Source organism: Ruditapes philippinarum, unplaced genomic scaffold (genome assembly GCF_026571515.1).
Source record: "Ruditapes philippinarum isolate M1 unplaced genomic scaffold, ASM2657151v2 ctg5687_1_1_1_1, whole genome shotgun sequence".
NCBI lineage: Eukaryota > Metazoa > Mollusca > Bivalvia > Venerida > Veneridae > Ruditapes > Ruditapes philippinarum.
The window spans coordinates 21,754-93,842 of NW_026861578.1; the positions used below are offsets into that span (position 1 = coordinate 21,754).

Consider the following 72,089-nt stretch of genomic DNA (forward strand, 5'->3'; position numbering starts at 1 on the left):
TGATATTTTTATTTTTTGTTTAGCGTAAAAATATAGGATAAAATTGCAAAAACTGGTTTGGTAATAAGTATTCGATGGCTCTTAAAACAGTGTATTTGTACCAACTTAAACATGATAAGTCCTGTTGAATGGCAAACGGTTTATTTTCTCTCAAACGGAACGTTTAACCTATATTATGCACTTTTAATCTGACGTATTTGCTGTTTATACATTTCTATTTTTCGTCAAATTTGTCAAAATGGAAATTTTAAAGATTGTCCAACACGGCATGATCAAAACTCTATCTGATTGACCCTTATTTTTAAGCGGTAGCGGTAAATGTAAGATACGGTTTATGCCTTCTATAGCAATGGCTTAGTCAGAATATACATACCACTGTACAGAGAATCACATATCTAGAATTAAAGAAGCTACGTCGAAAACTCCAACGAAATATCTCAAAAAAACCTTTGATTTTTAGATCACTAAATAAGGTTTTTGATCAACCTACTCATATAAATTGTTTGATGAAGGCATGTCGTTTTGATTCGTTCAATGTTATACTCTTATTTACTTTTGTTCATACATAGGCTGATTAATAGGAACAAAATCAAGCCAATAAATCAGCCGAGGTAGAAATCCTTAAATTATTATATGTTATTTTAAAGGTTACAATATGGAATATATTGATTATATATATAGTTTAATGTGTTTAATTTTAATCAAATTGTTAAGTTAAACAGTCTTTATTAAACACAGGCTTCATGTTAACCAATTCTTTTAAATTTGGTGCCAAGAAAAAATAACCTTTCATTAAGACAGATAGTGAAGTTATAATATTAGATCTTAATGATCTTATTTTTTGGGTGTTTTACGTCACATCGACAAAGTATAGGTCATATCGCGACGTTCCAGACCTCAGGTGCCCTTCCATGCATTATTTCAGGCACGAACGGGCACCTGAGTAGAACCACCGACGTTCTGTAAGCTAACGTGATAGCTTCCTCACATGAAAGAATCCAAAGTCCCTCTCGGGATTCGAACCCACAGCGGTGAGGGGCAATTGGTTTGAAGGCAACGACCTTAACCACTCGGCCACGGACGCCCCTTAATGATCTTATTCAGATAAAATCTATAAAACATATTCGCAAAAACAAGCTTGGAATCTTTTCATTATAGTAATGCCACGGATTGTATCTAATACTAGTAATACTTATAGAGACAGCGGGTTTATTTTACAAACAAATCCAGAAACTTGAGGAAAATAAATCGTCGGAGTCTATTCACAAACTAAATTTAAAATACAAAGCTAAATGCGAAAGTAAAATTTTAAGATATTAATCACGTTGTGGCGGCCGGACTTTTTATGTTAACACTTAAGTTTAATAAAAAAATATTGAAATCGACAAGTTTGCCATTTTAAATGAGCGATTTATTTATAGAGTGAGTATTGTAGGAGGTTATGTCTTAAATCACTAAAATGAATTAAATCTGTATTTTTCTAAATACACAATGAAGGCAAGTTCGCCTTTATGACTTCTACAATTTCGTCAATCATTTCAGGATTAACCACATTATATTATAAAAAGGTTAGTACATCACATCCAACAACACGAAGTCAAGAATGTATTCTAAGTATGCAAAATTATAGCATTGGTGGGCGATATCTTTACCTTAAAAAATCGAGGGAACTTGCAGAGGAAGCAATGAACTATGATCAATAGTGGACTTTTCACATGTCATGGCCAAATTTTGAATAGGCAAATGCATCCTGACTACATTTCTATAATTATCATCACCAAAGCTCATGATGATATATGTTGCATGTATTTCTGAGGACAATGAATATCGAATGTGTTAATCAATATTAGAATAAGGTGTTCCGTGCGGAGGTCAGGTCGATGCGGAGGACAAATAAATTCCGACATATCAAAAATTTTGTGAGGTCCAAATTATCCTGACCCAACTTTTCCAAATTTCAAATATTAAGATATGGTTGTTTCCGTCGGAGGTCCAAGCGTTTCGAATGCGAGGAAAATAAATTTCCTGACTAAATATCAAAAAATGAGGTCAAATTATAATGCCTGGACAATATTGCAATGAACTATCAAAGGTCAAAGTCAAACTTGGATGACAAATGAATCCCGACAACATTTATATAAATTGTTTAGTTCAAGGTCAATCTTGCAGGACAATTTAATCCGAACAATATTTCAATCAATTATTTAATGTCAAGGTCAAATTTGAAGGTCGGTCAAATACATCCTAACGATATTTCAATGAATTATTTGAGGTGAAAGTCAAACTTGGAGGATGAATTATTCATTATTGCTCACAAAATTTCAATGAAGGGTTTAAGTAGTTAAACTTTGAAAGGTGGGAGTATGTAAATATAAAGTAAGGCCAATAAATTTTGATGATTTTTATATTATAATATTTCAATAAAAAGTCTGTGTTTGACGTAGGTCTGCTTTTTTTACCATGTGCGACATTTGTGTTCTATAAACTGAACTTGTAGGTAGCTACTACGTACGTAAGATTTAATATCAAAATGTCATCTTCTAAATATCTTAATTATCTATACATGTACTTATCTATTATAACGTAAAACCAAAGATTAAACAAACACTTTTGGATTATGGTAATGTTGCGGTAAATCCTTCTCACATAGTCATACTGTTACGCACGACACGGTAACGATTCAGGACTATTTTACTTTGCTAACTTATACACTGATAAAGCAAAATCCAATTTGTAGAAAAGAATGATACTAGTTATATAGGGTAATAGATAAAATTAAAATTGACATGATGACAATTTGGTTTGTATTGAGATTTTGACATAATTATATCGATTAGTTTAATACAGAAAAAGCTTTATGATTTAAATTTGACAACATTTGACAATTCAGAGAATATTTCGTTGAGAGCAATTAATGTATGCGCAATTATCTCAAATGAATTGATTGTAGTAATAATGTTTGACATTATGCTGGTCATATTTTTACTAAGAAGTTATTCAATGTTTGAAACTATGACTGTATGTGTATCACTTAACACGACGGTAAACATGTTATTATCAAACTTGTAGGTTCAGGACACAAAGTGTATTATGCAAGCATGGGTTCCGACGACGCCAATAAGCAAAATGCTAAAAATGAAATTGCTCGTTCATATACAAAGGAAATGTATATAAAACAAAGAGATTATTTTTTAACTAACATTTATTATCGCTCCAAGATTTGAGTTTTTCAATATACTTGCACAATCTTGAAATTTTCCTTCGCAGTGTTTAATCCTTAAGTCCGTGGAATTTCTTAATGACTATTGTCAGGTTTTGTTTTTTGAAACTCTATCAATTATTCGATTAGAGAGACGCAAGCAGATATAATAAATATAGGAGATTTAGAAGTCAGCAACGTCTTTTGTGAGGGCTTTCTTTTTATTATTTCATTGTGAAAGTGAAGTTTCCATATCATCCATAATATCTTTATACATTAAAACCTGCTTCCACTGCTCCGATTGCCACCTAGTGTGGTTAATGGGACGTTTTAATTTCTTTAATGCAATGAAATATGTTAGCATAAATGAAATAAGATTCATCGCACGAGACAGATAAAATGAATTTCAAAAAGAAATGCCGTCATTTCATAATGTCTTTTTGAAAATTCTTGAAATGTTACTCAATAAATGAGATCAGTATTGCAAATTGTTATCAAGTTGTGTATTTCATCCGATTATAGTCGTATTTTTAGTTAAATATTTATATAAAAAATACATTTGAGCGTCAAAAGATAAAAACAACATAGTTATTCTGAAATAGAGCACCACAATCTAGAACGAACGCACAAATGGTAGAATTTAATACGTTTCAGGCTTGCTTTGATAAAGCCTGTTCTATCGCCCATGCCCTCAAACACCGATGTTTACAGAATTTAACATCTAAACATAAAAATGGTAATATAGAAACTTTGTTCATAAGGCGGTTACGAATTGTCATTTGTCTTTCCAAAGGTTAGTAGGTTCGAAGACATTTTTAATATATATTTTAATGAGATTCTGACTGACAAAGAAGCTGTGATTTTCCATATTTTATAACACCTTTATCAAGTTTATCAAATGGTATCAATGATATTTCTTCCAGCGAATATTTCAATCGCGAAGGTTCAATGACAGTGTTATGAACGTACTTTCAGTGTATGAGACACGGAAATAACCATCTACTCGTAGCTATGTAATTTATATGGAATTCTAATGATCGATACTATATAAACCTATTGTTTCTTTCAGTGCCGCTTTCAATCCTATTGTTTCTTTCAGTGTTCTTCAGTTAGGTGTATACATGTGTACCTATTATATCGGTATAAATCTTAATTTATCGTATTGTTTATATCAAATACTGTTTATTACAAATTAGTGATATATTTTAACCAGAAACTTATAGAACCGAAATACAAATAAAGCCTTGTAACACAGCACATTGGGTCCAACCATCGTAAGTGGTGGTAGAGAGCTCCGCACCTATCATGCAGTGCGTTACGATCCTTCTTTTCGATTGAGGTCGGATCCCTCTCTCACACCTCATAGCAGTTTCGTTACACACAAGTACATTATGCATTTTTGCTTGTTGTACATTAGCCAACAAGCGACTCTGTCTATGGCTTGGTGTTTTTTCGTTAATAAAATTCGATTGTGTCAAGTTTAAAAATCTGATTGTCATGCATGTTTAATTTAATACATTTGTATTCCAAAGCCAATTGTAAATACAAAAAATATCAAGTATTTTAATTACCCACGCATACATTGTGCATCTGATATTATAGTAGATATCAATAAGGATTTTAAATGATATTTAAAGTTAGTTTGAAGAACTTTCATCAATAAAGAATTTTGTTATCAATTAATTAGCTCAAAATATTTTTTTCTCACATTGACCATTTATTTAAAAAGAATGTACACTGTTCACTTACTCCATTGTTATTAGCTAATTACATAATTTTCCCGTTTTTTTATTTACATTTTTATAGAAATATGATAGTCTAAGCAGAAACAAAGGTATAAATTCTGGGAAATCTTAATAAGAGATTTCAGTAAAAAAAATGTGCCTGATAATATGTTGCAAGGGCCATTTATTTAGCTTATCTAAATCTGATATTTAAGAAACTTGACTAAATGTTGATGCGGCCTTAAGTAGTAGTCCATATAGGCAGTACTCAAAAATATCATAAACTATTTCAGAAGTCACACATTAAGAGCGGAACATCATAATAATGTTAACTTCTCACTGGGGGATCTAGAGGGATGGTAGGGTTTCGTCCCCCCCCTCCTGAGATTATATATATAACGTTTTAAAGGCCCATTACGCCTTTACTTGTGTTTCTTAAAAGCTTTTTGAATTTTATTTAGTTAACTTCTATATGATCCAAAGATAAGGCTTGACTGAGTTATCGTCGCCCCGTGGCAATTATAATAATTAATGGAATTGTTTCAATCATTAGTTCATGGAGAAAAATAATACTTTTTAGTGAGTATAAGAATGTAAGGCATCAATTTGGGAGGAACTTTTTTGAGATGATGATTCCCTACATTGTAGAATCACTAGGTGAAGGCCTAGTGGTTGTATTGCCATTAAAATTAGTTATTATCATTTCTCTAATTAGCTATTGGTTATTAACTTAAGTTCCTTAACCGCTGGTTGAGCTACTTGCATTGCAATACTCTGAACCTGGATCTTTCATTCTGTTCCTTTTGGGCAATGGGAAAAGTTATAGTGAATAAGTATTTTATATGGATGTCAAATACTTCAATTTTTACATTTTGCTAATTTATGACAAATTATTCCACATTTATTGAAACTTTAATCACTTAAGCATCAAACAAAGTATCGACCGCCATCGTGAACTCCACCTCACATATTACAATGTCGCAGATCGAAAATAAGTCAGTATTCAGTATTTAAGCAGAACTCAGTTGACACCTTCAGAACTCTGGAACCCAAAGTGCGTTGATATGTAGCATATTAACGCACTTTTGGGTCAATTTCTCGATTTTGACCCCAAAGTGCGTTGGACCCCAAAGTGCGGTGATACATAGCTGCCGTGTGTTTTAACCTACCGTGAATCGTTTGTATCAAATATTGTTTATTAACCGTATCTCGCCTAAACATTAACTCCATATTTATAGGGAAATTGAAAAACTTATCAGGTATGTTAAATCGCCTGGATTATAAACAATAACCGTCATTTAAAATTTCAGATTCTCGGATGGTGTATTGAACTTCCTTTTATTTATATGCCCTTATTATCTCGTTTGAAAACTTATATGTTATTCACATCCGAATGAAGAATTCAATTAAATGTTTAAATGATGACATCATGTGAAGCGTAAATTAAAAAGATAGATAATCCATTTAAGACAGAGTGTGTGCTAAAGCGCATGCGCAAAGCCACGAAGAAAGCGTCAAATCGGAAAATTGAAGTCCATGTCACGTGCTTCTAACGTAGAAAAGTAATTTCCCACCGATAAGGAGTATTTTATGAATGAGTTAGATTTAGATTGTGAAATACCAGGTGCGCAATGAAAAAGTTGTATTTAAGCGGAATACAGAACGTTTTAAAGCAGTTGTTACCGTCATGAAGTGCTCTAATAAAGTCAAAAGTTTTAAGATATTTTCAGATATTACAAATAATTTCAAAGTATGTTAAATAACATTATAGTATACACATAAAGACTGTTCAGACTCAATTTATTAGCTTTATAATTCGACGTATATTTAAATTGTTTGAAATATCTTATCAAAACAGATAATTCGATAAAAAAATGCTTGTTTCTGAGATGATAATAATGATATATGTTTTATTATTTACCTTGATAATTTACTGCGAAGGTAGAAGCTTGCGCCGTGACCGCTCTATATGTTCTGGGGTAAGTAAGTTTTAATGTTATTAAATACTTATAATTTCTTATTCCTATTGCGAGAATATGATAATTATTTTCATATATTTAATTTTGCAGGTGAAAAGAACTTTTTTATTGCTATTTTGTTATAATGATGTTTTTTTTTTGTTTTACTGTGGAATTCATTTTGCAAAAAAGTAGATAAACCTGTTAAGCGCATTGAGCTACTACGTGTTTTTATGATATAGTTTGGTTGCTAAACCATGGTATTCAATCATATTTACAGGCACATTATGCTTCAGAAACGAAGAAATGTTTCCTTCTTTAGAAAAGGCAAACAAGAGTTTTATAATGTTTTAATAATCGGATTAGAGCGCGTTATCATCTTAAGCAAAAGATATTCCTTGCAAATAAGTTACTTTTTAGAAACAATAACAAGACACTAAATATAAAAAGCTTTGAGAACTAAACATAAAAGCATTTTGGGACATTATGAGTCTTTAAGTAAACTTTTCTCAGCTAAACAAAGTAAATAAGTATTAGCCAATTTAAGTTTTTGTCTTGACAAAACAGGCTTTCTTTATCGGAAACGACACAAACAAATTATGTTTTAGTGGATATTCAAATGAAATAAAAAAAATCGAATCAAATTTGCAAAAAATTATAAAACAACAACAACAACAATAATAATAACAACAATAATAAAATAATAACAACAAAAATCTAATAACTGGTGAAAACTACTCAATCCAAAAAAAGTTTCAGAAAGTAAATAAACTACTCAATCCAAAACAAGTTTCAGAAAGTAAATATATTTAACAAATTTAAATCTTAAATGTGTCAAAAGATAGAGAAATTTTTGATGTTCAAAAAAAGATGAATTTGTTATATATGAGTGCCTTAAGATATAAGTCATTTTTAGTTACATTTGCTAAGAAGGGAAATTGAAAAAAAAATCAAATTTTACTTTTTTTTACATTTTTGCACCATTTAAATAATAAAAGATTGTAACGATAACTGTAATGTTTTTTTTTTTTTTTTTTTTTTTTTTTTTTTTTTTTGAGAAAAAAATGTTTTCAACGGTATTCTTATGAACATATGAAACGGTTTCTTAATTGGATTTTTATGTCATGCACATTGTTCAAATTTCGTGGTTGTTGTGAGATGATGGTGTGATGTTAGTATGGTATTATTGGAACTACAGTCTTAAAATAAAACAGTGTAATTGATTTTGTTTAAATCCTTAAATAGCTGCGAATATGTTGCCACATTTGATTACTAACAGGATTTATCTCATACTATGTTGGGCAGTTTACTTATACTTGCTTAAATGAAATAGTAAAATTTAATGCTTAATACTGTATAAGATTATAATTTTTCATCAACTAAATCAGTCTGAATTTGTTTGTCTACAGCTAACTGTAGTATTACCGCTATAAAAAAACCGATAAATTCATGCTAGTTTGTCAATTCATCATTTAACATTTTATTATTCTATATCAAACGTTTGAAGGTCAAAACTTTAACATTCATTAAAAAGAGCCCAAATTTATCATAGCATAGTTCATTTATTACCTAAAGTGATTTGCCGCGTAAATTTATCTAGACGGAAATGATTAGAATAGTGCACGCCAAAATCTTAGCACATATATTTGATTGTACTTTATTCAATGAATGCAACTAAAGTGGTTAAAATTTGATTTATTCTATCGTTTGAAAATATGTCGTTTAAATTAATTAATAATATTTAAAGAGGATGTTTTTTCAACGAACAAATATTTCAAACCAATAAAGGTAAAATTATTAATGGTGTCACACTGTGTTATCTCTATGAATTTATCATATAAATTACAATAGCTTACATTTTGTTTGAGTTTTTTGTAGCTTAAGCAAAACCACATGCATTATTATATTAATTTTGGTTTAGTTTAAGATACAGATACTTTCATACTTTTACGAAATCACTTTTAAAAACTAGTCTTACTATTAAAATGAAAAAGAGGATGACAGAATAAACTTATTGAGTTTTCAAAACGAATGTTATGTAATTCACAATTTACGAAAGGTCTGAGTAATTAAGAAAAGTATATGTGATTTTTGATATTTGAAAAAAGCAATGTTAATGCTTTGTTCATTTTATATATGAAATATTTATTTTTCTTTCAATTTAAAAACCTGTTCTTGAGCAATGTTCTTTTGACAAAATTGCTTTTTAATGTATTGATAAAATTAAACTTATTTTTCATATGTGTTGCGCAAGCTTATCGCTTCTCGAAACGCTCTTCTAATCTCCGTTCCCTGGAACAAACCTTATACTAAGCCAATTACAACGGCTGCCCACTAATCGCTGTCAATCAATTCTCTTATATTACGTAGTCTATACGCTCGTTAACCATCGCCCAACCGCCACTCCCATTCATAAATTTGTATAAGATTCAAATGCAATTAGTGGCTTTTATTCAAATCGAATTGTATATATTTTAGTCTATGTGGTGAAAAAACAGCTATTATTTTACTTGACATAATTCTTAAAAGTATTGATTTAAATCAGTGCATCAATGTCAAATTGAAAGAAAGGCAAACGACTAATCGTTTTTTTTGGCTTGAAACCCGCCTAGTCTAAATTCCTGTACTCAATGTTATGTATTTAACGAACACAATGTTGGGAAAGCATATTTTTTTTTGAAAATTCAGAAATAACGAAATTTGTTTTGTAATGCGTCTTTGTTTGGTACCCTGCTGGGCTTCTTACTGCTGATGACATGTTGCTTGTTCTCTTCTATTTTTGTTCGGTGTCCTGCTAAGCTCCTTGTCGATCGAGTGTTGCTGGGTTTTTGTTTAGGGTGCATTCATTGAATTTCCCCTTCCTTGTTAATTTTTGTTTTCATACGTTTTTTATGTGAAATGTTTAATTTCATAACTTCATTTACCTTTATTAGTTAACATTTGCACCTAAACACTCTGAAAAATCTTAATTATCGTATTTAAACGTGTTTTACACAATAATACATAATAAACCTATATACTAGTATATGATATGAAAAGAAATAAATTCTATTTATAGTAATGTTTTATATTAACACCTACGAAATACTCGCAAGTAGTTAGTACTGACGACTGGCGGGAGAAAGGGTCTCGTTAAAGCAATTTATAATATACATTTATAGTCACTTGACAGAAACAAACCGCAACAAATCTATTATACAAAAGGTAAAATAATTATATACCTACATTATAATTTAACTATAAAGTCTTTAAAGTCAATAAAATTCTTACCGCTGAATTTCTAAAATGAACTTGCCAACTTTCCATTCTTTTTTTCTTAGGTTGTCTCTTATAACCTTCTGTTTTCATATTAAAATAAAAATATGATGTTAGTCAGCCAACAATATAGAGCATGGTCAAACTGCACTGGTATACGGGCTGGTCTGGCTCTATACTGGTAGCAAAGCCTTTTCACCCACGGCTCCAGCAGGGTAATTGAAAAATTGTCCGATTAACGATCGTTGCATCATTGTTAATAATTGCCTATAGACAAATAAACGCTCGAAATAATACACCTTCTGGCGTAACTATATATTAGACACCACTGGATGGCATTTCAAAACAAGTGGACTCATATGTTTTGACAAAGTAGACAAGACAATAACTTATCAAATTTTATTTTTCATATTATTTTTTAAATGCTACAGGTAGATTTTTTTTTCTGACCGCAAAAGTTGTGAAAAATAAATTAAAATAAGACTTCTTTCAACATTTGATATGAAGGGTGGGTTGAAACTGATTTATTTTTCGACCTTCGTTAAATTAAATGGGTTATAATCATTTCATGATATTAGAGACAGGTCAGGGCAATATGATGACAGTTTCTTTATTAATTACATGTATAAACGTCTGGAAACAATATTATATTTTCTCTTTACTTTGGTTTATTGTTATTGCGCAACTGAGCGCAGGTTTTAGTTTATGATAAACGCATTCCGTGCAATGTAAATCTTAAACAAGCAATTCGTTGAATTTATATCTTCAAATGTTTTCCATTTTTAAGTGGATTTTTGGTCCGTATATGTGTCTAATTAATTAATAGTCATTTATTGACATAAGTGTATAGCAACTTAGGCAAGGAATTGTACTTTGAAGGGTAAATTTGATTTTAAAGGAGAGAATGTCAACAACTCAATTTAAACACTTTTGAGGTTAGTTGATCATAGTGTTTGTAATGTCAGTATGAAGACTTTTTATTGTTATATATACATATCATAATTTAGCAAAATTACTAATTAATTCCAAAGTACAACGAATTTACCTCTATTCGAGGGTCAATAACTGTTTAACTTAATAAAATTCTGTTTGAAACTGGCAATAATATTGCGGCATCTCTCTTTAGATTTAAATGTTAATTTAAAAGCCTTGTCAGCAGTTTGCTAAGAAATAGCGTCTGGAAAACGATTTTTTCTGGTAAACATTACTACAATAACCATTCAAAAGGCCATTAAAACTTGACTTAATGTTTGACTTGGCAATATGCAAATTGATTGCGCAATTTTCGCATCTTTTTATGCATTGGATTGTTCTCACAAATGGCCAATGGAATCTCATTGACCTGGCAGGAAAAATAGCGAGGAAACGAATTTTACTTAATACTTACTGCATAACCAATCAGCTGTGATAAATTCAAGTTGAATGGTCCGACATGGACATGCAAATGATATGCGGTCTTGGTGTTGCAGTTGATATTGAATATTCCTTTAACGTTTTATTGAAATCCAGTCATACGTTGCTGAGAAAAAGTGCGGACACGAAATTCGTACGGACAGATGGAGGTTCTAACGAGACAGTACTTTTTATGGCTACTCTATTGTTTGCTTTATAGTTCTTTGCACATAAAAGAAAATAGTGACATAAAAGCCTTACGAAATGAATGACAGCAAAGATAATGTACAGCTACCTATTGTTCTTTTAACCACGCAAGTATTGAAATGACTAAACATTAAAAAGTCTTACAGACATTGTACCAAAGCGAAGGCGGCAGACGTAGAATTAAGTATTTGTTTTATTTTTGTTGTTTCAGTCTTCGAAGATCGACATACAGACCAGCTATGGTGTCAAAATCGAGCCATTTGATCAAAGCAATGTATATATAGACTCACTCTCAGAACCCTTTGAGGACAGGTGCGTGGAATTTGATCATTTTTAAACTCATTGACCTTTTCTAAAGTAAAGTGCCTTGGAGGTCAATGTCATGGTGACGCACGTCGAATTGCAATGACATTCGCCTTTCCCATCCCTCCAAACGGTTGAATAAATCATTCTTAAAGTAGCTAAAGAGTCTTTTTTTCTTTGCCATTAAAGTATTATATATTTATCAATAGACAAATACAGTAGGCAACAGAATAACGAATAACCAACCAAAGTAGATTGGCAAAAATCTTTAAACTACGTGGTTTGAATTTTGGTCCTGTATTTAAATTGATAATTGTTTTTATTTTAGTACTTTTGTAGTGATATAATCAGTTTGTAACAAAACACGTTACGCAATTAAATTACTGGACGAACTTTTGCTTTCAATGTGCGTTTACATTCTAATCTATAAATTGTCTGTATCATAGGGTTAAAGATATTTAAAGGCTTAATTAAATTAATTACTCCGTTACACAGTGATATTTTGAGGTTCAAAAACGCTGCAAGTTTAAACTACTTTTTTCAACCCATCTATATTTACATTAATTGGGCAATTTGTCCCTAATGCTACATGATACCTTCTGTTTGGCGCGCGACTTACAATCATTTATTTGTTTTCTTTGAATTCCTTATCAGTTACAAATTATTTAGTGATTAACCTGTCCATGCTCTGTCTTGTGCCCTGTCCTGTTTTTGTTTGGGGTCCGCCTGGGCTCTTTGCCACTGGTTCTTGTTGCTGGGTCGTAGGGGGGTTGCGTTCATTTAACGTCGCCTTTCCTTGTTGATCTTGTTTATCATATTTTATCTTTTTCTTGTTTAAACTTACGTTTACAAAGTAAACCGCAATTTATATTTTTTTCAGTATTCAATCCTGATAAAGAGAAGCGATTTTCGGGTCAACGTTCAGAGACAACTCTGACACAAATCTGTGCAATATTTTATTTTATTTCAAACGATTTATCGTTATTAAAACATAATTTCATGAAAGTCTTAAACAATATACATTAAAATTGGCGCTAAAATCATGAACCAATTGCCGAATTTACGCCTATATCAAAATAAAAATGTTTAATTATGCCATTTTTGTTTTGAATGCAATTATTGAAAATTTATGAACGTGTTTGCAAATTGCACCAAGTGAACTTCGGAAAATGTTTTTTAAACGTAAGGTTATACTAGTACATGTTTACGTATATCCCAGCTTTTTAAAGTTATCATCAATATTCAGTGACTATTTACAACCCTATCCCTCCTCAGATGAAGGATAGAATATAGCTTCATTATCAATATTTCAGGCATTCACTGAGGTTTGAATTCAAGACTACTTCCGGTAACGGCACGTTATTTTATGCAGTCAGGCGGAACGACCTTCAAGACATGGTTTCCGGAAGTCTGCACGAAGGTTACCCACAGTTTAAGATCAGATGCATGAGTTCATACGCTGACTTTACAATTCCAGTTCGAGTTGATGACGGAGAATGGCATAGGGTTAGTTGAATAAGACACACGCTCCGACATTTCAAACGCTTTACATTTTGTTTTATTCATAACATATTAATTGGTATTTTATAAGTACTTGCTTTTATGATAAAACCATTATTTGATTTCGTCTTCCTTTATTTAATTATATGGAAGTATCACAATTTTTAAATGAACGAAATTTTGTAATTGTATTTGTTATTGTAATATATTTTTCCTCTTACATTTGTTCACCAAATTACTGTTTTTAACGATTGTACATTTGTAGAAAGTATCATCTCAAGCTGTGATTATTTTTTTAACAATAGGGCACCTGTTCTTTTTTTAATTATAATTAATCTCGGTCTAACAGCTTTGTCACTCAAGTCTAAAATCTATACTTTGAATGTTATAGAGCATGGCCACTATTCATAAATGTTTTGTTTTCTATCTACGCATTTTTCGCAATGTTGTGTAGGTCCAACATTTATTTCCAGGTGCGATTCATCAGACGGCACGGAAAAGGTATATTTCTCGTAGATGAATTAGAGTACTTCGACCAGTATTACGTCAGTTGTGGGGGCTTTACGTCAATCAATTTCGGCAACAGAAACCCGGCGCACTATCAGTCTAAAAGTGTAAAAGAATTACAGGTACGAGACAGTTATGTTTTTTTTGTTGTTGTTTAAGGATTGGAATCCCTGCTAGATATTTCCGTGTACCAATTCTTTTTTGTCATTATTACCAACTACCTTATCGTCTGCTTCAAACACCTTGAATAATCCCTTCAGCAATATATTATAATATCAAATTTAGGCAAAAGGCATGTTCCTAGCATACTTTTCTTCTTTAGTTATACTTGAGACGGTAACAAAAACAAAACGTGGAATGATCTCGTAAAAAAGTCCACATTTTTGGTGTTTACCAAGACCGGTATGGCTGTACGTACTTGAAGTAATAATCTTTCTAAATGATGCAATGTTCTGAATTTTATCACTCGATTAAAATTCTTTGTGCTCTTTTGTGCTGACGGCGGAAAATAAAATGTCAAACTGTAATTTATTTCCGCTGTACTTAATTTTCTTTGTTGTGGTTAATATTGCAATGACCTGAAATAATAAATTCCAAGTAGACACAAAGTAAACAACAACAGAGTTGTATTATTGATTCATCATATACATGTATTTTCATTGAACTACATTACTAAGTCCACAGTTGTTTCTTAATTGATTTTTTGCACAAATCTTAAAACCATCACGCTTTGAACTTTGAAAAATACGAGCTCTATGGGAGAGAGACTTGAAAGGGGAGTCTGCCTGATACAAATGTCATCAAATCATTGTTTCCGATACATCAGGTCGTCTGCACGCGTTAGAGCCATAAAATTCGTCTGATAATTGGAACTATTTTATTCACGCTTATGTAATACACGCAAGCGCCAATACAATTAGAGAAATGAAAAATTCTTTTGTTTTGTTTTTGTTTTTGTACAAAATACCTCGAGCAATATTTTATTTGTTGGCGATTGTCATATGTTGACCAAAACACCTTGCTTGCATAAGGAAAAAGTATTTGGTAACTATAAACTTACACTTTTATGAAATCAATAAATCCATCATTAACATGTTTTTACTGAAATCAATGTGTAGTCTCCTTGTACAAGTTGTTGTTGTTTATTGAATAAGTACAAAAACATAAGCCTAGGCATTGGTTCTACGGCAGTAAAAGAACACAAACAATTGCTTTTTGTAACGGTTTAGCGGTTTGATTGATTGGCACCTTATCTTTGGTGTACATCCGACATGGCGAATTAATCCAAGTAGACCACCTCGTCTTATTTCTAGTTACCTACACAAGAATAAAGTTAATTAATATTTGACTTATAATTTGACACTATCGATCGGTTTCTTTGCCGATAATTGATATCCCCTTTAATTCAATTAATTATAGCATTGATCTAATTAATATTGCTACCCTGGCACTTCACTAACATGACGTCATTATCATTTGGATTGATAACAATTACTTGATCATTTAGAATACAAGACCGTCGACATTAACTTTTCTATGCAGTTTTGGAACAAACTATATTATAATACACATTTACTTAGCAATTATGTCGTTAATTTCTTAGGACATTAAGCACAAGGCGCCAGTTCAAGTATTTCCATATTTTTACTGAAATAAGGAGTAATTTTGTACAATTATTTTTTTTTCGTTCATATCAATTGAAATAATAAGGGTATTTTACATTTAAGCTGTCGCCACCTGCGTTACTTAATATAAAAATACCAGTCGTTAAGTAGTTAAGAAACAGGAAGCATTTAGTGTTAACATGTGAACATTGTGGCTAGCGTATGCAATATGTATGAGTTTACCGCAAATTAAAATAATTTAAGGAAGATTGAAAACAAACCCAACATTATCCAGGAAGATTGTTGTATGGAAATCAAGATGTATTGATACTCGCATAAAGTATACAATGTTTTTTATTCTATTTTTTTCGCCGAAGGCCATCTGAAATCAGTTTGACTTCTTGTAAAATTTACAGGGAAGAACTGATTCATTGGTCATTTTAAATACAAATTTAATTCTGCGAATCTCATTTGCCATTCTAAAATAAAATGTAAAGAATTGTTCTTGCCATTCAAAAATAAAATTTTAAAGACAATTCTGACATGAAATGTAAAGGATTGTTCTTGCCAATATAAATTAATATATAAAGGATAGTTATAATATAAGATATACCACGTTGTTTATTTTGTCAAATAAATATGTATCTAAAACTTAGAAATAACATATACAAGTTAACCAGGTTTACTTCGGTAGAGTATCTTTTTGTAAAGATAGTTCTTGTTTATTCTCTAATTTCGAGTCCGTAATAAGTTAATCAGTGTTGTGTTCTATAACGCCAAAAAGTAGACCGTTTATTAAAAACCTATCTGTGCAGTTAAATATAATTTGCAAATTATCTCAAACTATTTACTCAAACACGGTCCTTAATATCAGTCTGTAATTTTGAATAATATTTTGATCTTACATTACTATTTGATATCGAATGGAACAGAGCGTGGTGTATAAGTAAGTTTTTTTCTAACTAATTAAATATTTAATTTGATAATGATATGTTTATTTAATGGATATATTCATTTGTGAAAAACAAGTTACTTCAATGCTTACTCTTATATGGTTGTTTCATAGCTTCTAAGATAAATATGGACTGAATTATTAAAGATGTCTTTTTGTCTATTCTTACGACAAGTTCAATTTCCTGAAAACCGTTGAATGAAGTGAAAAGTGAAAATTGATTTGTTGCTAGAAACAACATATGCTTCAAAAGTGATTTATATGCCAATCATATCCTTATGCGCATGTCGTTAAGTGTTTCAAACATTTCTTTAAAAAAGATCACTCAATGACTTTTTATGATGATCAAAAGTTCCTTATACATAGAAATAAATCTTATATTGTTGAAGGTATCGAAATAGAATCTGTTTGCAAGTTAGTTTAGATGCGTACTAACGTTAACATTTATGATCAAAGTATTTCTGGTTTAAACATATGTGTATTTTATTGCGTAAATGGTAAATGACCAGCAAATTACAATGGTTCTTTTCATTGCAATAGGTTGCCCTTTGTTTATGAGCTACGGTTAAGAATAAATTACCTCCATCAAATGTGTTAGTAATTTAATTGAAGAAAAAGTTGTTTGCAAAAATGGTATATTTTAAGTACTTTTTTAACGATGAGACTTGAATATAAACGTCTTGATTTTTATTTTGTGGTTTGTTATTACCTTTCGAGGTTTAATTAATGTACTTTCAATTTGTTCTTAAAACAGGACAAGGACGGACAGATGGATGGTTGTATAAGGAGGTTTTACATCAGTACGGGAAAAGACGCCCATCCACACTACACTACTGTGTCCGAGTGCAACTGAAGAGGGAATCTTAGCCGCGCGGTCGTTGTTGCTATTCTGTTCTCCGTTCGGATCTAGGTATAAATTTATACCGAAAGAAACTTTTGACAGTTCCGGCGGTTACCATTAGTTATCCGTCGCCATGGTGTTTTACAGCTGTGAATTTGGTTGTTGAAACATATTCATGTTCGGCATTGCTTACTGGATTCAACAAAATATATATTTGATAAGCAAATCGTTGACTGAGTAAGACTTCGAACAGATGAAGCAAATGTCACAGTACTGTTTCTATAAAAAAAAACACTTTTATCACTCAATGTCATTGTTGTTGCAAATGTGCAGTGAACATTTTATCCGTCCAAATATTGTTTACGTAACATGTATATTTAAACACGGTGAAATATAATTGAAATCAGCCCTAAATAACGCTAAGCAATCTAATTAAAATCCTAAATAACGCTACACATTATCTGAACTTTAGTCAGGTTGAAACACAGTGTCACTTACCATCCGTCAAATAATATGACTCATAATCATGAAATACTTTACATACAAAGTTCTTTTGTATGCTCAGAAAAAAAATTCTTCTGTTCGCGCCATAAACATTCGCAACTGCTTTTTGAGTTTTAAAAAAGTGCATTGTCGGACAGTTTATGAGGGACTTTTATTTATATATCATACATAGTTACAAAGTCAAGTACAACTTAAAAGTGAAACAATTCGGTTTATTATGTGCAATAGGTTATATTTTGTGGTTTTTTTTATTCTTTATTTTCAAACATTGCATCATTTGTAAGCACTCATTACGTCACTAATCATCTATGTTTAATATTGTATTAGTCATGATATTTTAATCATGACTCAAATCATGCGTTGTTTTTGTTAATTTCGCTTAACATAATCATGTGATACCTTACCACAATTTTGTTATTGATTGACTTGTTTAGCAAGAGTTAAAATGAATAAATGCTTTATATGGAATAACATTTTTTATGTGCTTATATAGAGCTGTCATATCATACGATGATATAGCGCGAGTAAATAAAAAATAAAAAAAACACATAAAACACTGTATCCTTAGAGATTAAACTTTGAGCAGGCCATGTTACTATACAATTTATGCATGCTAGGCAGCTAGACAATTTGTTGCAATACATTTAGTGTTTGCAATATGATCGTAAAACGGTTTTTATTGACATATTGTACCCTTGTGATGTGAATCAAACTGAGATTGTTACAATAACTGGTAACATCTAATATACAACTTAGATCAGAGGCACTTGCCTATTGGGGCACAAGCATCGAAACAGCTATGTCAAATGTAATAAAGTAAAGTATATGATTATACACGTGTTATTTTACTCTTTAAATGCTATTGATAAATTGACTTGTATTGCATCGTAGTGTTGATATATTTGTCTTGTCCTTTTGAATCATTGACACCAAAAACTTATTAAATACTGCTTTAGCCGGTACTATGGTGTGTTATGTTGAACCTTACATTATTTCACATGAACCAACCAAATTAAACCAAGTTTGCTATTTTCATTTTTTAGCTTGTGTTTTCATTGCTTCCGATGGCTCGTACCTTATCTTACATTGGCTATGTCACCGGTGTAAAGCCAGATTCGTCTACACATCAGTGCAGTCTGACATGACACTTTAAATTATCAAAAAATGAATTAAAGGGATATCAAGGCAAATTAATGACAAAAATATTTAAATGATCTCATGAACTAAAATCACGCTAAAATGGAATTTATACAATTCCTCCATGGATTTCTGTATTAAACATTATATATTAAAACACGTTTTGTGACTTGGAACAAACCCTGGAAGTAACAATAACATATACTGTGGATATTGTATGATTGAAACAAGTTTAAGTCATTCATTTTATATATTCTTTAACGTTTCCAAAGTTCACTGTGACAACTATTGTGAAATCTTAATGCTCTAACCTGACCCACGTGGGTCAGGTTAGAAAACCATCATTTTATACTTTTAAATGAGAATAGATTTGTTCCCGTGATTGCCTAGTATAATTATTTTGAGGACATTTACAGAATAATTAATGAAAAACTCAAAACTAAGAAATGAAAATTTTGCCTGTGTCTCCTTGTAAAGGCCTATTATGCCTCAGAAATGCTTTCATTTTTATTTTTAAAAAAAATCTTGTTACAGTTTCCTAAAACATCCTCATTTCCTACATACATGAAATTTCTTTTGCATCTTTAACTCTTTTGGCAATTGGTATAATCATAGTGAATTAGTATTTTGTATACGATTTAAAATACAACTTTGTTTACATTTTGCTACCTTTACGATACAAAACTGCATGGTTCAGTGCTGTTTTTACAGTTGAAAAACACCTGACATATTCTTAATCTATTATTTAAACATTATTAAACACATGTTTGATATGATAAAGAATGAAAATATATGGAAATCTTTAAATTAAAAGGAAATCGTGAATCTGACCATATATCGTATGATTATATAAATAAACAAATTAAATTTCAAACACGGTGAAAAAGATATGCATATGGCGCAAGATATTTCGCAACCGCATTTAAAAGCTGAGTGGAGCCACATAGTTTTAACATTTAACCACAAACATGAAACAAATGGCCCAGAATAAAGACAAATGTCACGATGAAACACAGTGGCGTGTCTATAAGAAGTAGTTTGACATTATAAACTGTGCATTTGATGTATTACCGATTAGTAAAATAATAAATTTGCATTGCACCTGTCAACGGACCATTAAAAGTCTTTCATTTTGGTCCTTTTAAGATTTTTTTATCATGATATATATATATTTTGCGACAATTTTCACAAGTTGAACAAAATAAACAATTGCAATAATAGGATCTTAACATGGATCAACTGATAGTTAAGTAAATAAAATGTAAGATGTAGAAAATAAAGCACGCAACAAAGCTTATCAGATCTGCCGTAATTTATGTCGTATATGGTTAAATAGTGCATTATGACATTTGATTATCCAAATATCTCTTTCATACTTTCATAAAGCCTGAAAAGTATTGATAATGTGATAATAATATTAACCGTAACTCGGCAACCCCATCTTATCCGGGACGGTGCAACTACATTACAGTAGAGAGACCAACGTGTTGGTTATTTTCAATATAATTACCATTTGTTAGTGCATCAAGGAAGTTTTATTTCTAAAAAATCTTGTATCACCGGATAAGCCGGGAAATTCCCAAATATTCTTAATTCTGAAGTAACTCTGTTCTAACACTATCGGAGCGTTTCGTATATAAACAAATTAGGATAGAAGAGTGTATTATTTCAAAGCAATCCACTCGATGTCAAAATGATTTTTACGTGATGATGCGCATGTTTCTGTCCTCCCTTCCTGGATCTGGCCAGATATCTGTTACCCTTATAACGTTAACACAGTCATAACAAGGTAACATAATGTTAATTTTTTATTCTCAGCATTTCTTATTTCAAATTTTTGCTTAAATGGTAAACATTGCTATAGTATAAAACTATTCTCACTCACTTTCATTCCCTATCATCGTACAATGCCGAAAATGCCCTTAAAGTCAAGATATTTTACCAATGCAAAATATTTACGTTTTATCATTAAACAGATGAGTCAATACTTTTGCATTACTATATAATTAAGATATATTTATTTTTAAGTAGTTTTTTTAATTATTGAACAGGTAAAATTTATAACATAAGGTTTTTGATAAGGTTGAGTGTACGTGTCAAAAATTATAAGAAAATAATTCATCAGAAAGCAGACTATCATCAAAACCGTATTTATTATATCAACCTGTGTACAAGCACGTTTTAGTAGGCGAGGCTTTTTGTAATTTCTTTTTGTTTTGAGCTTAACATTTTATTCATCAAAACATTTTTGTTTCTCGAATGTTTGTTTTATATTACTCCTTTTAGCATATGGGATTTTTTCACATAAATGTCAAATTTTCTTCATGAAATTTTAAAAATGCTTAGTAGTGAACTGACAACAAAGTCGTTACAGATGAGACTTTTTTGTGATAATGTAACGTTTTTGCTCTTTTCAAACGATTTGACCGCACACTTTTACAAACAATAGTGATAAATATTATATTTTAACTTAAACTAAAAACTCATTTGAAAACAATTGTATGTAATCACAATAACAGTTTTGTATGTTTCTTTCATTTGTTGAAAGCAAATGCTGAAAACTGCTTTTTGATGAAAAGCTTATTTTGGTCGCAGATGTATCACGACTATAGTTTTTCTGCAAAAGTCTTGATTGTAGCATTTTACTTGCGATAAATTTTACCAAAAAGAATAAAATTGTCAAGTGTACTTTAGTCTATGATTTCAGATTAACATATTCAGTTCCTTAAACAGCAGGACAAATATGGTTAATTGCAAAGTATGTCTCAAATCGAAATTGAATCGTTTTTCACTATAAGACTTCTTTTCCGTTCTAAAACCCTTTTCAGTGATTTAGAATGTTTATATTTTGCTGCATCACAAGTTGTAAAATATTACATAAACTGTTTATTTAATGTTCATACTTTTGCAAATGCAAAAATATTTTTCATGGCAAAATGCAATTTACAATGCCCATGGCAAAATACTATTTTCAATACTACACACAAGCATTCCATGCATATGAACAGAAAATTAGTAAAGATAGAAAAACAATATATCACGCTGAATAATTACTAGTAGATATGTTATATTTTTAGCGTAAAAAATATAGAATAAAATTGCAAAAATGTCATGGTAAAAGTATCAAACCGCTCTTAAAATATTAATTTTTATGTAACAGTCATTCAGAAAATTTTGTCCAGTAAATTTGCACTATTCTCGGAACAAAATTAACACGAAACGAATAAGTTGTAGAACAAACAGTAAACAAAATCAAAAATTCTCTTCAAATCAATACAAGTCGTTTCAAAGTCAACATTTTACAATTAAATGTTAAATCTTTACACTTGATGTTAACCTAAATTATGCACTTTTAATCTGAAGTATATTATGCACTTTTAATCTGAAGTATTTGCTGTTTAAACATTTCTATTTTTGTTATCAAGTTTGTCAAAATGTAAATGTTAAATATTTCCCAACACAGCATGATCAAAACAATGTTGCAAACGTGATCTGATTGAGTCTTATTTCAAGGGGTAGCGGTAAATATGCCTTCTATAGCAATGGCTTGGAAAGAATATTCATACCACTGTACAGAGAATCACACATCTAGAAGAAAAGAAGCTACGTCGGAAACTCCAACGAAATATTTAAAATTAACCTTTGACTTTTAGATCACTAAATAAGGTTTCTGATCAACCTATCATTTAAATTGTTTGATTAATACATACCTACTTAATTCGTCCAATGATATAGTCTTATTTATTTTTGTTCAGAAAAAAATAAGACTGATTTAACATAGGCCCAAAATAAAAAAAAAAAATATCCTAGGTAGAAATCAATAAATTATTTTAGGTTATTTAAAAGGTTACATTATGGAATATATTGATGATATATATAGTTTAATGTGATTAATTTGAACCAAATTGTTTAGTTAAACAGTCTTTGTTAAACACAGGCTTCACTTTTACCAATTCTTTTAAATTGATTTCCGACGAATAATTGTCTTTCATTAAAACAGTTAGTGAAGTTATTATATTAGACCTTAATGATCTAAATGATATAAATTCTTTAAAACATATTGCAAAAAACAAGCTTGGAATTTTTTCATTATACTAATGTCACTGATTGCATCTAATAATACTAAAAGAGACAGCAGGTTTATTTTACAAAAAAAAAAAAACACAGAAACTTTAGGAAAATAAATCGTAAGAGTCAAAATTAAATTCAAACTCAATTTAAAATACAAAACTAAATGCGAAAGTAATAAAATGTTAAGATATAAATCAAGTTGTGTTGGCTGGAATTTTTATGTTAACAGTTGAGTTTAACTAAAAAATATTTTAATCGACAAGTAATGAGCAATTTATATATAGAGTGAGTATTATAGGAAATCAAATTTAACTTAAATGAATTAGATCTGGGGTATTTTCTAAATACACATTGTACCAAGTTTGACTATTTGACTTCTAGGTTTTCATCATAAATCATTTCAGAACTAACCACATTATATTATGTAAAGTTTGGTTTTTAGTTCATCACATCCAACAACACGAAGTCAAGATTGTATTCTTAGTATGCAAAATTATAGCATTGGTTGGCCGTAAACAATCGAGGGAATTTGTAGGGGACAAATGAATCATGGCAATATTGACTATCACATGTCATGGCCAAACGTGAAACACAGATGAATCCTGACAACATTTCAATAATTTGTTAAGACCAAGCCCAAATACTGACAACGGTGCAATGTATTCTGAGGACAAACAAATCCTAATAATTCAATCAAATATTTATGAATCTTGAAAAGGGTGACCCCTCGGAGCTCAAGGTCAAATGCAGATGGCAAAAATCCTAACAATATTACAATAAACTACCAAAGATCAAGGCCAACTTGAGGTCAAATGAATCCTGGCAACTTTTTAATTAATTATTAAACCGGAAGACAAATAAATCTTGAAAATATTGCGATGAACTATTTTAGGTCAAAGTCAAAGTTGGAGGACAAATGAATTCTGACAATATTGAAATAGATTATTTACGCCAAGGTCAAACGTGGACGACAAATGAATCCCGACAACATTCAAATAAATGTTTAGGCCAATATCAATCTTGGAGGACAATTCTATCCCGACAATATTTCAATTAACAATTTAATGTCAAGGTCAAACTAAAAGGTAGGACAAATACAACCTGACAATATTTCAATGAATTATTTTAGGTGAAAGTCAAACTTGGAGGATGAATTATTCATTATTGCTCACAAAATTTCAATGAAGGGTTTAAGTAGTTAAACTTTGAAAGGTGGGAGTATGTAAATATAAAGTAAGGCCAATAAATTTTGATGATTTTATATTATAGTATTTCAATTAAAAGTCAGTGTTTGACGTAGGTCTGCTTTTTTTACCATGTGCGACATTTGTGTTCTATAAACTGAAATTGTAGGTAGCTACTACGTACGTAAGATTTAATATCAAAATGTCATCTTCTAAATATCTTAAATATCTATATTTATCTGTTATAACGTTAAATGAAAGATTAAACAAACACTTTTGGTTATGCAAATGTTGCGATAAATTCTACTCACATAGTCATAATGTTACGCAAGACACAATAACGATTCAAGGCTATTTTGTTGTTACACTGATAAATCATAATCCAATTTGTAGATAAAATAATACTAGTTGTATAGGAATAAAGATAAAAATAAAAAATGACATGATGACAATTTTGTTCGTATTGAGATTGAGACATTATTATGTCCCTTTGTGATAACTTTATACTTAACATAGAAACAGGTTGGTGATTTAACTTTGATAACATTTGACAATTCAGGGAATATATCGTTGGGAGCAATTAACGTATGTATAATAATACCAAGTGAATTGAATGTAGTAATAAAGTTTGACATTGTGCATAAAAGCCTTACGGAATGAATGTATGACATCAAAGATAATGCACAGTTACCTACTGTCCCTCTAACCACATAAGTATCCAAATGTAAGCTGGACAGATGGACAGACGGAAAGATGGACGGACGGAAAGATGGTCAGGCAACGTCAAAACAATATACACCTCCCGATTCCATCGGCGGGGAGTAATAAATTTATCAACCTCTTGCATGACTTAACATTAAATACTCTTATGTTTCCTCATATCAGATATTGTACCAAGGCGGAGGGCGTACAATTAAGTATTTGTTTTTATTTTTATTGTTTCAGTCTTCGAAGATCGACATACAGACCAGCTATGGTGTCAAAATTGAGCCATTTGATCAAAGCAATGTATATATAGACTCACTCTCAGAACCCTTCGAGGACAAGTAAGTGAAATTTGACCTTTTCTTTTCTAAAGTAAAGTTATTTGGAGGTCAAGGTGACGCGCGTCGAAATTCAATGACATTCGCCTTTCCCATCCTGCCAAACGGTTAAATATATTATTCTTACAGTACCCATAGTTTACCTTTTTATAGTATCTGTACAATTTGTGGCAGTTAAGTATGATACAAATACAGATTTGTAGTCAACAAAAAGACGAACAACCAAACAATTTGAAAGAAGATTGGCAAACATCTATATTAACCACGTATTGATATACTGTTCTTATCTTTTTTTATTGTTGTGGTGATATAATCATTTTAAAACTAAAGACGTTATGCAATCAAATTTGTGGATAAACTTTTGCTTTCAATGTGCGTTTAAATTAATAAATTAATTCAAATGTATAAACGGTATTTTTTTATAGGGTTAAAGCTATTAAAGGGAATAATTAAATTAATTACTCCGTTTAACAGTGATCTCTTGAAGTTCAAAAACGTTGCAAGGGTATTTTTTCTTTATTTAAACTGTTAACACTTTTTTTACCTTAATCGGGCAATTTGTCCTTAATGCTAATGATACGATCTATTTATCCTTTTTCATGTTTATTCTTTCGTTCTCAAAGTAAACCGCAAGTTTTATTATTTTCAAATATTCAACCTTGTTAAAGAGGAACGATTTTCTTGTCAACGTTCAGAGACAAATCTGACACAAATCTGCAATATCTCATTTTACTTCAAACGATGAAAAATATTTTTGTTATTTAAACATAATTCTATGAACAATTTAAACAAATGTAAATTTGGAGCCAAAATCACAAACCAATTGCCGACAGTTTTAAATTAACATCTATAATAATGAAATGAGAATAGTTTAATTTCTTATTTTTGTTTTGAATGCAATTATTGAACGCTTTATGAACGTACTTATGAACAGCGAATGGCAAATTGCACCAAGTGAACTTGAGAAAAATGCTTTTTAAACGTAAGGTTACACTAGTACACGTTTACGGGCATCAGAGCATTTTTTTAAATGTGACTATTTACAACCCTATCCCTTCTCAGATAAAGGTGCGCAAAAGAAAATAGCTTCATTATCAATATTTCAGGCATTCACTTAGGTTTGAATTCAAGACTACTTCCGGTAACGGTACGTTATTTTATGCAGTCAGGCGGAACGACCTTCAAGACATGGTTTCCGGTAGTCTGCACGAAGGTTACCCACAGTTCAAGATCAGATGCATGAGTTCTTTCGCTAACTTTACGATTCCGGTTCGAGTTGATGACGGAGAATGGCATAGGGTAAGTTGTTTAAAACACACGCTCAAGAATTTCAAACGCTTTACATTTTGTACATTAATCAGTATTTTATAAGTACTTGTTTTTATGATTACACCATCAATTCGTTTGATTTTATCTCTCTTTTTTAAACTATATGAAAATTTCATAATTTTTAAATGAACGAAACATTGTAATTGTACTTATTATTGTAATATTTTTCCTCTTTCATTTGTTCAGTGATTGTCTGAATTATATGTTCCAATAAGATGTACATTTGTACAAAATATCCTCTCAAGCTGTAATTATTTTTTTTTTAACAATATGGCACTTTTTCTTTTTTTTAATTATTATTTTATCTCGGACTAAAAGCTTTGTCACCCAAGTCTAAAATCTATACTTTGAATGTTATAGAGCATGGCCACTATTCATAAATGTTTTGTTTTCTATCTACGTATATTTCGCGATTTTGTGTAGGTCCATTATTTATTTCCAGGTGCGATTCATCAGACGGCACGGAAAAGGTATATTTCTCGTAGATGAATTAGAGTACTTCGACCATTATTACGTCAGTTGCGGGGGCTTTACGTCAATCAATTTTGGCAACAGAAACCCGGAGCACTATCAATCTAAAAGTGTTAAAGAATTACAGGTACGAGACAGTTATGGTTTTTGTTGTTGTTGTCTTTTTAGGATTGGAATCCGGATAGATATTTCCGTTTACCAATAATTTTTTGGCATTATTACTATCTACCTTATCGTCTGCTGCAAACACCTTGAAAAATCCCTTCAGTAATATAATATCAAATCTAGGCAAAATGCATGTTCCTAGCATACTTTTCTTCTTTAGTTATACTCGACACGGTAACAAAAACATTATGTGGAATGATCTCGTAACAAAGTCCACATTTTTGCAGTTTTGTCAAGGTGTTTACTAAGACCGGTATGGCTGTACGTACTTGAAGTAATTATCTTTCTACATGATGCAATGTTCTGAATTTTATCACAAGAAAAAATTCATCGATTTAAATCCTTTGTGTTCTTTTGTGCTGACGGCGGAAAATGTCAAACTGTAATTTACCTCCACTGTACTTGAAATTTTCTTTGTTGTGGTTAATATTGCATTGACCTGAAATAACAAATTCCAAGTAGACACAAAGTAAACAAGCACAGAGTAGAATTATTGATTAATCATATATTTTCATTTTACTACATTACTTAGTTCTCAATTGTTTTGACACATTTTCTTAATTGTTTTTCACGAACCTTGAAACAGTCATGCTTTAAACTTTGAAAAATACGAGCTCTGTGGGAGAGAGACTTGAAAGGGGAGTCTGCCTGATACAAATGTCATCAACTCATTGTTTCCGATACATCAAACCGTCTGCACGCATCAGAGCCATAAACTCGTCTGATAATTGGAATACTTTATTCACGCTTATGTAATAAACTCATGCGCCAATACACTAAGAGAAATGATAAATTCTTTTTTTGTACAAATTACCTCGAGCAATTTTTTATTTGTTGGCGATTCTCATTTGTTTACCAAAACACTTTGCTTGCATAAGGGAAAGGTATTTGGTAACTATGAACTTACACTTTTATGAAATCAATGTGTCCATCATTAACATGTTTTTACTGAAATCAATGTGCAGTCTCCTTGTACAAGTTGTTGTTGTTTATTGAATAAGTACAAAAACATGAGCCTAGGCATTGGTTCTACGGCAGTAAAAGAACACAAACAATTGCTTTTTGTAACGGTTTTACGGTTTGATTGATTGGCACCTCATCTTTGGTGTACATCCGACATGGCGAATTAATCCAAGTAGACCATCTCGTCTTATTTCTAGTTACCTACACAAGAATAAAGTTTATTTATATTTGACTTATAATTTGACACAATCGATCGGTTTCTTTGCCATTCATTGATATCCCCTTTAATACATATTCAATTAATTATAGCATTGATCTAATAAATATTGCTACCCAGGCACGTCACTAACATGACGTCATTATCATTTGGATTGATAACAATTATTTGATCATTTAGAATACAAGACCGTCGACATTAACTTTTCTATGCAAATTTTGAACAAACCATAATATAATACAATACACATTTACATAGCAATTATGTCGTTAATATCTTATTTCATTTAGCACAAGGCGCAAGTTCAGGTAGTTCGGTATTTTTACTTAAATAAGGAGTAATTTTTATTGCACTTAAACAAATATAGCATTAAATTATAAGTCGCAGTCAGTTTATGGCGCGTTTTGGTATACAATTTCGTATTCTAGCGCGACAGGGCTGTATATTGAGTCTGTAGACAGTCCAAAGAAGCAAATTTCGCTTATATTAAATTTAAGCATTAAGTTTTTTGTACAAGTATTTTTCTCGTTCATATTTATTAAAATAATAAAGGTATTTTACAATTTTACATTAAACCTGTCGCCATCTGCGTTACTTAGTATATAAAATACCAGTCGTAAAGTAGTTAAAGAAACAGGAAGCATTTAGTGTTTACATGTGAACATTGTGGCTAGCGTATGAAATACTTTATGTATGAGTTTACCGCAAATTAAAATAATTTAAGGAAGATTGAAAACAAACCCAACATTATCCAGGAAGATTGTTGTATGGAAATCAAGATGTATTGATACTCGCATAAAGTATACAATGTTTTTTATTCTATTTTTTTCGCCGAAGGCCATCTGAAATCAGTTAGACTTCCTGTAAAATTTACAGGGAAGAACTGAATATAAGAAGAATTTTCATTGGTCATTTTAAATACAAATTTAATTCTGCGAATCTCATTTGCCATTCTAAAATAAAATGTAAAGAATTGTTCTTGCCATTCAAAAATAAAGTTTTAAAGACAATTCTGACATGAAATGTAAAGGATTGTTCTTGCCAATATAAATTAATATATAAAGGATAGTTATAATATAAAATATACCCCGTTGTTTATTTTGTCAAATAAATATGTATCTAAAACTTAGAAATAACATTTACAAGTTAACCAGGTTTACTTCGGCCGAGTATCTTTTTGTAAAGATAGTTCTTGTTTATTCTCTAATTTCGAGTCCGTAATCAGTTAATCAGTGCTGTGTTCTATAACGCCAAAAAGTAGACCGTTTATTAAAAACCTATCTGTACAGTTAAATATAATTCGCAAATAATCTCAAACTATTTACTGAAACACTGTCCTTAATATCAGTCTGTAATTTTGAATAATATTTTGATCTTATATTACTATTTAATATCGAATACAACAGAGCGTGGTGTATAAGTAAGTTTTTCTTACTATTTAAATATTAAATTTGATAATGATATGCGTATTTAATGGATAAATACATTTGTAAATGCTAACCCTTATATGGTTGTTTCATAGCTTCTCAGATAAATACGGACTGACTTATTAAAGATGTCTTTTTCTATTTTTAAGACAAGTTCAATTTCCTGAAAACCGTTGAATGAAGTGAAAATTAATTTGTTGTTAAAAACAACATATGCTTCAAAGTGATTTATATGCCAAACATATCCTTATGTTCATGTCGTTAGGTGTTTTAAATGTTTCTCTATAAATGATCACTCAATTACTTTTTATGATGATCAAAATTTCCTTATACATAGATATAAATCTTATATTGTTGAAGCTATCGAAATAGAATGTGGTTTGCAAGTTTGTTTAGATGCGTCTTGATGTTTACATCTATGATCAAAGTATTTCTGGTTTAAACATATGTGTATTTTTATTAGAGAGTTCGAGTCGCGTTAATGGTAAATGACCAGCAAATTACAATGGTTCTTTTCATTGCAATAGGTTGCCCTTTGTATATGAGCTGAGGTTAAGAATAAAATACCTTCATCAAATGTGTTAGTAATTTAATTGATTAAAAAGTTGTTTGCAAAAATGGAATATCTTAAGTACTTTTTTAATGATGAGACTTGAATATAAACGTCTTCATGATTTTTTTTTATTTTGTGTTTTGTTACTACCTATCGAGGTTAAATTAATGTACTTTCAATTTTTTCTTAAAACAGGACAAGGACGGACAGATGAATGGTTGTATAAGGAGGTTTCACATCAGTACGGGAATAGACGCCCATCCACGCTACACTACTGTGTCCGAGTGTAACTGAAGAGGGAACTTTTGATATAGCCACGTGGTCTTTGTTATTATTCTGTTCACCGTTCGGATCTATGTATAGATTTATACCGAAAGAAACTCTTGGCAGTTCCGACGTTTACTGGTAGTAAACCGTTGCCATGGTGTTCTACAGCTGTGAATTTGGTTGTTGCAACCTTTTCATGTTCGTCATTGCTTACTGGATTCAACAAAATAATTATATATTTGCTTGGCAAATTGTTGACCGTGTAAAACTTCGAACAGATAAAGCATATGTCACTGTACTGTTTCTTTCTATCCGTCCAAAAATTGTTTACGTAATATGTATATTTAAACACGTTGCAATCTAAATGAAATCAGCTCCTAAATAACTCTATGCATTATCTAGCTGAAACACATTGCCTCTTAACATTCGTCAAATAATATGACTCATAATCATGTTTAACATACAACACTGAAATTCTTTATATACAAAGTTCAATATGTGAATAACATTATGCTCAGAAAAAACTTAAACATAAACATTTACAATTGCTTTTTAGTTATAAACAAAGGCATTGTCACTTTCAGTATTGTGTACATATAATTCGTTAGTCTTTTTATCCAGAAAAAATAACTATTTATTAAAAATAACTATCAATATTACTCTTTTCAATCCATATTCCCTATAAAGATTCAAAATACACATAAAGAATGGGTGTGAGTAGCGCATACAATTTCTTGGATAGATTTCCCACAATATTGATAGGTGATTTAATCTCCTCTTCTGATGATACGATGTAATGTAGTAATGGAGGAAGAGCCACTGTACTTACTTTGTTCTTGTTTTATGCTATATTTTACTAGCCGAAAAGATTTTAAACTTAAAACAGCAGGTGTCAAATGTTGTGTGGCAGCTGTAAAATGTTGTCCCGTACCTCACTTAAGTAATGTTATATTTTTCTTGTCCTTCAAAGCACGTGTAAGGGTTGAAGATTGATACCGCTAAAGCTGGTGCTTGGGACGTGAGAGATGATGCACTCATCAACCCAAGTTTGCAATTTTCACCCTTTCCCAGATTACGTCCAATATCTAGAGAAAAATACTGAAATATTGTGATATTCTGAAATAAAAGCCAGTTAAAGGGATCTAAATCGAGGGGGGAGGGTGAAATATGATTCAGACAACATTTTAATAAATCTGGTCCCCCTAACTCCCGGGAAAGAATGCAAATCATTATAAATGAAATATTCTCTGTATTTCATGCACAATAATATTAAGGCGATATCATTTTAAAACTAGGTCGGTCTTCTATAACTTGACGTACATATATAAAGAAAAGCATGGTTCATTCAGACTACATTACAAATACCCCTTAATCACTTTGTGGTGCAGTTTATTGAAATCTTTAAAAAGGAACTTTAAAACAAATTAAATTACAGACACGGTGAAAAAAATGTGCATATGGCGCAAGTTATTTCGCAACCGCATTTAAAAGCTGAGTGGAGCAACATAGTTTAAACATTTAACCACAAAAATGAAACAAATGGCCCAGAATACAGACAGATGTCATGATGAAAACAAATGGCATGACCATTAGTAGTAGTGTGACATTATAAACTGTGCATTTGATGTATTACCAATAAGTATTCTAATAAATCTGCATTGCACCTGTCCACGGACCATCAATAGTCTTTCATTATGGTCCATTAAAGATTTATTCATCATGCATTATATATATATAACGAGTTGAACAAAATAAACAATGGCAATAATAGGATCTTAAAATGGACCAACTGATAGTGAAGTAGATAAAATGTAAGATGTAGAAATAAAATACGCAACAAAGATTATCAGTTCCGCCGTCATTTATGGTTAAATAGTGCATTATGGCATTTGTTTATCCTAATATCCCTTTCATATTTTCATATAGCATTAAAAGTCTATATAATAATATTAACCGTTACTCGGCAATTATGGTTCCCCCCATATAACCCGGGAGTAGAAACCGTACATCTTCATTCACAGTGCACTACCTTACTGTGGAGAGACCAACGTGTTGGTTATTTTCAATATATTTACCATTTATTAGTGCAACACAGCGAAGTTTTATTCCTAAAATAATATTGATCACCAGATAAGCTGGGAAATTCCAAAATATTTTTAAATTTGAAGTTACTCTTTTCTAACACTATCGGAGCTTTTCGTATATAAACAAATAAGGACAGAAGAGTGTATTATTTCAAAGCAATCCACTCGATGTCAAAATGCATTTTACGTGATGATGCGCATGTTTCTATCCTCCCTTCCTGGATCTGGCCAGATATCTGTTACCCTTATAACGTTAACACAGTCATAACAAGGTTACATAATGTTAATCTTTTATTCTCCGCATTTCTTATTTCAAATTTTTTGCTCAAATATTGCTATAGTATAAAACTATTTTCGTTCACGTACAATGCCGAAAATGCCCTTAAAGTCAAGATATTTTTCCAACCCAAACTATTTACGTTTTCTCATAAAACAGATGAGTCAATACTTCTGCAAAACTATATATTTAAGATATATTTATTTTTAAGTAGTTTTTTAATTAATTGAACAGGTGAAATTTTATAACATAAGGCTTTTTATTAAGGTTGAGTGTACGTGTCAAAATTTATAATCCTCTTTGGAGGGAAAACAATTCACCAGAAAGCAGCCCTATAAATAACTATGATCAAAACCGCATTTGTTATATCAGCCGGTTTCATATGTACAAGCACGTTTTAGAAGTGTTGGCGGGGCTTTTTTTAAATTTCTTTTTGTTGAGAGTTTGACATTTTATTCATGATATTGTGTTTGTTTATCGTATGTTTGCTGTATAGCACTCCTTTTTGCATATGGGATTTGTTCACATAAATGTTACATTTTCTTCATGATGTATTAAAATGATTAGTACTGAACTAACTATTAAGTCGTTTTTGTGAAAATGAAACGTTTTTGCTCTTTTCAAACAATTTGACCGCACACTTTTACAAACAATAGTGGCAAATATTATACTTTTACTAAGACTAAAAACTCATTTCAAAAATGATGTATGTAATCACGATAACATTTTTTTTGGAGGCAAGTTACTGACAACTGCGCATTGGTGAAAAGTATTTTTTGGTCGCAGGTGTATCACGACTATACTTTTTCTTTTCAAGCCGGTTATTTGCAATGAATTTTTATCAAAAAGAATAATATGGTCAAGTGTACTTTATTCTATGATTGCATATTAAGATATTCAGCTCCTTAAACAGCAGAAAAAATATAGTACAATAAAAAGTATGTCTGAAATCGAAATTGCATCGTTGTTCACTCTTCTTAAAGGCCGTTTTGCATATCTATTTGCTGGCCAGGAAAATATTTTTGGATGAATACTATATAAGACTTCTTTTCCGTTGTCATATTTTTTCATGGTTATATTGTGCTGCATCACAAGTTGACAAATATTACATATAGTGTATATTTAATATTCATACTTTTGCAAATGCAAAAATATTTTTCATGGTTAAATTCAATTTACAATGCCCATGGCAAAATACTATTTTCAATAATTTACCAAAACAATCCATGCATATGAACAGAAAATAAGTATAGATAGAAAAACAAAATATATCAAGGCTGAATAATTACTGGTAGATATTTTATTCTGTGATATTTTTATTTTTTGTTCATCGCAGAAATATAGGATAAAATTGCAAAAACTGGTTTGGTAATAAGTATTCGACGGCTCTTAAAACAGTGTATTTGTACCAACTTAAACATGATAAGTCCTGATCAATGACAAAAGGTTTATTTTCTCTCAAACGGAACGTTTAACCTATATTATGCACTTTTAATCTGACGTATTTGCTGTTTATACATTTCTATTGTTGTCAAATTTGTCAAAATGGAAATTGTAAAGAAGTCCCAACACGGCATGATCAACATCTCCATCTGATTGAGCCTTATCTTAAAGGCCCAACTGGACTATAAAAGCCAGCAGATGGCGCTAGGGCAGGTTTCTTATTAATTTTATGCATGCTTCACTTCAGGGACCCTTTTTCAAAGATTTAAGATTAATTACCAAATGCATTTAAACAACACTTGGCATGTATGTAGGCATAGATATTCTTGATATAGATTGACCAAAATTATTCAAAATAAAACTTTGTTAAGTGTGTTTCTGGAAAAAAATACTGGCTGTCAAATTTGAAATTTGAATTTCCCTGGGAGGAGCCAACTGATCATTACAGGTCATAAACCTTCAGTAGTAAACAGACGCACGTGGCAGTGTTTATTTCAGTGAGAGAGATTTGTAGTAGACAATATATTTCAGGGAGGGAGATTTTAAGCAGACGACACATTCGAATGCTGAATACATGATAAGAAAAAACAATAACTTTTACTGATCTTACTTTATCAAAAAGTATTTATATCCAACAAATTTACAATAATCCATTAATCTATGATTTTGTTTTAATTTCAAAGTACTGATTCAACTTGTATTTAAATGGTTTAAACTTCATGAAAACAGTAAAAGTAACTTCCAGGTATATTTCATTTACACTATATTTTGTTGTAAATATCTTGCAGTCAAAATTACATTTCACAAATGTTTATCCTTTGTATAAAATGTTTATATATTAATAGTTTAAAAATATTTTAAATTCCTGTCAAGATCATTTTTAGCAGTTTTATCTTAAAAGAAATGTCCCATGTACGGCACATCCTTTGGGTTTGGATGTAATTGTGTGACTTGATGAAGGACACAGTCAGGCATAACCTCTCTTACAGTGAGTTAAACATGTGCTGCAAGCATAAGTCTTTCCTTTCTTACTAAATACACACTATTGCTCCAAAGTCCTCTTCTGTCAAGCATAGTCCAGTACTTTCTATAAAGTTTTTTGCGTATTAAGTTATTTCCTGGTCTTGCAAAGCGACCATCTCCTAACCAGGCCTGAGGACTTGCAGTCACACAGGGGGAACTAAGACAGTGGTGACAAACATCTGTATTACCGGTAGCCAGTTCAGAAGATCCATCTTGTTGATATGTTGACAAGTTTGCATTCTCTTCAGGTATTTATTTTTCGCAAACATCTGAGTTTACTGACTTAGTCTCAGTGGATGTTCTGCTCAAATTTTGATACTGGGTACTTGTTGCTTCAGCATCGTCATCACTTGATATTTCAATATCCCACCCATGAAAATTGAATATTCCACAAGTAATTTCTTTCTGTTCTTCTGTCATATAAATCACATATCTCTTTTTCTTATTATCCTGTGCCATTTTTTAGAATTCAAATTTGTACGAAATATATAAAATCAGATTATAACAGCTTAAAGATTTGCACTATTTCCCTCCAAAACAAGCATCATATGTGAATTTTAATTCTACATGGCAGGCCATACAATGAACAATTATACTTCAGTGTGACAGCATCTTAATTAGGTGTTGGCAGATTAAAATGTTTCCCAGCAGAGTTTACAGTTAAAACAATGTGAAGCTGATATCATTTTCATTTGTGTGAAGAATTCATTAGTAAAGTCAGGTATACAATATAGTGATAAACATGGATGATAACCATAATCAACAAGTTGAAGATCATAATAATGGAATAAAAAGAATACGCTTGGATTTACGTAAGGAGCCAAAAGCCTATCCATCAAATTCTGGTGAAAAAAGACGTGCAAGAAATAAAGAAAATAGACAAATAAATAGAAAATCAAGAGGCAAATTGGAGTACTATTACAATGATGAGTCAGAAAAAACTGAATTGTTTAACAAAATTGACAAAATAAAATTGTTTCTTGGTGGAGGACAGTTTAATAAAATATCGACGTTTGAGCTACTACATGGGACATTTCTTTTAAGAAAAAACTGCTTAAAATGATCTTACCCGTTGAAGATAATGTGACAAATGAAAGTTTAGACTTTGAGCCAGAATATCAATACTGCACCTTGGAAGATGCAAAAACGGAAGACATTTTTATTAGGATGTTTATCGTCAGTTCAAAAACATATAACACAAGTACAAGCCCATGATATAAAATGTAAAGAAAGATTAAGTCTTGATAAATCAAACAACAAAAAATTGCATGGGATAATGACTGCCAATATCAAATGTAAGGAGTCCCATGCCTTGAGCTGGATGTCCTCTCCACACATGGGAAACGGAACGTTTTTAGCAAGTTACAAATTTTGTCATGGTTATTTTTCCAGCGGCATACTACCTAACCAATTTCAAAAACTGTGTGAAGCTTCAGATATTGCAGATTTTGGGGAAAAATATATTTCTGAAATGATGGAGACTTACAAAGGAGCTGTAGAGAATGAAGTCTTAGAATCTAAAAACAATGCTCGTCAAGATGAAATTGCCATGACCGCTGCACTTTTGCCTGATGATGAAATACTGACAGGAATAAATATTGTTACTGATGCCCGCCATTGTTGGCGCAAGAATGCAAAGTTCACTGATGTTGTCTGTCTTGGTAAAGCAACAAACAAGTGCATTCAAGTTGAGACAGTCACCAAGTCTGATGATCCCAGCTCTCAACGGCATGAACTTGTAGGAGTACGACGCTTATATGATTATCTTGACGAGAAGGACTGCCCAGTAAACATCCATGCACATGACAACAACAACCAAATAACTAAATATGTCAGAGAAGAAAGAAGCCCAACAAAAAATGCAAGTGATACTTGGCATATGAACAAGGGCATAGCTAAAGCTGCAAGGAAAATAACAACAGGCTTCAAATCAACACATGGAGTTGTGTGGCCTGAGGAACTGTCTGACAAGGTTGCTGCGTTAAAAACTCACACATTCCATTCAATGAAAAACTGCCAAAATAATCCCGAAATTCTACGAAAAAACATACTTAACTTTGTTGACCACTACAAGGGCAGTCACGACAATTGTCTACCAACTTCTCGATGCAAAACAGACCCAAATTATGAATGTTCCAAATACACCATCAAAGATGAAAAATCTGTTTCTATTCTTACAAATTTTTTAAAATCAATGCCAGTATACAAAGATGCAGAAAAATATAGATACTGTATGGATACTCACTACGTAGAATCGTTTAATAATGCATTATAATAATTACAGTATGGAGACAAAAGAATATGTTTTGGATTAGATGCCTACAAAACCAGGATTAACTTGGCTGTCCTTGACTGGAATGAAAATGTGAATCGCCCTCAAACATCAGAAAGACAGATTCCATATAAAAGAGATCCTTCAAGAACATACAGCATTCCAGTGAAAAAAAGAAAAACAACTGACTTCAAAAATAATATCTGGACAAGATGGCTTGATAATGTCTTTTAATTAATCTGATTAATCTGTGAGTTATATAAAACATCCATTAAACCTCTCCTGTGTAAAATCAGCTGTTTTTGTTTACATTCTCTCTGCAGGTTAACACTGCATGCTATTTTTAGCTCATGGTTTATAACAGACAGTTTTACATCACTGATTAGTCACACCCACAAATACTCGCTGCCGCGGTAGCGGTAAATGTACGATACGGTTTATGCCTTTCATAGCAACGGCTTGGACAGAATATACATACAACTGTACAGAGAATTACATGTGTAGAAGAAATATTTAATATTTAAAAGCCTGTATGTTTTGTGATTGATATTGTTACTGTGTGTATATCACTCATGCAAAAAATTATATATGTATATAATTATGCAAATAAAACAATTTTCAAACATCGAAGAATATGTAAAATGTGTACTGCAAATATTCGTGCACATTATATTTAATCAATAAATTACATGCATTCATTTCTTATTGGAAAATTTGACTTAGAATTTATAGAAAATTAATTTCTAATTAACTCCCTTTATTTACATGAAATGTTAAATTGGGTAATATTTTTATAAATAATGCTAATTGGAACTTAAAACATTGACAAATCTGAATTTGAGCATCATTTTCATGAAATAAAACCATGAACAAATTGTGTTACAGGATCTTTAATGTAAATCTTTGATTTTTAGATCACTAAATGAGGTTTCTGATCAACCTATTCATTTTCAACTGTTTGATGAATGCATGCCGTTTTAATTCGTCATTGATATAATATTATTTATTTTCGTTTATAAAAAAATCCTGATTCATACATAGGACCAAAATTATGGATGTAGAAATCCATAAATTACTATAGGTTATTTTAAAGGTTACAATATGGAATATATTGATTTAATGTGATAAACTTTAACCAAATTATTCTGTTAACCGTGTTTGTTACCACAGGCTTAACTTTAAATTGTGTGCCAACGAAAAATTACCTTTCATTTAAACAGTTAGTAAAGTTATTATATTAGACCTAAATGAACTAAATGAGATAAATTCAATAAAACATATTTGCAAAAACAAGCTTGGATTTTTTTCATTATACTAATGCCACTGATTGTGTCTAATTATGCTAAAAAAAAGACAGCATGTGTTTTTTTACAAAAAAATCTTGAGGAAAATAAATCGTCAGAGTCTATTCACGAACTAAATTTAAAACACAAAGCTAAATGCGAAAGTGAAATGTTAAGATATAAATGATGTTGTGGTGGCTGGACTTTTTATGTTTACACTTAAGTTCAATTAATTTTTTTATCGAAATCGACAAGTTTGCCATTATAAATGAGCCATTTATATATAAAGTGAGTATTGTATGAGGTTATGTCTTAAATCAAATTTAGCTTAAATGAAGTATCTGTTTTTTTTGTTTCTTCCTAATTACCAAGTTTGACTTTATGACTTGTACGATTTCATTATAAATCATTTCAGGATTAACCACATTATATTATATAAAGGTTAGTTTTTAGTTCATCACATCCAACAACACGAAGTCAAGAATGTATTCTAAGTATGCAAAATTATAGCATTGGTGGGGCGAATCTCACCTTAAACAATCGGGGAAATTTGCAGGGAGCAAATGAAACATGGCAATATTAACATAACCTATAACATATAATGGTCAAACTTAAAAGACAAATTAATCATGGCAACATTTCAAAAAAACAATTAGTCAAAGTTCAAATACTGACTTGCAATGTATGCAGAGGAGAAACAAATCGTCCACTCAAATATTTAATAATCTTAAAAGGAGGTCAAGGTCAAATGCGGAGGCCAAATAGATCCTAACACCATTGCAATGAACTTTCAAAGATCTAGGTCAATTTGAGGTTAAATGAATCCTGACAACTTTTAAACTAATATTTAAAGGTCAATATCACCGTCAAACGACAAATAAATCCTGACAATTTTGCAATGAACTATCAAAAGTCAAAGTCAAACATGACTGGCAAATAAAATTCGACAACATTTAAATAAATGATTTAGACCAATTCAATCTTGGAGGACAATTTAATCCCGACAATATTTCAATTAACTTTTTAATGTCAAGGTCATGTTTAAAGGTAGAACAAATACATTCTGACAATATTTCAATGAATTATTTAAGGCGAATGTCAAACTCTGAGGATAAATTATATATTCCTCACAAAATTTCATTTAAGGGTTTTAGTAGTTTAACTTTCAAAGGTGGGAGTATGTAAATTTAAAGTAAGACCATTAAATTTTGATGATTTTTCTAAAAAAAAGTCAGTGTCTGACGTAGGTCTCCCTTTTACCATGTGCGACATTTGTGTTCTATAAACTGAACCTGTAGGTAGCTACTACGTACATAAGATTTAATATCAAAATGTCATCTTCTAAATATTTTAATTATCTATATTTATCTGTTATTACGTAAAACCAAAGATTAAACAAACACTTTTGGATTATGTTAATGTTGCGGTTAATACTTTTCACATAGTCATACTGTTACACACGACACGGTAACGATTTAGGACTATTTTAATTTGCTGTCTTTACACTGATAAAGCATAATGCAATTTGTAGAAAAGAATGATACTAGTTATATAGGGAAATAGATAAAATAAAAATTGACATGATGACAATTTGGTTCTCATTGAGATTTTGACATGATTATGTCCCACTTTATACTCAATGGTAAATTTAATTTGAAAACATTTGACAATTTGAGATTTCATGTAGGCACTTTCTTTGTTATGTTCACTGTGAAAGTTATATAGTTTTCCACATTTACTAGTACCATTCGCTTATGTGACACATGTACTGTGTTATTTCGTTTACATGCAAATGTTATAAACTTTAAAAGTGCTTCAACTGCTCCGGTTACCACCCAATTTTGTTAATTTGACATTTTAATTCCATCAATCCAATAATAAAGGTTAGCATATATGAAAATTAAATTCATCGCACGAGACAGATATAATGAAATTTAAAAAGAATGCCGACATGTCATAATGTGTTTTTGAAAATTCTTGAAATGGTACTCAATAAATAAGATCAGCATACGTCAAATTGTTATCAAAGTGTCTATTTCATCCGATTTTATCATATTTATAGTCAATAATTATAAACGTCAAAAGTTAACATAAAAAGTAATGTTTTGAAATCATTCGCTCAATTTCTGAATAGATAAAAGTAATAAATTGTTTTAAATATTGGAGTACTGAGAAAAAAACGCTCTTAGCTACGCATTAATTGGCAATTACATTACAGTCATAACAGTTATGATAAAAATCATCGTCAAAAAGTTACTGTTTCCTGCGTTTAATTGCAATAAAAACATAAAAAACGGAATATATACTTACTACAGATTACATTTTGCAAGAATTAATATATTTCAAACATTGCTATAAATAAAGATATTGTAACAAATAAGTTCTTTGGGTTTTTTAATTAATATCTTAAGAAGTTATTCTTCTATAACATTTTTATTTAAAAAACTAATCTTTGATAATGACAGCTTTCGGAAGACAGACAACAAGCACATATGCTTACACAAACTCACCTTTGATGAGCACTTTATGCTAAAGTGGAAATCAATAGGCGAGATGTTTTATTTTACAATGACGAGATCAAATAGATGGCAGCGTGAGTCGGACAGCTGTATCCGTCTTTAAGGCAGTGGTAGTGATTTAAGCTCATTCGGCACAGAAAAAGACGTTTACAATAAAAAATTCTCCAATTTGCTGTTAACCATATTCATAAAAATAGATAAAAGGACACAGAAAGTTACTTTATTTTTACTAGTTATTATCAATAAGGTACGGAAGCGTCCTGGTGCCAATTTAACATGTTCTATAAAAAAAACTCTACGTAGGAAATGAAAAAGCCTAATTACGAGTTTATAACACCTACGTAGGACTTTATAAGTCCTACGTAGGACTTTTAAACTCCTACGAAGGACTTTGTAACTCCTACGTAGAACTTTATAAGTCCTACGTAGGAAATAAAAAGCCTAATTACGAGTTTAAAACTCCTACGTAGGACTTCTAAACACCTACGTAGGACTTTTTAACTCCTACGTAGGACTTAGTAACTCCTACGTAGGACTTTATAACTCCTACGTAGGACTTTATAACTCCTACGTAGGACTTTTTAACTCCTACGTAGGACTTTGTAAGTCCTACGTAGGACTTTGTGACTCCTACGTAGGAGATAAAAAAAGCCTAATTAGGAATTTATAACTCCTACGTAGGACTTTATAACTCCTACGTAGAAGAACACTTATAAAGTCCTTCGTGGGAGTTATAAACTCCTACGTAGGACTTTTAAACTCCTACGTAGGACTTTAAAACTCCTAATTAAGTTTTTTTTTATTTCCTACGTAGGGGTTATAAAGTCCTACGTAGGACCTATAAAGTCCTACGTAGGAGTTATAAACTCCTAATAAGGCTTTTTTAACTCCAGAGTAGGAGTTATAAAGTCCTACGTAGGAGTTTGTAAGTCCTACGTAGGACTATAAAACTCCTACGTAGGAGTTAAAAAAGCCTAATTAGGAGTTTATAACTCCTTCGTAGGACTCATAAAGTCCTACGTAGGACTTACAAAGTCCTACGTAAGAGTTATAAACTCCTAATTAGGCTTTTTGTATCTCCTACGTAGGAGTTATAAAGTCCTACGTATGAGTTACAAAGCCCTACGTAGGAGTTATCTCTTTTTATAGAACATGTTAAATTGGCACCAGGACGCTTCCGTAATAAGGTGACATATTAAGTACGAGCTACCCGTCGTTGACACTTGCTTATTTTTGTATTGACAACATTAAGCAATCATCAAGTTTCAATATTCCTGCGTACTCACATTATTTTAGTGCATTGACCAAGGATTATTAATAAGTGTAGGCATATATGCCATATTTCATAAATTACTTGACGTTTTCGGCACTTTTTACTGCGGAAATAGTTGAAGCAATGGGCCTGGAAGTCACAAAGACGTATTGTTTGTCACTCTGTCAAGATATGTACTTGTTTGGAAGGAACTATAATGAGAACAAACTTTGGCCCTTCTGCAGGAAAGCGAAAATCTTTTTTTTTTCATACGACCTTCACGTTTGTTATTCGACCGTATTGCAGAAGTGACAACGGTTCACTCCGCTCCATAGCGATTGCCAGCACGTAAGTGTCAAATGTCTTACATAAGTGAAATTAAACTTATTTTAAGAAGAAGCTAAACATGAAGCCGAGAAAGTCATAGAATTGACATATTCTCTAGATTTTTTTTATTTCACAGCATGTAACTTGTTTACGCTAGTGACATTTATAATAAGAATCACTATAAATCTTAATTATATGAAATATTCCTTAAAAAGAAATATTTCAGAGAATGAGCTTGAATAAAAATCTCATTTTTGCTTTGGACATTTTAAAACCCGGCCACATGTAATTACCATTGTGTTTTATCTTTTGTATTTCTTTAATGGTCCTTCTTAAAGGCATATTATCTACCAAATATACATGAGGCGAATTACATTTTATGATAGCTTTAGTCATTTCTTTCATATATAATCTTAAGTATTTAATTAAATAAACATAGAATTCCAAACAAAACATATAATGACATTAACACTACATAAGGAAACTCCCACTATTAATTTTATATCACATCGATGAATAAAAGCACCAGGGCATTTGTTAATTTATTATTTTATACCATCATTTAACACTTGACTTCATAAAAATTAATATGTCAGGCATTGAACTGTTTTGTTTACCTTAAACAAAGAAGAGGGCCACGATTAGCTCTATGCAATTTGGAAAAATTGTCGATTGCTAAAAAACTGTATTCTTTTAAATTTTCAAGTTTTGTCTAATTTCAAACGAAATTGTGACTGTCTACAGCAATGTTGCCAGATAGCACTGATGCGGAAATTGTACCAAAACACCAACAAATTTAGCTCTCGAGAAGCAGAACTGAAAGCCTATTTCGATCTTAACGAGCTGCAGTCATAATAATAAAGAAACGTTTGCAAAAACGCCCTCTGGTTTAGCGAAATTCGATCGCGTATTAAATGACAAAAACATTCCATTACCGAAAAGTGAAATGGCCACATTTGTACTCGTGTGAGAAGGCGTTAATTTCAGGCGTTTGATTATAACATTATTATAACTGTTAATTTTTGAATGTTATTATGTTTTATTAGTACCTTCTACTAGTACAATCATAATTAATTTATATCGTTTATATATTCCATTGATAAATTGTGAGAAAATGTAATAAATAAAGATATTGTTACCAGTTGTTTCTCTATTTATCCTATTTAATGACTTTATTAGCCATCCCTATAAAATAAATGTTTGCAAATGTTAAACGTTTTTGTAGAAATCAAAACAATAGAGCAACTTTATGTTGTTCATACTTTCAAATGTCAATGACTTGTATTCTAATCAATTTTACATAAGATACAAAAATATACATATTAATGCATATAGATATTTTAATAGTTGTTTGAATGGTAGATCGTAACCGGTTATATTTTCGATCCTTGAAGATCGTTCAGCACGACATTATTGTTGTGCTTGTGGTATTTTTAGGTTCAACTTTTCGGCATTTTCTAATTGGGTGGTTCCAATATTCCTACTTGAATAATGTTGAATCACCCTTAGGATATGTTGCCTGCTTTTTAAATTTGTCTTTTGACGTCTTATCTGTGATATGCAGGCTTCATAACCTCTGATCCCCTTTCAAAATTCCATTTTATTTAGTTCCGCCCATTGTTTTCTCGTTTAGGGCACAGCCTTTTTATTACTTGGGGACCATACGCCGCTTTTCATGGAATGGCACGGAAGTGTCACATTGAAGGTTCCATGATAACCGCCGTATGAACACATCTGCGGATGTTTCTAAATTCAAAATTTTACTATTTCACGTTTAAATGTTGAATTCTGCTTAAGCCGGTGCTAGGGGGCGTGGACGGTAACTTGCACTTTCCAGTACCGTCCATGAACAGGCTCAATCAAACCGAGCCTGCAACATTTATAATTTTGCCGTGTTGGGCTTTCTTTAGGGATTCTGTATTTATCTATTTTATAACAATAGTTAGTAATGGTATATCATAGGCTTTTTGAGGAAAATAAAACAAACATGAAAAATATAATATTTGAATGATTTTCTGACACCTGCAGACGTAAATAGATACAGATATTTGAAGTAAACAATTTGGTGTGCTTAACCTTGAGTAAATATATTAATTTTTACATTGACTGTCAGACGACAATCATTTACCGAGCTGGAGCCGAAAGTGATTAGCATCGCATTTGTTACCAGTAAAGAGCCAGACCACCCTGTGCATCCGTCCGGTCTGACCAGACTCAACACTGCTGGGTGACCAACATAATAACTCCAAAACTGTTTATACAGTTCTAAAAATGGAAGCTTGTTAAGTCAGTTATAAATTTCAAAAGGATAATAATACTCTTAAGAGGTTGATAAGAAGTCGGGGATAGATTTAAATCCAAGTTGTCTTCGACCTCTGCGTGTGACCATTAACTTGGGTTAATGCGTGCAATTTTTTGCCTCACAATAATTCACTAAGTTTCCTCTGAGCCTATTTATTTAAAGGAAATTTGGCAAATATTGAAATAAAGACAAATGACAATTATTTTATACATTAAATAATATTGAATATTAAGGACAACTCTGAATAATATTTTGCATGCATGTATATTACAATACCATTTTATACATATTTCAGCCAGTTTTTGCCTGCAGACATAGACAAATGTATAAGCTATAATGAAAAGGAATTATTTTAATGATTTTGATATCTGGTTAATAGGTTTTCCTTGCTACAAAGGGTAAGTATAGCAATTACGAGTGACATCTTAACTGGCTAGAAAGTTGCCTATCTCTGTTACCTGTGTCTTTGTTTCGACTACTATACAGTCTTCTTCAGTACAAACAATATGTAATATAAAACAGAAATGCAATTAGGCGCTTTATTATAGATTGTAAATTTATATTTAATTGAAATACAATATAATTATGATCAGGAATAACAGATTTCCTATTTTGTTACTAAACTTTGCTGTGTTTGTTAAATGACCAAATATATAGTTTTCTGTCGTTCGCTACCAGTTACTCGTACTTAGTTTCCCTCTTAACCCCCATACATTCTAAATGCTTAAAACTTCTAGATGAAATTTAATATCGTCACGTCTCAGTGTGTTTCAACAAACATGGTATTGTATTACCATGAGAAAAAAAAAACAAGATTTTTTTTAAATATGCATGTATATTCCACAAACTGCTCATGTCAGTAATTGTAAGAGGAAGACAAACAATGTTTAAGGCAAGTATAGTGTGTATATTCTATAGGGAAACATGTGAACTTTACTGCTTAATCTTTCAAACATGTTTAAAAGAATAAGAAAGCATTCTTTAAAACCATTATTTACTATTCATCCAATTCTTTTGAGGCATATTGGTAGCATATAATACCAATATAAATTATCTATCTGAGACGCCTTTGCATTGAATACGTAAAAATATGTAATAAGTGAAGTAAAACATAATTTTTGTCTGTAATTTATTTTGATACAACCATGCAATGATTTCAGTACATCAGGACAGCTGCATATCAGGATGGGTGATTAAGACATTTGTTTACTGTAACTTAGGATGGGCGCTTATGAACGTGTCCATGATTTAAAATGTATTTCCCCAATGTTCGTTATATTTTCAACACTTAAACATCTAATAAACATTTACTATGTTCCTGGCGAATATTAGCCAATTCAGGTGGTATAAGTTTTCTATTGTCGTACTTGTATTATGCTTGGAGAAATTTGTAACAAAATGTAACCGCATATTTTCATCAAATACTGTCACATAAAAGAAGATTATCGTGCTATTTGTCATGTTGCTCATATAAAGTCCAGAACTTGTCAGTTTATTTCAGTTTTCACAAAGATTATGATCAATTGACTATTTTGTGATAATCAAATATTTTACTAACATACATCTGTAGTGATTATCGTTAATTCATTTTTGTAATTATGTCCAACAATCAACTGATGGGTTCTTTTGTCGAAGAATAGGGAGGACGGAAACTTTAATTTGTCAACCAATTCTCCTAGGCATTTCCCCTTTTCATTAAACATCATTACGTTGCCCGAGTAATATCCTGCAAGAAAAATAATGCCATTTTGTGAAATGCAAGCACTTATTATGTTTTTTAGTCGCTCGTTGTTCATAACTGCCCAAACATTTCCTTCCTTATCTAAGCATGCAACTTTACTATAATCTGATACATATATATATTCATCGCCAGTTGCAACTGGGACAATATAATTCGAGTTCGATTTGAACTCTGTTTTATCAAACACTTTATGACAGAAAGTTTTTACAACTGTTCCACTTCTGTTATATACTGTAACGTCTACATTATTATGGCACCATAGTTTGTTATCAAGGAAAACCAGGCCGATACAGTTGCCACATTCAATATCTATTGAATATTTTTTCTTGATTTGTTCATCAATAGAAACAAACAGTATAGTGTTATTTTTCAGTTTAACAGCTACATCTGCCTTGCCCGTCAAACAGATACCCAAAGGATTAGAATTTAAGTTGAATTCATCTTTGATTCCAAAGTCCTTGTTCAGCCTTTTCAGCTTTTTATTAGCGTGGTCTGCTATAAGAATTGTCCCATCGGACAGCTGACAAATACCATATATACTGCATATTTGTTTATCTCTGTCTCCTTTAATACCTACTTCTTTTTGTGACATTTTGCTAACCGATTTATCTTTGGCATTTATGCTACTTGTACTACCAACAATTTGTACCAGACAAGTTGCTGTCATTACATGTTGTATCAACTCATCGTTCTTAAAACATTTAATCTTCCTGTCCTCTTTCTCGACGTCATCATGTTTTTTCTCAGTTTGGGAAAGAATATGTTTTTGTAATATGTGTCTTGCAAATTCTTGCTTTGTATCCAACTCTTTTTGAGTTTCAATTTTAACTCTTAATTCATTGGTATTAGTAATAGCTTGATTAAGAACACTTTCTTCATCTTGAATATCCTTTTTTAAAGCATCGTATTTGAAAAATGTCTTTGCTTTTTCATCAGATGCTAATGCTTTGACTTTGTCGATAATCAAAAGTTCCGTGTTCTCGATGGTTTTTAGAGTTTCATTCTTTTCCTGATCAAGTGCAATGAGATTGGCTTCTTTATTCTGTCTTGATGACTGTATACTAGTCTGTACAGAGTCGATTTGTCGCACTAATTCTGTTTTGTTTACAGGAATACTTGTAGCTGCTTCCTCAAGCTCTTGTATTCCACTGCATTGTCTTAAATATCAACAACAAAATTAACAGTTATAAAAATGATTTACATATTGTACAGTTTAAAGAAACGACAAAAAATGAGCATTCATTGCATTAACTGCGAAACATTTACGCACATGGGAAATTAAACTTAAGCAGAAAAGCTCTATAGTAATTTCAATGATATTGTTGAAAACAGAAAAACAATTGTAATAAACTATGGTGAATGAAAAGAATAATGCTAACATGCCTCGTATTTTTGTCACTATACACAAAGAAGATTAAGAACATGTGTTAAACACTGGTAAGGGACTACATGTATGTGTGGCTTTTCCCTTTTTATACATATTCTCTCTCCAATAACAGAGATAAACAAAGCCTTTTAAGACAATACTAATAGCGCATTTTATTGACATTTTCCGTTATAATTATGTTTTCTGCTTACATGACGCTAAATTGACATGGGGGGGGGGGGTGAAGATATATTTATCGAGCATTTATGCAAACACAATACGCTCTTGTTTGACACGTAAATTTAAAATGTTGAAAAATTATTAAAATAATCTTTGAGAAATAAGGTGAAACATTTTTTTTCTCATTATTTCTTTTGTTTGTTTATTTTTGAACCTTAGCGGAACTGCTCAATACGCAAATTGGCAAAGGAAAATAGCATTTGTGGCCTCCCTTATTTTGTCATGATATTAGTCGGTTTGTTAAAAACCGGTTTGCAGAACATCGGATTGTCAGTCTGATGCAAAAAATTAATCAAACCATTTCCTACACAACAAAACTCCAAACCGGTGTTTAATAGCCGATAAACACCGAGACCGATATTATTTCGATTCAAACATGACAAAATAAGGAAGACAAAACAACAGCAACGGATTTGACGAGTGTTAAAAGTAAGTAACTATTGAAATTCTAGAATAATATTTAAACGATTTTCTCTGTTTTTTAACAACAATAAATACGCTGTATGAAATAAATAATAAGTACAAAATGATTTTTTTACAATAGGCAGGGACGTTGGAAGTTCTTGTAGATTTATTAAAAGGATTATGGGAACTGAGGCCGCGTCTACACTTAGTCAAGTGTCTTACATGTAACATTTAGATAAGCTAAATAAATGGCCCTTTCAACATTTTATCAGGCACAGTTTTTACTGAAATGTCTTATTAAGATTGCACAGGATTTATACATTTGTCTTTGCAATACTATCATGTTTCTGTAAAATGTGTGAATTAAAAAGCGGAAAATGATGCAATTAGCTAAAAACAATGGAGTAAATGAAATGCGTACATTGTTTTTAAATAAATGGAAAACGTGAGAGAGAAAAAATGAGCTTATAAATTGATGCAAATTCCTTTTTTAATGAAAGTTATTCACTAAATGAACAAGGTCATTTAAAATCCATTTTGATTCTACTTTTGAAAAACAGATCTTTTTTTTTTTTTTTTTGCTCATCTGTGTATCAGTGTATCGATTTGTTCCTTTGACCAAGACATTATGAACATTTACTGAAATTTACAGGTCGTGTACACTGAATCAACAACAAAAAAGTCAGAAAATAATCAAAGTAACAGCACTAGCACACCTCCGGGGACACATGATTTGTGTCAAACCGGTGTTATCAGTGTCTTGAAAGCCAAAAACTTTCAAAAAAATAGAACGTGTTCTAATTTTCTCGCAAGGTTTTATCTTCATGAATGTCACATGATTTCTCTTTAAAAATCATTCAAGTAGGGTGTCTACACTATTCAAGTCAAGAGAATGTGATACTTGCATACAAGACTTGAATTGGTGTAGACGCGGCCTAAGAAGAAAAAACAAAGTTAAGTGAAATTAATAAAGTAAGATAAATTTAGGGGAAAAAATGGTTTACTTTAATAAGGCATTTCGTTGTACTAAGAGGCTATAACTAATAATTTATAAGATGTTGCTGGTTTTAAGATACCTAAGCTGAGAACACAAGTGATTACTAACTTCTTTTTATGCCAGAATCATTGATAGAAAGTATCAGTAAGAGATCAGATTTAATTACCTATGGTTTTTAGCAACACATAGAGCACAGTACACCATGTCATGATCACCACAGTACATCTCGATATCCCTGTCAAGATGATAGAGACATTTGAACATTTGGTCCTCATCTGATGTGGTGTGGACAGAACCTTTCTCACAACGTTGAAAATCGTTGTCTTGTAGATTGTGTTTTTTCGTTGCAGACACTTTTCTGTGATGAATCACACATGCTTCACAAAGAAATTCTTTACATTCTGGGCAGTATTTCAGGGATTCTTGAATATTGTCGTCTTCAGCACATGGGGTGCACGTGTACTCAAATACTATATCAGAGCCTAGTACTGGACTACTGTATTCACCTCCTTCTGCCATCTGATGAGATATGAATAGAACTCATTATGTGAAAAATACAAGGAAGCCCAGATTTTAATTGAAGACAATACTTTTAAATCGTTTTCTTCTTATGTGGTTGAGACATAAATCTTTTTTTTTTACTTTCATTCTTTTAAACGACAAGCAAAGTAAAAAAAGTTCATGTAAAACTTATGTCGAATATCATAAATGAAGAAAGGATATTAATAAAAAAAATTATCTGCACAATTTCATATTTATAGATATTGCATCATTAACATGTATTATTCCTAATTTTAAAAGATATATCGTTCTTAAGCATTTTCCGTTATTAATAGATACCAGCATATTTATCATGCATCCATTCTAAAATCTTAGCCGTAACCTATAAATGTATCTCTGTGCCCAAAAATGTAATTTCAACTGAAGACTACAACATGCTGATGAAACCTAAAATCCGTGTACATATTTCATGGGTTAACATAAAAATATGTCACATTATTCGGTTACAACTTTCTTCTTTTCTTACAAATTTCAGAGTCTAAATTTGTTGTATTTTTATCTATATATTTTTTATTATTGTTGCTGCTACTATAATTTTAACCTCATGTACAGTACATTCTAACAAATAATTAGTTTCTTGATAATAAAAATTAAACTGCCGACGTCATCGTGTAACATACTGTATATATCATAATAACTAAGTTAAACTTGCTTAACCTGGTTACTGGTGTATTGTTTAATACTGTTATTTCTCAATATCTTACTTAATATATTGCTTAAGCTAACTGCTAACTTTTCTAAAGAAAAATACATCAGAAACACTTACTTTAGTAATTTTAGTTCCTCTAGTTTCGATTTCGTTTACCTACAAATTTTTAACTTGGTGAATGTGTAACGCCGATTTACATTTCTATGCGTAAACAAGATAACCGTACAGTATATTTTTTACATTTTATTGCATTTTTAGAACAGTTAATCTACCAAGTACACATATATGAAAAGAAACTGATATGTGGTAAATATATTTTATTTCAATGTAAGTTTATATGTAGTTTATAAAAAACCCATAAAATTGAATACTTTGGTAAAATCAAAATGTATTTCCGTTATTTTGAAATATTTTAGTAGCATCAGAATATGCATTAACTTTTTTGCGTGAATGTTATGTCGCATCAACACTGTAATGCTGAAATTTTCTAACTTTCTTGGTGAATGAAGACTTCCCGCTCGTGCTTAGCTTTAGTTTTACAACTGATGTTTCGTAGACTAGCTGAATAGGTACATATAGAGAAACACTTTAATTTATAGATGAAATGTATGAGCCATCATTCGTTGAACATGTATAGTAACTAAAAATAGAAACAAAAGTATAATTAGTACACAATAATAAACATTTGTTAATAAAAACACTATACTTAGACCCTCGCATCTATGTAAATTATTGTAAAGAAACAGGAACTTCGTTTAAACAATTTGTGCTAATGCTAATTAAAAATTACTTGACATTACTTTTATTGAGCATATAGTCCAAAATTTTTGTTTATACATACTGCCGTCCTTGATTTATAATCAACAGCGTGTAATTTTTGGCCATGTTTTCGAGAGAGCTAATATAAGCAATCTCAAAACAAATTTGATGCTCAACCAGTCATTCAAATCAATGAATCAAAGAAATCCTTCCTGGCCAGTCGAAACTGCTGTGGCTACAATTAGCATGCTCTGAGACCTTATCTACAACATTTGGTGATTGAATTTGGAAATTATTTGTATTGATATTGAAGGCTTATTTACGAAACTTGAAGCAATTTAGAACATTATATTAAACTGTTTATTTTTGTACCTTAATATGGAAAAAATAAGTAAGTGTCGTTCGATTGTATGGACAACATTAATTAATAATATAGATCTACTATGCTTTTTTAATTTTTCAATAAAGGTTTACTATTAGCACAATGTCTTAAAGGGATGGCTAATATAGTCATTAATTGGATAAAGGAAAATTGTAATAACATCTTTATTCATTGCATTTTCTCACGATTTCGCGATGAAATATATCGAAAGATAAAAATTTATCATGAATTTACAGGCAGATTATATTTTGTAATAAAATGTTATAATAATCAGATGTTGAAAATAATTTTATAGCCAATTAAACGCCAAAAATAAATACTTTCTAAGACGAGTACAAGTGTGGTCGTTTTTACGACGCCAATGGCATGTTTTGTCATTTAAAGCATAACCGCATTTCACTTATCCATTCCCCAATATTTAAGCTTGAATCATAGTCTCTTAATTATATAACTCGGTAAGACCAAAAGAATGCAATTGTTTATATTTAATTCTCAAAAACTAGAAGTTTGCTTTTAAAAAATCGGGAAACAAAGTGATCCCTCGGAAGCATTGATCACAACAAAATTACAAGAGAATTGCAGACTCGGTTTGATTGAGTCTGTACATGAGGGATAATGAATACGTGCAACATCCCTCACGCCCCCTAGCACCGGCTTGAGCGGTACTCAATTCTCATCACTCAATAGTGCTGGTATCAATGATCCCGAAGGACAAGAAAAATATAACAACACTGAAGTGAAGTATGATGCTTTAAGTCATTAAGCCATTTGTAATGTAACGGTTACTTACATGTATATAGTATTCTAAGAAGAAATACAACTTTAGTATAGTCTTGCTTCAAATTATATAATATAATATTCAACACTGCTTTCTCCATTATAGCCCTATAGCCTATTGATCAATAGGCTATATAAACCACTGACTATCACTCCTGAGGTCCCGGGTTCGATCCTGGGTTACACCCTTGGGATTTTTCAGAGACACTTTCAGTGTTTCCCACCTACATAGAGGTGTACTGGTAAGAAATCCAGGTAATCCTCGCATGTATCAGTGCTATACACTGGGCATGTAAAAGAACCAAGGGGTCTATTCAATAAGAGCTAGGGAGTGGTTCCCGGATTCCCTTGTATCTTAAAGCTGTTTCTTAAATGTATACAATGTATACCTGCTTAGAGTGATCGAAAACGATTTTAAAGCAGTATGATGTAGAAAAAATAGAAAAAATCACTGACAACATTTGCAAGCAAGCAACTTGTGTTAGACTAAAAGTCATATGCATTAAACGACACGTCAGGTATCAAGCTGTAGACAGTCGCCGGGTTATATATAAGGTAAATAACACAGTTGGGTGTCTAAAATCTTAGGGAACTTTTCAATTACTTTTCATTGCGTCAAAGGAAATTAATCCGAAAGGTAAATGGTTGAATAAACCCATAAAAGAAGAAAATATGTAAGTACCAGGTGCTTTTATTCAGTGTTGCAGTATCAGATTAATAGTGGGAGTCTCATAATGTAAAGTTACTTTCATTTTATGTTTTCATTAAGAATTTTATGTTTATTCAATTGAATTTGATATGATATTCATAATGAAATTATTCAAGGAATGACTTAAACTATCAGATAAGCCATTCGAGTTTGGGTTGTATTGTATATTAAATTTGCGAAACAAAATTAGTTTTTATGTATACTGTTTCTTTGTTAGATTCCTTTTTAAGGAATTGTTGATTTAACATAACTTAATGTCATGTTTTTTTATTATAAATGTCACTTGCTTTGACACATGCTGTGAAATTAAATAAAAACGCGAAAAGGTTAGTTCTATGACGTTGTTGGCTTACAAAATCAAGTTGAGCTTCGTCGCAAAAAAGTGCCATTTCACATACGTAGAGCAGGTGTCACTTTTATGATGTGAATGGGTGGATCGGGGGTGGAGTGAGCATCTCGTTATCGGTAAACTTATACGGTTAAACAATAAATGTTAAGGTCGTACGAAGCCGTCCTTAGATGGATCACAACTCTCCGCATATGTCCTTTCAAACGAGTTGATATCTTGTCAGCATATATTTCTTGTAAATTTGCGTCACATTATACTTATATTCCCTGTCCATAACACATATGTTATCTTTGGTAAAGACTGTCAAGGCAATTTGTGCAGTATGACATCTAAGCTAAATACAAAACATTCCATCCCCCACCCAACCCCAAAAAAGGAATATATCTTAAAATGCTTTTAAGTGCTTGTTATTGATGCAGAATTATGGTGTATCTATCATTCAAATTTAAGTTTCGATCAGTTACTGGTAAGTTCTAAAAGAATAAAGGAATGTCTTGTGAAAAGGGGAGAAGTTTGCTTAAGCATAGACCAACTGTAGACCTTGAGGAAGTGTGTGCGCTATTCATGGGCAATATTAACGCTAAAGAGTGTAGGATGCTTTAAAGAATGAATATGATGGTTTATCTTCATTTGCTCCACTCGCCTGTCACATCTTTAATCATGTTACATTTTTGTTTCCATTTTTTCCAACTCTTTTAAGAAAAGTTATCTGAACGCCGATATCAAGCTTGCAATGCAATGATCAGGTAGTGTGTTAGTTTTCCAATTGTAGGATTGTTCCTATTAATGTCCTTCTGGGCTTCTTACCGATGGGTTGTGTTGGGGATGCGTTCACTGAAGGTCGCCCCTTCTTGTTGATCTTATTTTTCATATTTCGTGTTTCATCTTGCGTAGAAATTTCCAAGTAGTTACTTATAACTTATGATGCCTTATAACTTATGATGCAGGTATCTATTTGAATACTTACAAAAATTAATTACATACATTATATATTCATTATTTTTCAAGCCTATTTAAACATGCTCTGCTTATATTAGTTTTATATAGGAAAGTTAAAAATGTAAACAATGTGTAATGACTAAATATTTGTGAAATTAAGTATTTCGGTTGATATGTCTATTAACAATCCCTACTTAATGTACAATGCACTGAATCTGTTTACGGAGGAACGTGGAAACATGATGATTTCGTAATGTTCTGAATAAATAACCAACAACAGGCAGCCCTTACTTTTTATGTTATATTAAAAATAAATGTCAAACTCTTTGTCCTTTTAATATTTTTTACAATAACTACGAGATGATTAATGATATTGTGTCATTATTTAGAACATGCTACATGCTGAATAACATCAAAAGGGTACTTTAATGTTGTTATTGTTTGACAAATATCAAAAATTGGAAAAAGAAAATGTCATTTTCGTGTTTTTCTCTGACATTTATGAAAGGAAATAATAATTATTGAGAACATGAATTTTACGCAAACATTTGCAGATGTACATAGGTTCTGAGACTCCTATAGTGATTTTTCGTAAACTATGACGGCAGATTGAAACCAATATATTAACCAAATGCCATAAGTGATATCCATTGCCGAATGATCTTTTTCCTTTCCGTCGCCTACATCACATGTACCACTCACAACGCTCTTTATTTTATAATGGATTATTTTATAATTCTAATTCTAATGGTTTTGATAAAGTGGCATAAAACGATTGAAAACAAAAGCATCGCTCTAGAATATATTGTTAGTTTTACGCGAGGAATTCTTCCGCTTCTTTACTCTTGATGTCGACACGGACACGTGATAGTCATTATTAATAGAACCTAATAACATTTTAAACGCCCATTCTCAATAAAATAAAGCATTTGAGGTTGAAAAATATTAAAAATTTGATGTTGTCATTGTGTCATTTTTTATCGCTTAAGTAAATGTTTAGGATATTTTGCAAGTTTGCCAGAAATATTTTGAACAAGAAACTATGATATAACAGGATGGCATTTATTTCGGTAATGACACTGTATTTCTTCGGTAACGTAGATTTCAGATCTAATAATGTAACATATTGGCTGCATATTAATAACAAATGTCTGTAAAATATATCAAAATCTGTAAATTCTCTATCTAGAGGGACTTTCTAACCCAGGAAAATTCAAAGAAGTTGGGTACCTTGCTAATTTTCAGTCAATTTCTTCAAAGTTAAATATTCGTAGAAAGCAAAAATAGTCAATTTTGAAAATGATTATTTTATGTCTTCATTCAAAGGATATATATCATATATAATATATTAGAGGTCGAATGCATACACAATTTTTGTATTAGCAATTTTTTGCTCAAAATATTCAACTTTCCACTTTCTTAATATTTGGAAAATTTAGTACTAAACAGTTCGTGAGATCTGATATATATTTATCCCCATATAGGATGTCACGTATGTTTCATTTTATTCAAATGCAAGTAAAGGTTGAGAAAACAATTTTTTTTTTGTAAAATAATTTATATTTATGGATATTATTTTAACATTATTATATATTAGAATGAAATACGGCCAGTAAGCTCTTTGCAGAAACGAAATAGTTGTTGCTGAGAACATCATATACTTGTATATTTTTTAACATTTCTGCTGGTACATCAACATATTATTAACATATCTTTTCCTTTGTAAAAACAATTTTGTGTCTTCTTACATCTAATACAAGGTAACCGTTGCTAACAGGCATGCTAATCCCAACTTTATCTTTAATTTTCAAAAATTGTTGAATTGTAAGTTGGAGTAACGTATGTTCACACTCGCTTATTTATGAACTTTATCACGGAATTCAAACTTACATGTAAAATCGACTTTTTTATTTAGGAATCAAATGCAAATCATTCTATTGTCATAAAAATGCGATTTTATGTTTTTATATATGCATGTGTAAACATATAAAGTCTGTTTGATAAAAGTAACGTTTGTTTCACTGTGGTTACTTAACAAGTAAAAACACGGCCAAAGTTAACAAAATTTACTTACTTATGTCAAATAGAAGTTAATGTTGATGTTATACGTGCTTTCTGACTTCAATTTCCCTTTTTGATAAACTTACTTTAAAAAGTTGATAACGTATGTTTCTGTAACGTATGTTTCATTTTTACATTGAAAGTGGGTTAAAAATGACGCAAGACCGTTTAAGCCGCCATAATTTGTGGTTAATATATCAGAGTTACACACATGTTAATATTCTTTCTTGTTTGGATTCTTCTTTGAATGGATTGGCTCTTAAATAATGGTAACGTATGTTTCTTTTAAAGTGCTGTTGAAAAGATTTGAATAAAAAATGAAAATTTCCGAAAAAAGAATGATATTTGAGAGGCTGCAAGCTTATTTTTTTACATATAATTATATATATGCTTTATTATTAAGCATGCATCGATTCAATTATGTAATTTGGGTTTCACTTCTTATTGTTTTAGGTTTGTCACTATTTATTTATATGCATTTGGCGACATTTGATCATTCATTATACCAATGAGATTTTAACAGTCAAATATAATTTTTACCAATAATCAAAGTGCATATACACACAGCAATGACTAATTGCACATGTTTCGTTTATTCTGGAACTTATTTTTCTGAAACACAATTTCAAAGTTGAAAATTCTAGGTGGCGACAGTAACGTATGTTACATTTTAGGGCATTAATGGTACTTGTAAAAGCAAAATAACAGATAGAAATGTAAAACTGAGAGTGTCCCTATTAGACAAAGTGGCAGCCACCTTTCTAACGACATTTTGACCTCAAGAAAAACCTTCGTATAAGAGCTACCCAGTGGAACATCAAATGCTGTGTTTTATTGAGAATGAGCGAAAATGTGATTTATAGGAATATATTATTTCCTTAGTTTCTTAAAATCATTAAAGTTTGGTATTGTGTCATGGGCAATAATGTTTAGTGGATCCATCATTTTACATCCAAGCCATTGTCACACTAGGACCCAGTACAATCACAAAGTTTTGCCACAGTAATTGATTTGCAATGCAAGATCGCATAGAATGCCTATAGCGATATGGTGAGCAGTTTGTGCATGCCCCAATACAAAATCTGATGCTTGACAAAATTCTTTCAACCTTTTAACAGTATCACTTTTTCAGACTGCATGTAATTTCTATTTGGTTAAATTCGATTGTGTTGGAAGCTATAAGCACGAAACACTCTCGGATCCATTCCTGGAACCAACCAGTACTAAGCAATGAATGTAAAGTTTCTTGCTCAAGGAAACAACGGCTTGCCCCTGACAGGGTTTGAACCCACGCGGTCAGCAATCCTTAGATTACTAGTCCGACGCGTTAACCACTCGACCACGCCGCCATTCTTTAATTTCTATTTGATTCATTATGGTGCAAAAGGCAGTTCCTTTGCCTTTGTGAAGGCTACTCCTTTGCCTTATTATATCAAGGAAATGGTTAAATAATGATATTATTATCAGACTTTGACATGTTATTTAAATGTCAATACAACACGAAAGTGTATTCCTCGAGGTAAGTGACCTCATTTGCACAAACACACCAAAACTATTGGTACAATTACCTGTAGATTATCATAGATATTTGTTTTCACTTACTTGCAATTTTTCAGGAAAAAATCAGGACAATATTTCGATCTTTATTCTATTATAACAGCCCACCTGTTGCCATTACAATATAGTTTTATCAGCTTAATGCCCCTGAATGAACACTTTAAACAATTACATGTAAATATATAGGATGTGAAACCTTTGTATCTAATAAAGATAATGGATAAAGTAGGTTGATTTGTACTTTTCCAGAAAAGCTTACTCTTTGTAAAAATGCTACTAAAGGTTTGCTATGATTATAAAATAATAAAGAAATTTAGTGGTAACAATATATTTTTCATAGTAATTTCTCACGATTTCTCACCATTTATCACTGAAATTTATAGGAAAATACTATACTGGCGTAATGTAATCTTTTCTTTAGTAAGCAAATAGTTTAAAAACGTTACTTACATATACTTGTTAACATTTAACATTAACAATATTTATTTCATAACTGTAATCAAATTGGGTTAAGGTAGACCATGGGTAATGGGCACCATAAGGAACTGTAAAATTGACAACATAGGGCAGTTATATGTCCTCAAGGTCACCTGTATGCAAAATTTAAATAAAATTTACCGTGTGGTTTATGAGTTATGGATATATTTCTGAACTAAGACTTTGCCATTAGAAGGACTTATTTTCAGAAATGAGGAAACTGTAAATAATCTGTAATATCATCATTATAAAAAATGTTTTTTTCTATTGCTCATTGTTAAGAAACAAATAATAACATTCAGGTAACACATTACACAAGCAAAATGTTTGTTTCTAAACAAAATGTTCTTAATACGTATAAAAATGTTACCCTACCCAACCCACTTTTAACACTAATTTTACCATTTCCCTATCTAAAATGCCTTATTCAAAATATCCCTAAAATTTATCGAAATGAGGGTCTGTTTTCAAAGTTTGCCTAAATTTTCTCAAAGGTATATTAGTTGATCATGCGAAATATAAAATACTTTTACCGTGTAGTTTTTATTTTATCGAACTGTGAATATATCTGGTATCATATTTGCTATAAATTTTGGCATTATTTAGCAAAAAAAACCTAAAATAATTATATAATTTAAATCAAACTTTTTTTCTTCCATAAGGGATCAGAGAGATACATAAATAATGTTGAAAAAAAAAGTTGCCCCTTCTGGGGTTTGAACCCACGCCCCTCAATTTCAAATTTGAATACTCTTCAAAGTGGAGGTAATGCATTACCCATGGTCTACCTTAAATAGAAAATATTACAACTTGCAGACACTGTCAACGAATGCTGACCTCATTGATTGAAGAACAGTTCTAGACTTTTCAAAACATGTTGCCATTTTTTTTATAAATTCCATTTGATTTGTCGTGTGTCAAATTTTATTTTATTAATGCTGACCTATGATTTATTATTGTTATTAAGGTAATAACACTAAGCACATTTGAAAGTAATCGTATTTGTGACAAAGGAAACGAAGACAGTAGCTTGCACTTTTCAGGACCGTTTATTATCAGGCGCAATCAAACCGAGCCTGCCACATATTTAAATTAGTTTTGCCGATTTGGGCTTTCTTTCACGATTCGTTTTTCTCTCTATTTTCAACAGTTAATATGAAAAAACGTAAGCGCATTAATAAACTTAAATAGTCCTTTGCTTGTTGGAAACCGAGTGTAAATTGCCATTGTCACAAGTATAGAGCCATACCTGCCCCATGTTCTACATCGTTCTATATCTTAATATTCATCTTATCGATAATGGACTGTTCAATATGGAACTTGAACACGTCCTTTTAAGAAATTCAGTAGGTTAACCCTTACCATGCCAAATATTTTGAATGATTTTGTCCAACATTAAACTGAACAAAATCAAACTTCATTTAGGGAAAATTTCAAACTGTGTACCGACAGAATAGCGAACAGTGTACACATGACCATACTGCATGAAAGTACCACCAGATTTTGTTCTGCACTGGTCGCTTTAATACAGTCAGTTCCCGACAGCAGGATAAGAGTTAAGAGTTTAACTGTATCTGAAGAGAAAACTTAGTACTGTTCAAGCCGTTACTAGGGGCGTGAGGGATATTGCACTTTTTCATTATCCTTCTTGTACAGACTCGATCCAACCGAGTCTGCATTTTTTTATGTAATTTTGCTGATTTAAATGCAGCTGACGGATTTTTTTCCAGATTTTTAATTATTTAGGCATGTGTCAGTTACATCGAATACAATAGGTTAGAGAAACAATTGTTAATTTTAAGTATTTATTTTACTTTATCAATGTTTCTTTTGTTTTTGAATGGCCGTTTACAATTTTAAGCCATTAACATCGCCACCGTCGGAACCATGTTTGCTCAATACAATTTGTTTTTTAAATCTCCAGTATTTATAACAAAATATGTACCGTAGGTTTCACGTTGGTCACTTCATCTGTGAGCATTTAATTCGTTGAATAACTTAAAAGTATTATCATTACAATGTCAAACCTTACTTTACTACAAGTTAATGTACATAAGTTATTACCATCCACATATTGTAGTGTCAGATTTTATCAATTTCAAATTAACAGCATAAAAGTGTTTTATTTTACTTTTGTGGTTTGCTATAAGGAGACATAATACTTTATACTGTTACCATGTTGCATGTAACTTTATGATTGTTGAAGAAGAAGTTACTACACTAAACTATTTTGATGAATTTTATAGTTTGTACGTTAACACAGGTAAATATAGATTTAAAATCTTGATTAGTTTATGTAAACAATAACTGCCTACGAGTTTAGTTTACATAACATAACTTCCGAAATGATGTAAAAACAGACCTACGTCATTTATTTATAAAAATAATATATAAAAATCATCTTTATTTATTGGTCTTAATTTATATTTAATTTATACCTGACTTAAGATGTTTGTTTAAACTACTAGAAAAATGATTATTCATTCGAAACAGACATTTATATCAAATGTGGTTTGGGTGACATGTCTAATATGTATTTTCCTCCTAAATATTCAACTTTACTGTAATATAAACAATAAGGGTATGTGAGTGTTTGCATGTAGACCAAGCTTGAACACAAAGAGCTTACTGTAGTTTCGTGTTCTTGCTTTCGATTAGTTTATTTTATACTAATTTATTGTAGTTCGATTTGTAGGATGCTATAAGCTATTATAACACTTTTGAACCAACAGGTTCAAAGCAATAAGTGAAAAATTTCTTACTCACGGAAACAGCTGCTTGCTTCTGCATTAACAACTCGGGCATGTCGCCACATTTTGTTTATAATATCATAATTATATAATGATATTAGCAGAACTAAGATTAGTTAAATATTAATCGTCCTTGTGTTTAAGTATATTCTGTTGCGTAAAGATAATTTTCAAGCATGAAAAATAAAATGGTAACTAACCCCAAAAATACTAGTTATAAAGAGCCTTGTAACGACAAAACCAACATAATGGGTTTGCGACCAGCATGGATCCAGACCAGCCTGCGCATCCGCGCAGTCTGATCAGGATCCATGCTGTTCGCTTATCAACTCTTTTACAAGTAGAGAAACTGATAGCGAACAGCATGGATCCTGGTCTTGATCCATGCTGGTCGCAAACCCATTATGTTGGTTTTGTCATGACACGGCTCAAATAATCTTTTCTATATCTGGTTACTTTTTTTTCGTGAAAATGTCAAAATTAACAGGTTTTATAAAAAAAAAACAAACAGAAATTGGATTTTACACATAAGTTGAAGCAAATATATAAATAAATAGTCCTTGACTGAAAAATGAACTTTGTTATGTCTTGACAAATTGTCTTTCTAAGCAGAATTGTATCTCTAATACTCGTATCATATTTAACTCCTACATTACTAATTCCCACTCATGAAAGAATAAAAAACTTGAAATTATTAAATTATGACCCTTGACATTTGATATAATCTGAGACAATTCAAACTAAAATATTTTTTTTTACTAATTTATGGAGACAGAAACCAAATACCAAGATTTCTGTTTCTCACAATATGTGTCCGGTGTTCCGCCGGTCTATAAAGGTAAGATTTATACTAAATAGATCTTCATTGTTATAAAAGGAGGGCGTGATATACAGTTTTCATAGGAAACAGATATACCAGAAAGTTCAAACTATTCCGAGATACAAAAACATACACCTTTTTTATTTTTCTATCATTTTGCATGTTTGTCAATTATGTAAGTGAGAGTTATTGTGGTTTATATTCTTTGATAAAAAAAAAAACTACTATTTTTAACAACACCGTGATATAGCATGTTGTTTTATATCAGTTGCTGGTTTTTAATTTTACCACGCAACCAACCTAGTTGTTGTCTGTACCTGACACTGGTTATCCAATATTAGACTTTTAGTGCATATGTAAGTGGCTGTTCCTCGTATGAAGCCAAGAAATGATATATTCAACATGATATATCTTAAAAAAAAAACATCGAAAATGTCTATGCTACTTACCAACACGTTGCATTTTCTGAATAATTTAGATTTCGGCCAAATGAAATGTTTTATTCATTATTCAAAATGGTATAACTCGCTCACAGCTTAAGAAATCATATTGGACTCTAGCATCAGGTTTTTCAAGCTGTGCACTGCCAAAATTATTTTCCTATATTGTAACGTCTTTAATACACAATAGTAACAATCGCGTACGCACATAGTAATTATTGCGTACGCACGTAGTAGCTATTGCGTGCGCACGTGATAGATAAAATATTTCTGATGTCCTCTCTATGCCAGCGTTTTAATGCCACCGTAATATCGTGTTATGTTGTTTGTTTGTTTGTTTGTTTGGGTTTTACGTCACACCGACACAGTATAGGTCATTCGGCGACGTTCCAGCTTTACTGGTGGAGGAAGACCTCAGGTGCCTCTCCGTGCATTATTTCAGGGAACGAACGGGCACCTGAGTAGAACTAGCTAGCTGGATAGCTTCTTGACATGAAAGAATCCGAAGTCCCTGTCGGGATTCGAGCCCACAGCGGTGAGGGGCAAGTGGTTTGAGTGTTATGTTTAGTATTGTTTCGAAAATACTGCAAATACAGTGGATCAAATTTTTTGAACGTTCATTATATAAAACCTAAGTTATTGATGTCGGTTATCTTTGCAACGCCGGTTTTCGGCGATTTCAGAGTATATTTTTATGCGTTGTACAAAATTAAAGAACACAAAATAACATATTTAAAGGTGCATGTGATAATGCAATAATAATATATATTGCTTACATTTCTATAGATGTGCTTGGAACATTTATCTATATCATAGCGCATAGTATTTTGCCATGGGCATAGTAAATAGTATTTTGCAATGGGAATGGTAAATAGTATTTTGCCATAGGTATACTAAATTGAATTTTGCCATGGCAATTTTTTTCGCCTTTGCCTAAAATATAAATATTTTACATACACGTACCGTTTCAAAAATGTAATGATCATTAAATAGCAAAGGTAATTTACAATCGTTGGCACTGGAATGGGATGACAATAGAAAACAAGTCTTAAATGTATTTTAACCTAACATATATTCCTCGGCAAATTGTTAGAAATGTACCATGCAAACCTTTTCTGTAAGAATACTGAAAAACGAAAAGTTTTCGACATAAGACATACTCTGAGTTTTATTGTATCTTTATAGTGCTAAGTCTCTCTTTTTACAGGTAAAGAAGTAAGTTCACTTGACAAAGATAATATTGTTACTAAATTATCGTTAAAAATACATCTTGTAAAAGGTTATAATCAAGAAATCATAGAAAAACTATGGTTATCAAAAAGTGGAACTTCGATAATAAGTTGTTGATTTTTATCATATCAAAGTAACAGACAAAAACGTTATCGTTATTACATACATTTACATTTAAAGTGATTTTTAAAGACCCTGTATGTTGTAAATAAGGATTTAACATCTCTTAAAAGAAATTTTATATATGTATGTAATTATTCTTCTCATACAATTTCCAAACTTCAAGGAATATGTTAATTGGAACTGCAAATGTTAAACGCTTTATAAGTAATCATTAAAATGTATGCATTCATTTCTTATTGAAGAGTTTGGCTCAGACTTTATCAAAAATGAATTTCTTATTATCTCTCTTTATATACATGAAAAGTAAATTCGATAATATCTTTACAAATAATACTTTTTAGAGCTTACATATATTGATAAATCTTGATTTGAGCATCATATTTATGGTTTAAAACCATAAAAAAATGAGTTACAGGATCTTAAAGTTTAAATAGAACTATGCTGTTTTCTCCTATTGTTTGAAATAATGTGTAGGCAAATCGTTTGAAAAAAGCAAAATCCACAACGGTTCAGTCAGTTAATTCAGTACTATACATATATACATTTTGAACACTTCATGGTGACAGTTTTACGTTTTGCAAAGCAACCCCATATGAGAAAATATTGCCACAGGTGCAAGTGTCAATTAACGCTTTATTTAATAAATAATAAATCAAAATATACGTTCTTTCTTATTTAAGGGAATTTGATATATAGCATTCAAATTAATAAGAGAATAAGAGCTGCCAAGCTAAGGTGACGAATGCCAACGCAAAGGTTTGTTAAGCATTGCAGAAATGTATGATGAAAAAAAGAGAATGAATGTAACTAATTGCTTTATATTGTTCTTGTGAAATGAACTGCTATTTATAGCGAACATATCACCTTGGTACATTGGTCTTCGATGCAACATCATCTTAATGCGGTGGACATTTATGCCAAGTTAGTTTGAAATCCTTCAATACATGACAATGTTACATGTTTGGAACTAATGTATACCTTCAAACTCTTCTTATGAGCATAAGTACCTTAATATAATTAGCGCAATCTTGACCTTGGAGGTAGAAGCATTGGTCTTACACACAACACAACACCTTGATGTGATGGGCATTTATGCCAAATTATCTTAAAACGCTTCAATGCATGACAAATGAACAGCCCGGACACTAACGTGTATCTTCAAACTTTTCTTGAGAAAATGAGTACGTTTTAACTGTAAGAGTGACACCTTGAAAGTAGGGACATGGGTCTTGAACGCGACATGTCGTCTTCATGTGGTTGACATATATGCTACGTTATTTAAAATTCGTTCTGTGCATAAAAAAATTATAGTACAGGCACATATGTGTGTACCTTTAAACTCTACTTGTAAGACTGTGAAACCTTCAAACTGTACGTCTGACCTTCACTTTTGACTAACGGATATGGGTCTTTTATGAAACACATCACCTTAATGTGTTTGACTTTTGTGCCAAGTAATTTTGAAATCCTTCCATGCATGACAAAGCCACAGTTTGGACACGAATGTGTACCTCCAACCTCTAAGTGTGACCTTGACTATTTAGGTAGTGTTATGGGCCCTAGCCGCGACACATTGTCTGGATGTGGTAGACACTTGTGCCAAATTATTCAATAAATCCTTCAATGAACAACAAAGTTAAAGTCCGGACAGGAATGTGTACAGCCTTCAAATTATAAGTGTGACCTTCACCTTGGAGGTTGGGACATAGGACTTTGATCCGACAAGTCGTCTTGATATGGTAGATATCAATGTATGTGGTAGACATTTGTGCCAAGTTATTTTAAAAACCTTCAATGCATGACAAAGTTACAGTCCGAACATGAATGTGTATCTTTAAACTCCGATCGAGAGAATGAGTATCTTCAAGTCATAAGTGTGACCTTGACATTGTAGGTAGGGACATGGGTCTTGGACACGACTTGTCGCCTTGATGTGGTAGACATTTATTCCAAATTATTTTTAAATTCCTCAGATGCATGACAACGTGACAGTCCGGACACAAATGTGTGTACCTATTCTATTGTGAAAATGTGAAACTTCAAAATGTTAGTGTGACTTTGACCTTTGAGTTAGGGACGTGGTTTTTGGTCGCGACGCACCGTCTTGATATGTTAGACATTTGTGCCAATCTATTTCAATCCCTCAATGTATGACAAAGTGACAAAGTAACAGTCCAGGAACGAATGAAATGGGGACGCACAGACGGATGGATAGACAGACAGACGGACGGTGCAATTTTAATATGCCGTCCTTTTGGGGGCTATTCACTGATAAACTAGTGAACAATACTTTGTATAAACACATTTGCATTTAATGTATAAAGGAAAAAATGAAGCTCACATTCGATGTGTTTTATCAAAAAAGATTTGTGAATTTCGTTTTCATTATTTTTGTCTGTACGAAACGTTAAATGGTTAAAAACCTTGAAATGGATCTGTGTTATTAATGAATAAGCTTCAAAGAAACAAAGGAAACAACACGGAAATCACCTTCACGGTTGTTCACGGTTTATAATGACTCTAAGTATCACACGAGCAAACCTACGTGAAACAAAACTATTTTAATGTACAGACTGTTTAACCCTTAAGAAATTGAACAAATAAAAAAAGCTTTGGCGACGCTACTCTAATATGCGTGTACACGAATAAAACAGGCTGTTTTATTAAATGCGGTTTTGATGATGGGTCTTTTCTCTAATAAATTGTTGTCCCTCTAGTGAGAACTATGGTGTTGACACGTACACCTAACCTACACGAAGAGTTAACGTTTTTAAACTTTACCTTTTCTATCAACAAACTACTGAAAAATGAATTTATCTTAAAGTACGGTAGCACAGAGGGGACATTCGGATTTTTTCTTGTCCTATCTCGTGACACTGAGATATTACGAAAAACAAAATGCTTTCTCGTTCCAACGAGATACAACTAAGAAAAAAATGCCTATCTCATGGGCACGAGATGTAACTCACTTTTTCGTTCCTACGAGTTATAACTCAGAACAAATTGCTATCTCGTTCCCATAAGACATAACTAAGGAAAAGCTACCGTTCTCGTAGCCACAAGAATAACTCAATGATTTTGATGACATTTGTATCAGACAGGCTCCCCTTTCAAGTCTCTCTCCCACAGAGCTCGTTTATTGCAAAGTTCAAAGCAGGATTGTTTCAAGGTTTGTGAAGAACAATAAATAAGTATGTATGTCACACTATAAGAAACTCAGTATACTGTAGTTAAATGGAAAATAAATGATAAATCAATAATACTACTCTGTTGTTGTTTACTTTGTGTCTACTTGGAATTTATTATTTCAGGTCAATGCAAAATTAACCACAACAAAGAAAATTTCAAGTACAGTGAAGGTAATTACGATTTGGCATTTTCCGCCATCAGCACAAAAGAACACAAAGGATTTTAATCGATGAATTATTTCTTGTGATACAACTATAACAATACCTATTGCGTAAAGATAATTTCCGAGCACCAAAAACAAAAAATGGAAACTAAACAAAATGGTTAATATTAACCGACTTATAACAGTTTATATAATTATCTGGTTTTATTTTCGGAAAAGTAAAAATTCACAAGTATGCTCTTAGTTTCAAAAAACCGGAATGGATTTTATCAATTAAATGACACACCATACAAGATTTGTATCCGTATTTAACAATAAGTTGAAGCATATATATAAATAAATAATCCTTGACTGAAAAATGAACTTTGTTATGTCTTGACAAATTGTCTTTATAAGCAGAATTGTATCTCTAATACTTTTATCATATTTAACTCCTACATTACTAATTCCCACTCATGATAGCATAAAAAATATAAATAAAACCCTATAAATTATTAAATTAAGACCCTTGACATTTGAAAAAATATAACACAATCTGAGACAATTCAAAATAAAATAGTTTTTTTTTCTAATTTATTGATACAGATTTCATAGGAAACAGATATACCAGAAAGTCCAAACTATTCAGAGATACGAAAACAAACACCTCTTTATTTTGCTTTAATGTGATTGCTTTTTCTATCATTTTCCATGTTTGTCAATTATTTAAGTGAGAGTTATTGTGGTTGATATTATTCTTTGATTAAAAAAGCTATTTTTAACAAAACCGTGATATAGCATATTGTTCTATATAATCGCTGCTTTATTTTCAGTGTTAAATTTATTTTAATTTTTATTCTAAATGTTATTTTAGATTTTATTGTAAATTTTATTTTAAATTTTAATTCAAGTCTTATTTTAAAATGTTTTCTTTGTAAAGGATGGTATCAACTTGAAAACTTAAACGATCATATCCTTTTACGGTGTTTACTTTTTATTATACAAACTATATTGTGTTATTTGAGTATTGCAAATACAATGACACCAATTTTCTGAACGTCCATCAAAATAAAATTTTAATAGCTGTCGGTTAGCTTTTGATATGCCGGTTTTCGGTGATTTCAGGTTACATCTTTATACGTTGTACAAAATTGAATAACACAAAATGACATGTTTACAGGTAATATTTCAAAGTTGTTATATTTTGCTTCTTTATCTATAGATTAGCTTGGAACATTTATGTATATCATAGCAGATAGTATTTTGCCATGGACATGGTTAATAGCATTTTGCAATGGGCATGGTAATTTGTATTTTGCCATAGCAATTATTTTCGCTTTTGCCTAAAATCTATATTTTACATACACATACTATTTCAAAAAATGTAATGAACATATATAACCAAAGGTAAATTATATCTGTTGTTACTGGAATGGGATGACAATAGAAAATAAGTCTTAAATGGTTTTTGACTTAAAATATATGCCTTGGCAAAATTTTTGCGCAAACCTTTCTGTAAGATAACAGAAATTGATTCATTTTCGATATAAGCCATACTCCGGACTTTATTGTATCTTTCCTGTAATTTTAAAGTACTGATTGCATGATTGTCTTCATTTACAAGCATAAACGTAAGTTCACTTGACTCTTGTTATAATATCATCGGAAATAATGTGTAGGCAAATTGTTTGAAAAGAGCAAAAGTCACAACAGTTCAGTCAGTTAAATCAGTACTATACACCACTTCATGGTGAAAGTTTAACGTTTTGCAAAGAAACCCCATGTGTGAAAAGATTCAACTGTCAATTAACCCTTTCATAAATAGATAATAAATCAAAAAAGCGTTATTTCTTATTAAAGGGAAATTGATATATAGCATTTAAATTAATGAGGGAACAAGAGCTGTCACGCAAACGTGACGAATGCCCCCGCAAAGGTTTCTTAAGCATTGCAGAAAGGTATTGTAAAAAAAGAGAATGAAAGTGACTTATTGCTTAATATTGTCCTTGTGAAATGAACTGCTATTTATACCATACTTACCACCTTGGGACATAAGTCTTGGCTGCGACACATCATTTTGATGTGGTACACATTGATGCCAAGTGATTTTAAAATCCTTCAATGCATGACAATGTTACAGTTTGGAAACTTATGTGTACCTTCAAACTCTTCTTATGAGCATAAATACCTTCAAATTATTGATCTTGACCTTGGAGGTAGGAACATGGATCTAACTTACAACACGCCGTCTTGATGTGGTGGAAATTTGTGTCAAGTTATTTTAAAACTCTTCAATGCATGACAAAATTACAGTCCGGACACAAATGTGTATTTTCAAACACTTCTTGAGAAAATAAGTACCTTCTAACTGTAAGAGTGACCTTGGAGGTAGGTACATGGGTCTTGAACGCGACATGTCGTCTTCATGTTGTAGACATGTATGCAACGTTATTTAAAAATCCTTCTGTGCAGAACAGTTACAGTTTGGACACAAATGTGTACCTTCAACCTCTAAGTTTGACCTTGACCTTTTAGGAAGTGATATGGGCCTTAGCCGCGACACATTGTCTGGATGAGGTAGACACTTGTGCCAATTTTTTTTAAATCCTTTAATGAACAACAAAGTTACAGTCCGGACAGGAATGTCTAGAACCTTTAAATTATTAGTGTGACCTTGCCACGTCATCTTGATGTAGTAGACATTCATGCCAAGTTATTTTAAAGTCATTTGATGCATGACAATGTAACAGTCGGTACCTATAATCTCTTATTTTGATAGTGTGAACCTACAAAATGTACGTGTGACCTTGACCTTTGAATAAAGGACCTGGTTCTTGAACGCAACCCAACGCAGTAATGTGGTAGACATTTGTGCCAAGTTATTTTAAAATCCCTCAATACATGACAAAGTTACAGTCTGGACACGATTGTTGTGTAAGTGGTGACCTCGGACGGACAGACTGACCTAAGCCTAAGCTGCAGCACACCATCTTGGTGTAGAAACATTTGTGCCAGGTAATTTTAAAATCATTCAATGCATGACAAAGTAACAGTCCGGACACGAATGTGTATGTTCAAACTCTACTCGGGAGTACCTCCAAACTACAAGACGGATGTGTGACCTTAACCTTGGAGGTAGGGACATGGGTCTTAGACACGACATGTCGTCTTGATGTGGTTTATGACATTTATGCCAAATTATCTTAAAAACAACGTAACAGTCCAGACACTAATGTGTGAACCTATAAACTCTATTGTGATAATGTGAAACTTCAAAATGTTAGTGTGACTTTGACCTTTGAGGTAGGAACGTGATTCTTTGACATGATACATCGTCTTGAAATGTTAGACATTTGTGCCACGCTATTTCAAAATTCCTCTATGTATGACAAAGTTACAGTTCGGACACGAATAAAGTGGGGACGCATAGACAGATAGATAGACAGACAGACGGACGGTGCGATTTTAACATGCCGCCCTTTCGGGGGCATAAAATAGGTTTCTATTCACTTATATACTAGTGAATAGTATTTTATATAAATATATCTGCATTTAATGTATAAAGAAAATATGAAGCTAACGTTCGATGTGTTTTGTGAATTTCTTTTTCATTTTTTTTCTCTGCTTTTCTTCGAAACACTCTGCATGTACTTTCCCCATAAGTATTAAAACGTTGAAAATGATCTGTTATATTAATGAATCAGCTTCAAAGTTACAAAGGAAACAACATTTAAACCATCTTCATAGATTTATAATGACTAAGTATCATACGAGCTATAAAGCAAACCTACGTGAAACAAAACTATTTTTAATGTATAGAATGTTTAGCCCTTCAGAAATTGAACAAATAAGATAGCTTTGGCGACGCTAG

General features: G+C 31.5%; 3 protein-coding genes across 3 annotated transcripts; 2 read left to right on the forward strand and 1 right to left on the reverse strand.

The window, feature by feature from the left end:
* Positions 1-6,614: 6,614 nt before the first annotated feature.
* On the forward strand, positions 6,615-18,408 carry LOC132716238 (laminin subunit alpha-2-like). The gene is made up of 5 exons (XM_060699472.1): positions 6,615-6,902; positions 11,947-12,047; positions 13,352-13,544; positions 14,012-14,167; positions 17,356-18,408. The coding sequence occupies exons 1-5, from the start codon at positions 6,798-6,800 to the stop codon at positions 17,452-17,454; spliced, it is 654 nt and encodes a 217-aa protein (XP_060555455.1). The 5' UTR covers positions 6,615-6,797; the 3' UTR covers positions 17,455-18,408.
* A 6,380-nt stretch (positions 18,409-24,788) lies between these two features.
* LOC132716239 (uncharacterized) lies at positions 24,789-31,118 on the forward strand. The gene is made up of 5 exons (XM_060699473.1): positions 24,789-24,923; positions 25,284-25,384; positions 26,488-26,680; positions 27,153-27,308; positions 30,702-31,118. Exons 3-5 carry the CDS (start codon positions 26,570-26,572, stop codon positions 30,798-30,800), a joined length of 366 nt encoding a protein of 121 aa, XP_060555456.1. The 5' UTR covers positions 24,789-24,923; positions 25,284-25,384; positions 26,488-26,569; the 3' UTR covers positions 30,801-31,118.
* A 15,535-nt stretch (positions 31,119-46,653) lies between these two features.
* On the reverse strand, positions 46,654-51,707 carry LOC132716236 (uncharacterized). The gene is made up of 3 exons (XM_060699469.1): positions 51,632-51,707; positions 50,471-50,823; positions 46,654-48,453 (listed from the first exon to the last, which is right to left on the reverse strand). Exons 2-3 carry the CDS (start codon positions 50,821-50,823, stop codon positions 47,109-47,111), a joined length of 1,698 nt encoding a protein of 565 aa, XP_060555452.1. The 5' UTR covers positions 51,632-51,707; the 3' UTR covers positions 46,654-47,108.
* Positions 51,708-72,089: the final 20,382 nt, after the last annotated feature.

Coding starts and splice junctions, on each gene's coding strand:
- LOC132716239 (XM_060699473.1), top strand. CDS start 26,570: ATGGTTTCCGGTAGTCTGCACGAAGGTTACCCACAGTTCAAGATCAGA. Junction 26,681..27,152: donor ATGACGGAGAATGGCATAGG/GTAAGTTGTTTA, acceptor ATTTATTTCCAG/GTGCGATTCATCAGACGGCA. Junction 27,309..30,701: donor AAAGTGTTAAAGAATTACAG/GTACGAGACAGT, acceptor TTCTTAAAACAG/GACAAGGACGGACAGATGAA.
- LOC132716236 (XM_060699469.1), bottom strand. CDS start 50,823: ATGGCAGAAGGAGGTGAATACAGTAGTCCAGTACTAGGCTCTGATATA. Junction 48,454..50,470: donor TGTGTTGCTAAAAACCATAG/GTAATTAAATCT, acceptor TTGATATTTAAG/ACAATGCAGTGGAATACAAG.
- LOC132716238 (XM_060699472.1), top strand. CDS start 6,798: ATGCTTGTTTCTGAGATGATAATAATGATATATGTTTTATTATTTACC. Junction 6,903..11,946: donor ACCGCTCTATATGTTCTGGG/GTAAGTAAGTTT, acceptor TTGTTGTTTCAG/TCTTCGAAGATCGACATACA. Junction 12,048..13,351: donor TCAGAACCCTTTGAGGACAG/GTGCGTGGAATT, acceptor TCAATATTTCAG/GCATTCACTGAGGTTTGAAT.